Here is a 57,065-nt window from a genome sequence, read left to right on the forward strand (position 1 = left end):
TGTTTTTTAAAAGAAGTTAGCACTTAAGTGATCGAAGTTACAAAAACTTAGCACTAAAGTGATCGATTTGGAAGTTTTGGCACTGAAGTGATCAAAGTTACAAAAACTTAGCACTAAAGTGATCGATTTGAAAGTTTTGGCACTAAAGTGATCGCCGTACACAACTTATGGCACTTGGGATGTACTTAAGCCCATGAAAATGTGTCAAAATAGTTTAAATGGGTCAATATAGATCGGACCATATTCGAACCACCTCTTCCGTTTGACATCTGTACTCACCGTTCAATTCCATGAGTTTGTATTTTCAATTTTTGTCAATTTTTTTAAAATACTTTACAACATTTATGTTTTTCGTAGCAAGCAATTTAAGTGCAAACTTCGTGGCATAGTACTATTAAGCTTATGTTCAATCCATCTCTACATGATCAGCACGATCATGGATCAGTCTAGGGGTTATTCAAATTTCTTTCATAAGCTAATTTAAGTGTAAATTCATGGCAAAAATTTAAGTGCAAATTGCTTATTGAGCTTATGTTCTTTGTTAAAGATCTTGCATATGTCTTCATGCTCCACAAAAAATAAACTAACTATGGATTATGCATGGTCAATATTCATTTTATTATGCTATATAGGTTGACTTTATAGTGACAAGACATAATTATTTAACTTAAATGAAAAAAATATTAGGAAGATAAATTGTTCTCGGGAACAGGAATTTTATGTAGCTACCAAATGCATTTTTGTCCCGGGGAACAAGAATTTCGTGCAGTAACCAAACATGTTCTGATTTTCTAAAACTCGTTCGGGGAATAGAATCAGAAAAAATCAATTTTGATTTGTTGCATCAGAATCGTTGCCAAATGTACCCTTACTGCTATTACTTTTTTTAAGCTTATTTTTTAATTAAATTTAAATAAAAGTATGTTAAAAATCAAATTTGGACCAAAACGACGTCATGTTAATCACGTCATTACCACATAGGAGAGAGAAAGTATTAATAAAGTCAAGTTAGCCTTTTTCGATAGCCAAATTGGAGGAGTTAATACCAATTTGACAATTTTTAAGACTTGATTGCACCTTTTGCAAGTTTCAGGAATTAGTTATACTGTTTTAGGACTTCAGTGAACGCATCCCCCTGTTGAAGAAAGCAAATACGAAGAAGACGACCCAGGAGACCGTTGTCCAATGACCCTGGCGTGAGTATAATAGAACAAGCACTAAATGAAGAAGATGCGCGAGATTGGTTAAAGCCCAGAGAGACTTTGAGAGAGATCCGTGAGAGTTGCTGTATTTTTCCTTTTTCGGTCTCAGCTGCAACAAGCTTTCAGGTTCTCATTTCTCTTCCCTCTTTCTTTGTTTAGTTGCAGAAATCTTTGTTCATTTGGCTGAACGGATTTTCTTTGTTTCGTTTTCATCTTTTGGCGATAATTGAGTTCTGACGGTAGTGTTTCTTGAGTGTATGATTGATCAGTAGCGAAGTACTGCATCCGACTGATCTGGTGGCATTGGGACGATGTATGCGGAAGTTGAGAGTCCGAGATTGTAGAATAAAATAGTATGAAATTGGACCTGACAAGTTAAAAGGTAGAAAAGATGCTGGACATTTTGAAATATTCAATTCTGACCCGACCAAATCCGAACGAATGAAAAACTGGTTCTGGATTATCAGAAAGCCACAGAGAACTTGCTGAATGGTTCCCGACTCGGGTCCAAGGAAAGTGTCATACGAGATGATTCAGGAGCCGAGAAGGCAGAACGTGAACCGACCTGAAACTATATGAATACGAAACAGACCCGACCTGCCCATTTTCAACCTGTAGTTGCAACTTATAATCTGTCTTTCCCTCTTCCTTTCGTGGGGAAAATTCAGTAGATTGATGTCTTTCCTGTACTGACTTGCTTTTTACAGCACCTTTGGGCATTCACAACATGCACTGGCTTGTCTCACGTTCTCGATCTTGAAGCATATGACTTGTGATGAACATATACTTGCAGTCGTCAGAATAGCTTGTTTGACACCAGTTTCTGCCATTAATTGTTGGACTTTAAGCCGAAACCTTAAAAGTTTTTGCAGTCCCACTTTCGGAGATTTACTGTTTATTGGCGGGATTGGCACACTTGCAATCTTTTGGCAGTCAGACTTCAGTAATTGTGGACAAGTCTTTAGCCATGACCTTCACTTGGGGGAGTTAAGTGAGGCAAAACAAACTTCTGGGATAGAGCGAGACAAGGGGAAAGCTTTAGATAAAAGCATGATTTTTGCACTTCTTTTTTTGTCATTGTCAAATGAAAAAATGTTTACTTTTCCTTGTGTATGTGTGGTCAGCTGCAGGACTATAGGGAAAATCTATTGTAGCCAACTCAACTTATTTTCTATGTTCAAGTGCTACAGTACAATTTAAATCTTCATGATAAATGCAGATGTAAAGTTTTCCAAATTTGAACTTCTTTTTGCAACTAATATTCTTGGGAACAACTATTGTAACGAAAGATCTCGGTAGCATAGAGTTCTTTGTAAGTCCTATTAAACACAAAGTGGGTTACTCATACAATGGTTGCATCCAAGTAAAAGCCTTGAATTTTGATATTGGCAGACGATTAAAGCTGACAAACTTTACCTAATACTTGCAATGAACTCGTTGGAAGAACTTCTTGTCTGCCGTAGGACAGCTATGCAGTCCTATTCTTTTATCTTGGCAGATTGATCAGAACTCAACTGAATGTGGAAGTTATACTTCAAACCCCTGCATGCTGATTTTTCTGATGACATGGTGCAGTACGGTGCTTATTTTAGTTCTCAATTGTTTGTATATCGAATTTGTTAGGATGTCTGCCAGAATTTGAAAACCGCATGGTTGGGCTATAACAATCTTATTTCATTTGGAAAATATCGGGCACATTGGTCATAAGTAACGGAATCATGGTTCTTGTACCTTGGACTCCTAGAGGCTCCAAGTAATAATATGCGACATTCGCGTTTGATGAGGCATAAACATTTTATATCGCCTAGTTTCCAGACTGGAGAAATTAAAATTTCTTCCTGAAGGTCCTTTTCCCCCTTTTGGAGCCTTTGTTGTTAAGATTTGACAGTCATGCTTGTATTAAAGCACTATATTGTACGGTGTATGTGGAACAGTTGTATTAGATTTGTGATCGATGGTTACCTTAGAAGGATCGCTCAGCAGAAAAGGAAAAAAGAAAAAAATATATCCTTAACCGATGTCCTATTTGTACAGCTGCATTTGCCAACGATGGCCAACCATGCCGGTTTCCTGGAAACTCAGAAAAAAGAGATCTTAGAGTGTTTCAGGGATGATAACGTGAAAACGGTTGTCCTTTTCGGAGAAGCTGGAGTGGGTAAAACATGGATGGCAAAAGAGATAAGTAATTCTGCGAGCGTCCAGGGCGCCTCCTATGGAACTATTTGGGTGGTCCCAGGATACAATTCTGAAGGCATATCTCTTGTTGAATATGTTGCCATTCAACTGTCTGTAATTCCTTCTAGTGAGGAGTGGGATGAGTATGACAATGCTGAGACAGAGCATCAGGAGCGAGAAAAGAATCTGAAACAGGAAATATGGAAAAAGCTTGACCAGATGAAAGATGCATTACCTGGAAAAAATCCATATCTTCTTGTAGTTCTGGATGATATTAATGACCAAAAGGAAATTCTTGCTAATTTAAATGGCCTCCTTTCTCAACATGCGCACCTTCTTAAGTTTTTAATCACAACAAGAGACAATGATATCGGTATCGGCAGTGAGGGCAATGGGGATACAATTCGGACAGACTATAGCAGGGCATTTGAAATCAATTTCCTGTCTGATGTCGACTCATCGAATTTACTGCAGAATAGGGTCAAGGGGGAGGTTACCAGGGCAACCCGGTTTGAAAGACTCTGTGCAGCTATTGGGAAATGTAGCTCTGGTCATCCTGGGGCAATTATTATGATAGCAGAAGCCTTGAATCAAGTTGGGGACTTTGAATTGGAGAATGCAGTTGAAGAAGTGGCCTGTATAATTGAGTCTGCTGATATAAATACATTGCTTCAGCATGTGTATGAAATGTTGCCAAGCACCCTCAATAAGTGCTGTTGGCACTGCAGATACTTGTTTCTCCGTCATGATAGTAGCATCCACTACAATGAGTTGATAACTCACTGGCTACTGGAAGGGTATTTTGATCACCTTGATCATATTGAGAAGGCCTACGAGGAAGCACATTGTACGCTGATCAAGCTCAAATCTCGCGGATTTCTGAGAGGAAAAGAGAATGGCTATGTTTGTATGGATAGTGATGCACTGAGAGTCACTGATCGCCGACGCGAAGGACTTAGCGGGTCTGCATGTGTTGGCATGGCTAGTGTGCTGAATGACCAAACTTCGGCTGGTCTTGGAAGGGTTATACAGATTGATGGGATGATCAAGACATGTAGTAGGGAAAGGAGTGAGATGTCCACGCTACTAATAGATGGTGCTCGTTATTGCAGGGAATTCCCTGATATGGTGTTCCGACAACTTAAAGTCCTGGTCATCATAAACCCGATGTTCAAAGAGCTGCCCTCGCCACTTTCAGAACTGAAGGAGCTTCAAGTATTTGTTCTGAGGGGCTGTCGAATATTGGAGAGCGTAGGTGTGATCCATGAACTTACAAACTTACTGGTTCTTGAGATATCTGGGGCTCGTAAGGTGGAGGAAATCCATGATAATCTTTTTGAGCTTATGAAAGATCTTAGATCTCTGAACTTATCTGAAGTCGGCATTAAGTGGCTTCCTCGTTCTCTCCTAAATCGGAGCAAACTCCGTTGGCTCATTCTTAGGAACTGTCCAAATTTGGAACAATTGTGTGATGCTCGTTTATTGAATGGAAAGCTAGAGGCGGAAGTGCTTTCTTTGGTAGAGCTGGAAGTGCTTGATCTCTCTGGTTCAGACTCTTTCCAAAGCATCCAGGTCGAGACCCTCTCTCCGTTCAAGAAACTTCAAACTCTCAATCTTTCTAAAACGAAGGTTGAGCACTTGCCCCGCATTCGCGGTCTGGAAAAGCTCACTCGACTCCTCTTAAGTGACTGTCCATCCCTATCGAAACTTCCCACCTTAAAACCACTACTTGAACTTGAGATTTTCGATCTTTCGAGGACAGCTCTGAAGAGAACACTACAACTTCCCGGACTCAGCAGGTCTTCTGACCCTTCCCGCCCAAAATTCAGCGACTTATCTCATCTTCTTTTGAGCGGTTGTGTTGATCTTTACAAATTGCCGTCTACGCTATGCCTCAATGGCCTTGAGGAGCTAAACCTTTCAGATGCCTCTATATTGGAAGAATTCGAAGATGACTCATTCGAGCATCTTCGTTCCCTTCAACGACTCCTCCTCTCGAATACTAAAATCACGGCTCTGCCATCACTTCCTAGGTCTTCTGAACTTCGTTTGCTCTCTCTAAAGAACTGTAAGTCCCTTACTAAGTTGCAAGACTTGAGCATACTTCAGAAGCTGGAAGTTCTTGATCTCTCGGGATGCTCTGAGTTGGAGATAGCAAGCACAGACTCCTTCCGGGGCATGTCTCACCTTAAGACGATCAATCTCTCAGAGACTAAAATCAAAAGCCTTCCACAAGATTGCTTTCCTAGCAGCCTCCGTCACCTGATAATCAGGTATTGCCCCAACTGGAATAAGGATAACTTTCCTTCCTTGGAAGATCTGTCCAACCTAGAGGTACTCGACCTCTGTGGTGCAAATTCTCTGACCGGTATAAACCTTGAATTTCTTCGCCATATGAGCAAACTAAGGATTCTCAACCTCTCTGAAATAGAATTTGAACAGCTGCCATCTCTGTCCCACCTCACTAACCTTAGGGAGCTCTCTCTGAGAGGTTGTTCCTGTAGTGTGTCGGAGCTGGATGCCCTGAAGGAGCTTGAGTTGCTGGATCTGTCAGGGACCAACGTTCGGTCTTTACCTACCCTTGACACTTTTACTAACCTCCAACAACTGCTGCTAAGAGACTGTGCTAAGTTGAAAAGTTTGGAAAAGTTGGAGTCTCTTACCGAATTGGAGGTTCTAGATATTTCAGGGACGAAAATAGAAGGATTTCCCTATGAAGTCTTGGATCTGGCTAGTCTAAGGAAGCTCAATCTGCAGGATATGGAGCATATTAAAGAGATCGACTGGAAGAGGATAAAGTATGTTCCAGAGGAGTTCAACTTGGGAGGTTGTGGATCACCAAGTCCTGAGAATGCTGCATGTCTTTCCATATCGATATGTGGTACCGGATTTTTCCAGTTCATTGAGAAAAATTCGACGTTGTGGGATACGTGCTTCCGAAAATTCCACTTTTCTGTTTGGCTTCCCAAAAAATTGGATGGAAGGATATACGACCTCGGAGACAGGGGCCTACTGAGGGATATCGAATCTCAAGGAAGAATTCCTCATCATGAAGAACCAGGGCAGTATCTGGAGATCCATGGATCCTATTGCAATTCCAGTCTACCTGAACGGGTCCTCGAGGATGCGGTTCACATATCGCTAATGGATGATAGCTCTTTTCGTCAATTGTCTCAACTTGTTAAAGAGAGTCTGAGATCAATAAAGAGCTGTTGGCTTGACAGGTGCCCGGATATCGAAAGTATAGTGCATAGTGAAAAAGATGCCAGAGTTTCAGGAAAGCTTGAGTTTCTTAATCTGTGTAATCTCCCTTCCTTGACATGCATATGTGCTGATAAAGTGCAGTCCGAGGTCTTTGCGGATCTGAAGAGCTTGTATGTAGATTGTTGCCCGAAGCTGGCCAAAATTTTCCCATTTTCCAAGCTGCCAAAGAAGCTCGAAACCCTCCAAGTCAAATTTTGCGATGAAATGACAAAGCTATTCAACAACGAAGTGCCCGCAGGATGTAACTTGCAGAACTTGGATCTCCTGGAATTACCAGAGCTTAAGAGAATCGGGGTTATGATGGGCTCCCTGCAAGTACTGAAAGTGAGACAGTGTCCGAATCTGGAGAGTTTAGAGGAAGTGCTTGGAGAAGCTGAAAATCTACGGACTCTCCATATATCACACGCTGCTGGGCTGGAGTCCATATGCAGTCAGGAAGTGAAGCTGGGGCGCTTCAAAAGTCTAAACCAGCTTAAAATAGAATCTTGTCCCCGGCTCAAAAATGTTTTCTCCTCATCCGAATTGCCGCCTAACCTGAAGATTCTTGAGATAAACTCATGTGAAAGCTTGGAAACTATATTCACGGGCAGCTCAGCAAGTTCTTCATTGGAAAGATTGCGATTGTGCAGCTTGCCTAGTCTAAGCAGCGCTGTGCTCAAAGTACCGCGTCGATGTGAAATACCACGCGACTTCAACTGCCCAAAACTGAAAATACGATCTGTTTAAGTGAGAGGTAAGTTGATACATAGGTAGAAATTGATTGATGTGAAGCTAACTGGTCAAGGCATTTAGAACCTCATTCAGTTTGCAATTCCCAGAACTCATCATGGATTTTTGTGTTGCCATCTCATCACTGTGTAATCCCAGAACTCACCCATATTTGCAGGCATTTCTCGGGTCAAGAATCTGTCAAGATCCCATTGAACGCAACGGAAATTTGACCTGAAATCTGGCAGCTTTGTTCTTCTGTAATATATTAACCTTCACGGTCAACGTCAATGCTCAAAGGAAAGCAAAAACATTGGAGGCTTACCGGCTTGCAATTTCCGTGTGCGCTTGCTCCAACTTACGATGCACATGTTTCCTTGAGGGATGTGTGATGCAGCATAGAATTAGATACTGCATGTCAAGCGTGACAATTGTACATATAAAGTAAGTCTGTGAAGCCTAAACTGTTCTTTCGAGTTTGGTATCAGGTTCCTCGTTTTGTAAGGAAACTTCCACATTTCTACTGGTTCAAATAGCTAAGTTGAGACCTTTGCAGTGGAAGTGGTGTTACCTATTGAGCCTCTTATTTACATTTCTTGAACTGGATTCAGGTTCCAATTGGCAATCCTTAATCTCCCTTCAAGCTGAGATTATAGCCGGTTTTCTTAATAAATACTGGCTTTGGCATTACTTTTATGAGCTGCATAAATTGTTGTATTAGAATCAAGGATGTGCGTACCTTAGACTTTAAGAAAGAACGTATTATCGATGAAGTATCACTTGAGAAAATCATATCCTGAAGTATTGAAAATATGCAATAATCTCCATTTTTTTGTTAACTTTATCAGAGTCTTATTCGTGAGAACTGCAGTTTTCCTCCCTAAAATGTTTCTATCATGATATTATGGAGAAGCTCCCGAGAGGGAGAGCGTAAGTCAATATCATCTCGTCACAAAGAAATATGTCTATCACCATGTATTAAAATAGCGTCCGTCTTTGAACTCGCATATTTCTCTACAACGATAATCAACATGAAGTCGTCTCTATTTACTTGTTGGATAATTCAGAAAAAGTTGCCTCGAGTGACGAACAAGTTTGTTAATGAGAAATATTTAACTCGTCAAAAGAATTAATGTAATTTCATGCATGGTAATATTGTCATAACTGAGTGGAATTTTAACTATTATTGTAGGGTATTTTGTGCAAGAATGGCTCTTACTTGTGTTAATTAAGGCCCAATGAGACTTTCTCTTTTTTTGGGTTATTACAACGAAAAACCCTAAACTAGTACACTCGTGATCAATTTACCCAAAACTATTTTTTTTATCACAAAAAACTCTAAACTGGTACATTTACGACAAATTTATCCCAAACTGGTATACTTGTGATAAATTTACCCTATGTTAGTTTTCGTTAAATCTAACTATCAAATTCTTGAGTTTGATGATACATAGCAGTTCATGAGTGTACAAGTTTGGGATTTTTACCCTATGTTTACCACAGGTGTATTAATTGAGAATTTTTTTATGTATTAACCCAATTTAACGAAGGGTAAATTTATTACGGATGTACCACTTTGGGATTTTTCATGTAAAAAAAAATTATTTTATGGTAAATTTATCACAAATGTCTCCGTTTAGGATTTTTTATGATAAAAAAAAATAGTTTGGGGAAGATTTATCACAAGTGTGCCAGGTTGAGGTTTTTTGTAGTAAAAAAAATAGTTTGGGGTAAATTTGTTACTGATGTACTGGTTTGAGATTTTTCGTAATATTAACCTTTTTTTTTTTGGAATTAGACCCTTCTCCTATAGTACACAAATTGCTGCTGAAACTTGGGCAGAACGTGAGGCTTGTGGCACATGTTTTTGTTTTCTTTTCATATTCCAATGCTTTTTTTTTGGGAATAAGGTTGTAGGTTTCTAAAATTAAACATGGCCCATTTTGTGCTTTTTCCTGAACTTTTCACATTTCAGCTAAATTGAAAGATGGAGGTTGAAAATCTAGCGACACATTCTTAACTTTCAGACTCACATCAGATAATTTCAAAGGAAGGTTTTAAGCATATTTTTGAAGTTTTGATGTATTTGTTATGAGATTGAATTAAGGGTTAATACCATGAAAAATTCCAAACCGACATACTTGTGACAAATTTACCTCAAACTATTTTTTTTAACCACAAAAAACCTCAATATGGTACAATCGTGACAAATTTACCCTAAATTATTTTTTTGACCACCAAAAACCCCGAACTTGTACATCCGTGACAGATTTACCCTAAACTAATATTTTTTACCACGAAAAAATCTCAAACTGGTGTACTTATGACAAATTTACCTTCTGATAAATTGGGATAATACCACGAAAAATTTCAAACTGTTACACATGTGACAAACAGAGGATAAAAATCCCAAGCTAGTACACCTGTCAATTGCCACGTGTCATACAATTTAGCACTTTAAAAATTAGATTTAACGAAAACTAACGGAGGATAAATTTGTCATAGATATATCGGTTTGGGGTAAAATTGTCACAAGTGTACCGGTTTGGAGTTTTTTGTAGTTAAAAGAATAGTTTTGAGTAAATTTGTTACGGGTGTACCAGTTTAAAGTTTTTTGTGGTATTAACCCTTAAATTTATAATCGATATGAATAACTTTCTCCATAGTAGAATTCTCTTCTCTTCTCCTTTGTGCCTTATCTTTTGCTCCTTTATGGTCTAAATGTACACATGTTTAATGGTTGATCGTGCTTCTAACAAATTAACCTATAAATATCTTGATCATTTTTTTTCCCATTTTTGATCAAGATCGACCAGATAATTAGTCTGAAATTTAATTTTCAACTTTGCAATATTTTTCCCTCATACTATCTAATAAAAATAAGCAATTAATTGTGCATTCGTATGCCATCAAAACGAAAAATTTCTGATTTTCTGCATTGCATTGATTAAATATATGATACCATAACTTAAAATTTACTACATTCTCTAAGTAACGTGATAGTATGATGCAATTAAGAAATCAATGAGAGAAATAACATAAATAAAGCCAGTTTTGTTGGTTAGTCCGATGACAACGTATACAATAAATTGAAAAGATATATATATATATATATATACACACACGCGCGCGCGCGCACACACACATTCTCTAAGTAACGTGATAGTATGATGCAATTAAGAAATCGATGGGAGAAATAACATAAATAAAGTCATTTTTGTTGGTTAGTCTGATGAAAAAGTATACAATAAATTGAAAAGATATATATGCATTTCGGTCAGTTAACTGAAAAGATGAGTGTTTTAGCTAAAATAAATGTGCAAATAGCATCTCCCTTTCCAAAAAATGTGAGGAAAAAAATCATAACGTGCATTCGGTGCACATGCACACTCGATGCACGGTTCAATGATGACTTTGTGTGCAACCGAGGCATTAAATAATGGTTCATGCCTAAAGGTGATGTTGCAATTGATGATTTAGCATATGCAATGCCTATTGCGCGTTGAACCAAAGGCAAGTACGCACGTACATATTTTCGTAGCCAACCGCATGATACTTCGAGAGCGACTAATAGTGCTGTTGTAAATTTTAGAATTTACAGTAGTCCACAGGTGCGACATCAGTTTCTTCCACGTCTCCCAATAGATTACGTTGAGGGGAAAATTATCTAAAATGCTCAAATATATTGCACTTTTGTCAATTCGGTCCTAAACCTTTCAATTTTTCCACTCAAATCCCAACCCTCTTCGTGTTTTGCCAATTGAATCTATCAAACATATTTTGACTGGAAATCGCTAATTTGGATGTCAACCCTCTTACTTGGCATGGCCGTTGTTGACGTGGATAATTTTTGATATTATCGTAATTTTTTTTGTACGTTTTAATAATTTTTATTTTTTTCCTTTGTTATTTCTTTTCTTTTCTTTTCTTTTCATAGCCGGGGGGCCCTCTCGTGGCCGCTGAAAAAAAAAAAGTACAAAAAATACCAAGTAGTTGCGAGTGAAAAATGACGAAAGTCCATCAAGGGTCCTCGCTGGCCGGTGAGAAAAATAAAGTTTTGAAAATTGTAAGTAGTTGTGTTGTGAAGAATGACCAAAGCCCATCAAGGTCGTGGCCCATAAAGAGGACATGGATAAAGTTTAGTTGAAGCCCAACACTAGTTGGGTTCACGAATCATAACGAGAAAACGCGACCAAAAAGTATCTAGGTTTGGCTTGCCACCGAAAAATATCTAGGTTTTTGTTTTATGGTATAAAAAAAATAAAAAGCATCGAGGTTATTCATAACTACTTTAGGGTAGATACTATCTAGATAAAAAATTGTTGCAATAACTTTGTGCTACTAATGAGCATTGAAATTAGGATATCTTTACATTTAGAATGAGAACAAAGTTTCTAAAGTAAAACGTGCTAGAATTGTATTCACTTGGTAAACTTATAATAACATGTGGAACTTGCTAATAGAAAAGCACATTAAACTTCATGCGGGAAAAGGATATTATTGTATTCAAGAAATTGAGATAATAACTACAGACGACATTTCAAATGAAAAAAAAAAAAGAATTTTTATCTTCGAAAAACACTAAGTTTATTCTTTTAAGTTACTAAGAAAGTGGGGAGTTAATTATCGCAAATATACTTTAGTTTTGCTCGAGATGCAAGGCCATTTCTCGTGTTCATGACGAGAATTGGGAACGACAACAAGTTTATTTATTTGAAGAAGCATAAATCCTGAATAAGAGGCAAAATGCTCTTCAAATGCAAGTCGGCACATGATCCCGGCTAGACAAAAGCTTCGTCACGTAATCCAAAACATGGACAGGTTTGGCGTGGCCAAGACGTGTATAGACCATAGTATAATAAAATCGAATATAACTGAAATGTCAAAATTAAAAAAATTGTTAACTAATATCATATTTAATTACTTTTCAAAACTGAACTCATATCTCTCATCTCACAACTTTTCAAATATCTTTTCCTAAACGATTCTCATCTTTTGATAACTTGTCTTTCTCTTCACACTTATTTGAAAGGGCTAATACCACGAAAAACTCCAAATTGGTAATCCCGTGATAAATTTATCTAAACAAATTTTTTTACCATAAAAAAATCTCAAACCGATACACCTATGATAAATTTACCATATGTTAGTTTTCGTCAAATTTTACCATCAAATTGTTGAGTTAAATAACAAGTGACAGTTGATAGGTGTACCAATTTATGATCTCTCGCTATTATCCCAATTTTACAGAAATTAACTGGGCAAATTTATCGCAAGTGCATCGGTGTAGAGCTTTTTGTGATCCAAAAAATAGCTTGGCATAGCTTTGTCAAAGGGGTACCAGTTGGAGGTTATTTGTGGCCAAAAAATTGGTTTAGGGTAAATTTGTCACATGTGTACCGGTTTGAGATTTTTTGCAATCAAAAAATTAGTTTAGGATAAATTTGTTACATGCGTATCAATGTAGGGCTTTTCATGGGATTAACCCCATTTAAATCCTTTTTTAAACCGGTTATGATTAGGGTTCGATAATTAAGTAAAGATTAGGTCGGTTGCAAGACTTTTAAAAACAAGTCTACGAGATTCTGCATCAACCCACATGTACATCTCTTTTAAATGGTCGAAAGTATACAGTATCTTCAAGAGTTTACTAGGAAACCAGCATGTGCTATTTATTTCATATTTAACAACATAACTACTGTCGCGACCTTCAAAAAATAAACAGGTTAATTTTCGGGCTAATGGATTATCAGGTTAATTAATTAACTAACCTAACTCGGACTCTCCCAAGTCCATACCAAATCGCAACTTAAGGTTCAAATAATTAACATGCAATGTGATTTGAATTTGGAGTCGCCACTAATCATTTTCGGTAGGTTGATTAGAAACCTAAATAAAATAGCGGGAGAAAACTATCTTATTTCCGCGAACCGGAGATTTTGAATTCGGGGATTTGGTTACGCTAGATTACTCTAACGCCCTTTCGGTACCATTTTCATGAAAAAATATTTGATTTGGCAATTTTGATGGATTTTACTTGAAATTCAAAGATGCAATTTTTTTGATTTTTTCTTCTTTTTTATGGGGGTGTAAAACATTGAACTTTGTACGATATACACCATGGGTGATTTAGAAAGAAAGAAAACGCAGCCAGTCACGAGTATTTATAAAAATAAATTAACATGTAATAATGCTAAAATTTGGAACACGTGGCATGTCTAAAATAAACAAACAAATGTTCAAACCAAACGATTACATTTTTGTAGATCGAGATGGAAAGGATTACCTTCTATTACACAAAATCTTACTCACATACACGTTATAGTTCCCTTCAAGATCTCGGAGCGGGAAGAATGCGGCTGTCGTCGAAAATGGCAAGCAATGGCGTTGTTGGGTGGCGAGAGGCGAAATATGTGTCGGGACTCGTCGAAGATGATGCTCGACTAAAACTCTTTTCTTCACTCTCGAATTTTCTCTTCTAATTTTTCTCAAGAACTCTCTTTTTCCTCTCTAAAAATTCTTCTCAAAAACTCTCTCTAAACTCTCTCAATTCTCTTCCACTCCCCCCCTCTTAAAACTCTTCTCAAGAGCTCTCTACCTTCTCTATCACCAAAATTCTCCTCCTCAATTCTCAAGAACTCTCCCTCTTTTATAGCCAAATTTCTCCACCCTTCATTCTTCATCTTCATTTCTTCACCTTCCATTTTCATCTTCTCTTCTTCATCTTCATTTCTTCACCTTCCATTTTCATCTTCCCTTCTTCATCTTCATTTCTTCACCTTCCATTTTCATCTTCCCTTCATCACCTTCCCTTCATCATCTTCCCTTCTTCATCTTCCCTTCTTCATCTTCTTTTGGTATTTGCAATACAGTCCCCGAAGTTCCAAGTATTTGCAATGCAGTCCCCGAAATTTTAAGTATTTGCAATACAGTCCCTGAAGTTTCAAATCTTCTTGGTGTATTTTTCCATCCCATGCCTAGTCTAGAAGCATGCTAAATTAAGTGTTCTGCTTGCCCAATTATATGCCAATGCAATGTACGCTAAAAATAAATATGTGAGATGATTTTTATTTAGAACTAAAATTAGTTCTAATTTTTATGCAAAAAATAGATTAGTCAAAATTTAGGCATCAACAACTACCAATAGCTTGTCGCGGCTCACTTATTCTAATCTAGGTCAAGGTATGAAGTAATTGCCCAAACCATAAGAAAATCAATTTGCAAGTTGATTAGTGCTTGTTCAGAGATAAATAGGAGAAAAATGCAATTTTGAATACCAACCTCATGTAAGTATTGTAATGGTTTGGTATATCTGCACCAAAAGTCCGGTCTTCACATTTTAGAAAGACCTCTAGTAATCTATTCACGAGAATGTACATTTTCTGCCCAAGTCAAAGTCGTCACGAGTCTTCCAAAGTTTTGTCTTGGAAAAAGCTTCATGAATAACAATAATGTGATGAATGATCATGAAGTATTTAAACATAAGGATTCGCATTCATGCACCATTTTAGGAGACTTTGCATTTCCAATAAGCTCTCCAAATGATTAGTAGGTAAGTTTGCATATAGAACGTAGTTATTAATAAACGTAATATATATTGTAGAAATAGTACAGATAAGTACACTATTAACGTTTGGATCAACTAACGAGTGCAGAACTAAATTCATGAATATGTTATAAGAGAAAGAAAACGTCTCTAGCACAGGGAAAATTACCAAATCAGTCCTACACTTATCATACGGACGTCAATTTTATCTAAAACTTCTGCGTGAAATTCCAATATAGTCCTTCCGACATATTTTTTTGCCGGAAATCACCGACCTACAGATATGGGAGAAATATCTAAAACTTCCGACAATTTTATCCAATATAGTCCAGTCATCGTCGATTGTCCTACGGATATCAATTTAGTCTTAAACTTTTTAGTTTGGCTACTTCAGTTGTAAACCTTTCTATAGTTTTCCAATTTAGTCATCCCATGAAGTTGCTTATGTGGGAGATTTTTGCATTTTAAAAAAATCTGAATTATATATATTCATCTTTGTTATTTCTCTTTAGTTTTTCTCACTATGGTGGGTGAGGGTCGCAAGCCCCAGCCCTCATCTAGATCTGGGCAAGGGTGGCCTCTCTAGCGGCTTGCAAGGCAAGGCCTTGCCTTCAGTAGGCATGGATAGCCTTGCCCGCCCTCGCTAGTGGTTTACAAGGGGGAGGCAGCCCTCGCCAATGGCCAACGAGGGTCACAAGGCCTTGCAAGTAACGATTCTCACCGACCTAGGAGAGGCGACCCTCACTAGCGCCCCATCTCAACGGAAAAAGAGAAAAGAAAAATAAAAAAAATTAACAAAATTGCACATTAGCGTTGACCGTCTTACGTGTCGTGGTCGGCATCTACATCAGTGATTTTCGGCTAAAATTGGTCAGAATGACTAAATTAAGAAATTTTTAAAAGATTTAGAAATAAATTGGCAAAATTGAACCATTTAGGAATGAATTTGCATCCGTAGAATAGATTTACAACTTTTTTCTTTTAATGTGCAGCATTTCCGACGCATCCTTGCAAAAGAGATCTAAAGTAGTTATACCAGACATGTTAGTGTTTTAATCATCCAATTACAACAAACCAAATATTACGCCTAATTTCGAATCTAATAGAATGCTAGTAACTTTGAGGGGGATAGGGCCGACATTCACCATTCCTGAGACATCTCCGGTTGGGGTGAGCACAGGCTAAGCCTCGATGCGGTCTTGTGGACGCCCGATTCTGTAATTCAAGAATTGGCGTAAATTACACCTTGGATTTGCAATGCATCTGTATCGGCATGGGACGACGACTTTCTGGATACACAACACCGGCCTCATCCATCGCTTGCCGATAACGCTGCTCTACCTCCACAATCCGATGCCAGGATACCTCGACGAGATCGGGTGTGCGAAGGATCAGAACGAAATGGCCGCGGATCGACAACTGAAAGAAAGAGTGACGCAATTGAGGGATGAACTGCCGGAAGCTGCACTAACTTATGAGGACGTCTAGGTGGCAAAGTACGGCCTCATTGCCAACTCCCACGAGAGAAAGTAATCATCTTCAGGAACCTCGAACATACGAAATGCCCCCGACTTTTGGTTTCTAGAGAGAGAGTGTCCTATGCCCGCTATAAAAGGTTTCAGCTAGTCTGTGTCGGCCTAATTCAGATAATAGATTGTAGCAGCAAATGGTGTAATTTGGACCGAGAACCGATTAAGTAGACTCAGCTGAATTGGTTTGACCTAGATGAATCCAAACATCCGGTTATAACAAAAATGAGTATCATCTGAAATTGGGAACTCCAAGGTGGAATTTAATTTTGTAGTTCATCCCTTTTCATTTTCTCTTCGGCTCCGTTTGTTAATGTTTTTCAGACTTTCCGGCGTTTGGTTCGTGGAAAACAAGCGAGACATGGAAAATATTTTCCACTCATGAAAAAAAAATCCTTCGAAAATGAGGAAAATGTTTTCCCCAAACAAACGGAGCCTTCAGGTCAACTTGTCTTCTGAAAGCATGGAGGGAGTTACCAAGTTTTTTCACCCGATAAAATAGTACTTCTTCACCTGCTCATTTTCTTAGAGGTCATGTGAGGCTTGCGTGACAAAAGAGCTAGGAAAGTCAGTGTTTATTCATTGCTTTAGCTTCAGCTCAGGCATAGATCTTTAGTGTTTGTTCTCATCTACCAAATTTATACTATAGGCAAAGCAGGCATTTAAACAGGATGAACTGGATCTTTCCTATATTTCTCAGATACAATTTGATGGCCTTCTTCTGCCTCTGAGCTTTGGCAAAACCTAATCCTTGGAAGAAGGAGAGAGAGAGAGAGGGGAAGGTATGACAGTCGGTTCGATTCTAGGGAGCTTGCAAACAGTGTGGGAGACGTGGAATATCCGAGGCTTAGTCATGCTAAGCCTCTCGCTGCAGGTACTCCTTATTCTTTTTGCACCCTTGAGGAAGATAACCGCCAACGGGTGTCTCATTTTCCTCATCTGGTCGGCTTACTTGCTTGCCGATTGGGCAGCTGCATTTGCTGTCGGAAACATTGCCAGAAGGCAAAGTGATGGCAAGTCTGCTAATGAAGATCTCATAGCATTTTGGACCCCTTTTCTTCTGGTACATCTCGGAGGACCCGACACGATCACTGCCTTCGCTATGGAAGATAATGCCCTCTGGCTCCGGCACTTGCTTAACCTCATCTTTCAAGTTTCTGCCGCCATTTATGTCTTCTATCAAACACTCCCCCATAATGAGCTACTAATCCCGACAGTTCTGATGTTTATTGCTGGAGTGGCGAAGTATGGGGAGAGGACGCGAGCGCTGTATCTTGCCAGCCTGAAACGTTTCAGGGAGTCCATGCTCCTAGAGGCCGACCCCGGTCCGAACTATGCGAAGTTCATGGATGTGTATTCTTCCTTGAAGAAAGCCAGGCTTCCAGCAAAAATAAAGATCATTCCACCAACCAACAAGTCCCAAATGGCAATTTACGAGGCTGAAGATGGCAAACTTGACGAGGCTAGCATACTGAAACATGGTTACCACTTCTTCGAGATCTTCAAGGGTCTTATTGTCGACCTCATATACACCTTCCAGGACCGACAAATTAGCCGGGAATTTTTCCACAAAAGAACAGCTGCAGATGCATTCCAGGTTATACAAGTCGAACTTAACTTCATCTACGAAGTCCTCTTCACGAAGATGTTGGTAAAAAGTACTCCGTGGGGCTATGTCGTCCGCTTCTTAACCTCAGGAATTTTCGTGGTAGCTCTTGTTCTGTTCACCAGCTTAAAGAAGCATGCATTCAACAGATTTGATGTTTGGCTCACCTATTGCTTACTATATGGAGCAATTGCCCTCGATGCAATAGCTCATTTCATGTTCATATTCTCTGATTGGAGTGTTGCTACTATCCAAAACTCTGTCATCCTCAACAAGCTCCTTAACAAATACGTCTCCTTCATGACTCGCATGGACAAACCAACTACACATCAGATAGAGCCCGATTTTGTATATGAGGTGTTCAATACACCTATATTGTCTTGTCGGTGGTCTGAAACCATTTGCTCTTATAGCTTTCTATCTGTTTGTCTGAAAGAGCGTCCGATAAAAATCCAGAAGCAGAAGGGTTGTAGCGGCTTTCTGTTATATCTCCTCAGACAAATAGCGTTTTATCTCGGTCTACCTTTTTGGGGAATCCTCAGATCAAGTTCTTTATTCATCAATGCCATCTCCCTTGGTTTGCAGAAGATCTCTGATTGTTTGTCAAATAAATTGGGTCTGACTGTAGTTCTTGAGGGACTGAAATTCAGGGCTATTTTATCCTATGTTTTTGCAAAGCATCCAGATACTGACCGCAATCCAGATGGTCATTGCAGTATGATCATTGGTAAACTCTGTGTCATTCCCTTGTATATCCTTGGATTGAAGATATCTTGCTTCAAATGCATTGTCCGGGCGATTAATGATGGTTTTTATTTAGCACTTATCGCCCGCGCATTGATATCGGCCGTTACTTTAGCTGCAGAAAGTGTTGGTCTTGAAGAAGTTCTCGATTCGCTGAAATATGTGTCGAGGAACCCCTTTCCTAAGAAGTTGTGGGAGTTCATATTTGATGAGCTCCAAGTTAAATCAATGATCGCAGAAGACGTAAGAATGGCGAGGAAGATATCCAAGGCTAAAGGTGAGTGGGTTCTCCAGCATAGTGAGTGGAGTAGCGATTGCATGGCGATAATGGAATGTATTGAAGGTGCCGAGTTCGATCGGAGCCTTCTAATATGGCACATTGCTACAGAACTGTGCTACAACACAGACGAGAGCCAGAACGATCCCAATTTATACAGGAAGTTCAGCAAGATCCTGTCGGATTACATGTTGTATCTTCTAATCAAGCAACCTACGATAATGTCCAATGTGGGGGGCATCGGCCAGATAAGATTCCGAGACACATGCATGGAGGCGAAGAAGTTCTTTGCGAGGAGGGGAACACAGAAAGTCGGGAAACTGAAGGATGCCTGCTATGAAATCATTGCTGTAATATTTGGCCTTATTTTGACCAAGTCAACCAAGGTGGTGGGACCCACTAGTATTAAAAAAGAAAAAAAAAAGAAGCAGCTGGTGTCTCTTAGAGGAATCGGGAGTCTTCTATCACGCATAAGGAGAAGAAAAAGAGAACAGAAAGGGGAAAGGAAGAAAAGGAGAGAAAGAAGAGAAGAAAGAAGGAGAGAGGAGGAGAGGAAAAAAATCTCGTGTGCGCGCCACCCGCCCCGAGCGCCTCGCAGTATTCATTTCACTACGTGTCGCAACGCTAGGTAAGGGCTCGCACCTCTTTCCCTCTCTATTGAAGTGATTTTTTTTGGATTTAGGACAAAATTCGGATCTTGAGGGAAACTGAGTTGCTGTGTCCTATCTCATGGGCGATTGGCCATGTTTTTGATTAGGAATGAAACTTTAGGATGTTATGAAGCCGTAGGATTCGACGGATCACGATTTCGTGTTACGGTTTGCCCGGACCGAGCAATTCAAATCTGGTGCGCAGATTTACCGCGCGAACAGTGGACTTTGAGGGCTGTTTTCTTTAGTTTCTGTTTGTCGGTTGAGGTTGATCCTATTGAGACTTTTGTAGTACGTTGAACAAGCTTCGCGTGGACAGTAAGATGGCTTGAAACGGAGTTCGGTGGAGGAAGTTATGGCCTTAACGGTTTTGGCACGCAAGCTGTCCTTAGCAGACAGCATTAAATTTTCTGTTAGGGATAAGTTTCTGTTGGTGCGTAGTCGTCGTTTTGTCACTAAATAGGTATAGTTTAGCTAAGTCGTACGTTAGGATGACTTGTTACTCGATTTGATCCATTTTTTCTATATATTTGATAGGATTTCGAACGTGTCGATCCGAGTAAGCTTTATATTTTGCTCCTGGCATTGTCGGGTGAGTGATACCATTTCTTCTTTGTATTTGTAAACTCATATTTCAAAAATGATAATACTAAGTATGTTATGATTGGAGAAATTAGCATTATTCGTTGCATAAAACAGGATCGAACAATTCTTGTTGTTTTGTTCTAATTGATACGGTTTGTGAATAATTTGTGCTATTGGTTTTGAGTTGATTCTGCTATATTCGGGTGATGAGGAGAATGTTGTTGTTTGATTTGGTGGTGCTCAAGATAGCCGTGAACCCGGCTGAAGGGTTTGTGAGTATGCGCATACTAGTTAGGATATCCTTGTGGGCCGAGCCACCGGCATTATAGGTGGAGACCTTGCCAAGGGGGAAATCTTGGTCGTCTTTTGTCACGAGCGTTATACGTGACCATGGTTAGAATCTTGAGCATGAGATTGGCAAATGATTTGATGAGATTGGCCAATGGATAGACCATTGGCATATGATTTGATGAGATTGGCCAATGGATAGACCATTGACATATGATTTGATGAGATTAGTCAATGGAAAGACCATTGATATATGCTTCGATGTTATTATCTGATACGGCTATCGTTGAAATGAATATATTATGCTAAGATAATATATAACTCGTTTTCATTATAAAGGTTTGATATGTTTTGAGCTTGATGTAAATACCTTACATTTTGAATAGTAAGTGTGCATAGTGATTGTTCGATCCGCTTCGAAGAAATGTATTACTCATCGAGCCGTGTTAGCTCACTCCTTCCATTTCATTGGTTTTCGGGTTCGGCGAGTCGCCAGCAAGACGTGAGAATAACGTTAATCGAAGGATTTTTGGGTAGGGGAATTTGTGCTACGAAGTGTACGTAAGTGTGTTGAGCTTTGGAGATAGCTCTTTTGATGGATGTATGTATAGGTTTGTTTGAGGAATTTAGAAAGCTCTATCACTGGAACCGCACAATCTTTATATCATATATATGTGAATGTATATATGTTGATATCAGGTTGAGTAGTGTTATATTTTGAGGCTGCATCCTTTATGACAAAGGATGGCCGTGTCATTGCCCTGTTCTTGTAGGAACTGGGATGTGACAATTGCTGTGGACACAAGCGCGGAGCCGATCCTCGTGAAGGGAGATTCAAGCAAATCGGTCTTGTTCGATGGATGCATCTTGGCCAAATTACTGAGAGAGCGAACGCAAGAGAAGTGGGAGATCATGTCTAGAGTGTGGGTGGAGTTGTTGTCCTATGCAGCAAGTCATTGCAGAGCAGAGGCACACGCCCAGGTACTTAGTAAAGGTGGTGAGCTCGTGACTTTCGTTTGGCTCTTGATGGCTCAATTAGGCATTGGAGAGCAGTTCAGCCCTGCTTGTGCAAAGCTCACAGTGGGTGGTTAGCTCGTCTCATTTTATATCCATCAACTCCTTCTCTTGTTCATTGTGTAGGACTGTACTGTTCTTGAGAGCGTGTTTGATTACATCTGATTCACAGATTTCTATTCTTGATCTGGAAATTTATGTCATTGGAGTTTGGACTGTTGAATATTTTGGTGTCAACAACAAATGTTTGTCCTCTATTCTGGAGCGAGGCCTTCAATATCTGAGCTTACCAGGCTAATCGTTTCCCGCATCTGAACTTCTACACACTATCACGCTATGTTCAGTGAAAACTACCAGCTGTACACTAACCAATGCGTCCGGATTTCGACGTCGGGCACACGCACACCGCCTAATCATACCTTGCCAACACTTTGTACGCGGAATTTGGTGGAACGTTTTAGTATTCGACGCCAAATCACTGATAAAGCACAACGGGGACTTGGCCCGTATGTTTTCTGTTGCATTGCTTAAAACTAGACTTGCCAAACAAGTGGGTCATGTCATAATTAGTCTGATCCAAAAAAACTCATTTAACCCGTTTATTGCAATGCAAACCTTTAAATCCATAACTGACCCGAACCGTCCCATATTCTAAAACAATTTTAAAAAACTCATACTCAAACCGAGGTAAGATTATAAAGTGAGTGAGCACGAGAGAGTCATAAAAATAGATTAGGCTCCGTTTGTTTCGCGAAAAATGAAGCGTTTTTGAAAAATGTTTTTCAAGAAGTTATTTTCTAGGAAAATAATTTTATTTTTCAGTGTTTGACTTAAATCTAAAAACAAATTGAAAAACATTTTTCGTCGTTTGGTAAGAAAAATATTTTTCGCAGTACATAATTTTTTTGATTATTTTTTATTTTTTCATTTCTAACTTTTTAAAATTTGAAATTTTTTCTTTTTAAAATTTAAAATTTCTTTTCTTTTTTTATTTTCTATTTCTTCCTCCTCCATATTTCTTCCTTCCTACGCCGCCGCTCCTTCCTCCGCTACTGCTCCTCCGCCGCCGTTTCTTTTTCCGAGAGGCCAAACGCCAACCAGAAAAAGCAAAAGGCAAGCATCAAACTTCGTCGCCTTCGTTGGAACATCTTTCACGGGACAGCCACTGACCATGGCGACCGGCAGCCGAGCCTCGCTACCAATCGGCGAGATCGACACCGTCGGCGAGCTCGTGGCTCGCCTCGTCGCCTCGAGCTCGCCATCAAAGAGGCCGCGAGGCAAACTGTGGCCTTACGAGGAGATCCGAGCCTCGCGACTGGCGAGGTGAATCGTGGCCTCATGAGGAGATTTGGCAAACTTGTGGCTCGCCTCGCCGCCTTGAGCTCGCCGTCAAGGCGATTCCAAGATTGCAACTCCGTCTGGAATCGAGCGTGGAAGAGAAAACCAGCCGTGAGGAGAGAGAACGAGAAGGAGAAGAGGGGAGAGAAAGGGGCACTTTTGAGAGAGAGTGGGGATTTTCGAGAGAGAGTAGAAGGAGCAAAAAACGTGGGAAGGGATTTCAGTATTCACGGAGGCCATGAGATAGGAAAATGATTTTCGGTTTTTTGAAAACGGAAATCATTTTCCTCAACTTTAGAAGGTTTTTTTCCATTGACCGAAAGATATCTTCTGTTGACTATCCATTTTCCGCCTCCCAAAAGCCGAAAATTAGGAAAATTATTTTTCAAAAAAATATTTTTCGTGAAACAAACGGAGCCTAAATAAGTTGTAAATCCCTTTAGGATTCATTTAATAGTTATATAATGTTTAAATTCAATTTTTGAATATTACTAATCCATATAACAACTCGGTTCCACCGTATATGGGTTAATAAATGGGTTTATAACTCATTTTAACGGGTCTACTACAAACTCGAAAAATTACAATTAAAAAAAAAAAGATTGCGTCCACTAGAAGTCAAAAATCATAGTAGGGACGAGAAATTTAGTCCAGCAGAAGCAACAATCCAATTGTCGATACCTTCATCTAGAGAGATCAAGATTGCAAAGAAGGAGCCCAAGTTCGAACTGTTCAATATATGCAATTGGACCTATTTTGTAATAAATGAGCCACAAATTAAATAAGTGAGCCCATTGTCCTTTAACCTGACCCCAGCCCAACCCCAAATTTCTCCTTCTTTAGCAGAGACCATCGACGTTAACGAGGGAGCTCGACACAGAGAGGGAAAGAGCGAGAACCCTGGCGCCCTCATGATCCGAACGCCACAACAAGCCAAATCAACGTCCTCTTGCTGCACCGGGTAAGAATCGAAGCCTTTATTCGTCTAAATAGAGAAAAATTTTGGATTTAAGGCACCATTTTAGATTTGTGTAGAGTCTGAATTTATGTGTCCGATAGCATGGTCGTCTGATTGTGTTTTTGCATAAGAAATGAACTTTAGGTTGTTGTGAAGCAATAGGACTTGACGAATGTTGAATTGAAGCTACGGTTTGCCCAGAATGAGATTTTGAAGTTCGGTGTGTTGCTGTATACTATGAGTTCATCAATTGATTTGTTTCTTCGAAAAAATAAAAGTAAAAGCGATGTTTAGAGCATATTTGATGCATAAAAATGGATTGAGCATTTACTAGCATTTGTCATTGGAAAAGGCATAGTAGCTTTTGAACATAGCTTGGGTTGATTTGTATGAATAATTTAGCAAACACTTCAGAAAATGTGTTGCAAAGGTACATATGTATCCATACGTTAACATGTGAACCTGGATTATAAAATGACTTTGCAGTAGTTGAAAGGATGGTATGTGAATTTTTTCGGCTAAAGGCTTTATGAAAGTAATTGTCAAAAACTATATGTATTGGTTTATGAAACGCGTTTTTATTGACAAATGGAATTGTGAAAAGTCATGTGACTTGGTTTATAAAACCAGTTTATGGGAGGATGCTAATATGAGTTGTGTGGTGCTCAAGATTGCTATGAACCCGTTTGAGGGGCTTGTGGGAATGGGGTTTGTGAGTATGAGCATACTAGTTTAGGAAATCCTTGTAGGACAAACCACCGGTATTATAAGTGGAGACCTTGCCAAGTGAGGAACCTCGATCGCCTTTTACCCATAGTTAGATTCTTGAGCACGAGATTGATTTATCAATGGGTTAGACTATTGATATTTGTTTTGAGATTGTGGTCTGAAACGAATACTTTTGCTATGAATCTATGATGTTCATTTTGGTCGTAAAGGTTTGATATGTTCCAAGTTTAGTGTAAATGAGTTATATTTTATGTATTAAATGTGCATAGTGATATTATGTTCAAGTAATATATAATTCATTTTGGTTGCAAAGGTTTGATATGTATTTTGAGTTTGGTGCAAATGAGTTCTATTTTGTCTTTCGGGTTCAGTGAGCTGTATTCCGAGTTTGGTGTAAATGATCATTAGTGATCGAGAGGGCAAGCCCCAAGTAGGAGGTTCAACGAGCTCTATGTACATATTTGATAGCTGGTCATGGCACTTGTTATAGTGGTTTTGGGCCAACATACCTTCACTCAAAAGTTTAAGCCAATGAGTTATGAACCAATTTGTATATATTAACTGTTCCATACCACATTAATTCTTCAATATGAGAGTTCTCTAACACAACACACACGTATATCCGAACGCCTCGCGCCTAAACTAGATTCTCCATCACGGACGTAGCTCCTTCTTAGCAATTACATAAACTGAATCTCACCTCCTTACCATAAGCAGCCAGTTGGACTCCTATCGAAGAAAGGATGCTTCGATCAACTTAGGGAAGGATTCTATTTTAATTTTGATTTCGGTATTTTTAATAGAACAACGACATGGTGAAATTGTTTTAATTTTGATTGCGGTCAAAGTGATTGTGATAGTGACTATAGACGACATTCAAATGGAAAAAAAAAAAACCGTCTTTAAAAAGACATCAAATTTATTCTCTTAAGTTGCTAGAAAACTATATATTTGTGACTTAGTTATAAGTGTTTAAAAAAAAACCGTCTTTAAAAAGACATCAAAGTTATAAGTGTGTTTTATTTTTGCTCGAAGCGCAGCGCAAAACCGTGTTCTCTAATGGAAGAAGAATAAACGCGAAATAAGAGGCAACAAAGCAAAGACTCTTTCTAACTCGCTCCCGCACACGCAGGGAGTGGGGAGACAGAGGGAGAGAGAGATGGTCTGCTCCTAGAATTCTGTCTGATGAACAAACATGATAAACATACACAGAATGACCAGTTTCAGTGCAGAAGATATAATGTTGCGACCACATTGCGTTTTCCTGATACTGCAATTGAGAACCTGAGGCACAATTCAGATAAAGGTACATGCTAAGAGCAAGAACTATATGCATTGCAAAGTAGATCTACGTCTTCGGAACGACCATGTCAAGCCCAGGTCTACCATTTCCGACTCACTCTCTTGCTTCAGCCAGACTCCATTCTCATCGCAGGGGAAAAATGTGAGCCTGGGACATTTTGCCTTCTCCAAGTAAATCAGCCCTGGAAATGACTTTTGCACCTCACCCCAATCCCCCTTGAGTTCTTTCAAGGACCGCAGGCGCAGTACCTGCACTGTCCATGTTATGTCCTTGCCCTGTTCCACGCAGAGACTCTGGAGATTCCCTGCAGTGATATATAGCTTCTTTTCTGGCTTCAGTTTGCCTTCTGTCAGCCAAGCATTCAGTCTGGTCCCTGGGAAACACTGGAGTTCCAATTTCTGCAGGTTTGTCTTATTTTCTCCAGGATCTGGGGAAGCTGCCATAGCAGCCGTGCCGTCCGTTGAACTTGATTTTTTACTGGGTTGTGGGACAAGTGCTGGCTGCCCTGCTGACTGGGCTGATGGTAGAGGTTGTGCCGGACTATCTTCTTGCTTTGCTCTATTTCCACATATGCATCTTCTAAAAGCCCTCTCATACCGTGAGTTTAATGAAGCCCTCTCTGGCCTAGAACTCTCACGAGTCTGTTCTCTCGACGGCATAAGTAGCCATATTATCGTCAGCTTCTCAAGAAGCTCAAAGCCCTGCAGAACCTGTACCTCTTTCTTCCTCGGGAAATCTTTCCTTGATGTATTGATGCTCAATTTTCTCAGATACTTCAATGCTGCCAAAGCTTCGAGCCCACAAGATTCTTTACTTGTTGACTGACCGATATAAAAGCCCTTGAGGACTCGGAGTTGTGAGAGCGAGGCAAGGCCTTCCGGAATGTGATCGAGCAGGTAACACTGGGAAATGTCCAAGTGAGTGAGGTTCTCGAGCGCGTCTATGTTCTTAGGGAGTGCCTCTAAATTGTGACAGGCTCTGAGGTCCAAAATCAGCAAGTTCTTGAGCTTGCATATGGAATCTGGGAGCTTGGTTATTCTTGAAATACCTTGAAGACTAACAAACTTGAGATATTTCATATTCTCCAGCGCATCCAAAACTTTAGTGGTCTCTATTTCGATATGTTGGCCAGCCGAACCCTGCCAACCACCGAGGCGTAGCACATTGAGATTTTTCAGCTTTGAGAACCAGGCCTTTGTAAAATCTGGATGAGGATCATTGACATTGAACAGGGCATGCAGTTTCTCTTGATGTTGTCCACTTGTCAATTGCGTCCGAGACGATTCATTACCCCTGACCACCAAACAAGCTCGGTGAGACCAGCTGATATCGTTTGCAGGAACTCCCATCGTATCGAAGCTGAGGAATCTACATTCCTCTGCAATTCTTACAACCACAAGGCGAACCAAAGGATCCATCTTGAAGCCAACCAGTCTTCGATTCTCGAGGTCGGGTTCAATGAATCCTTCGGCTACTATATTCCGCAAAATATTTGTAGTGTCGGAATGAGAGTTGACAAAGCCCTCTCCAATCCACCATTGCACCAGAACCCTCTTCTTCACAACAGCTTTTTCTGGAAATACAGAGAAACACAGCAAACATAACTTCGTCTTGCGTTCGAGATCGTGGAAGACCTCCAGAAATTCGTGGTAAAAATCAAGGAAAGCAGAGCTCCCCTGAATCTTCTTCTTCATGTCTTCACTTTGCTTCTCACCAACCAAATAGTATGCATCAAACGTCGTGCCCACAGTTCCACCAGCCTCACCGCCGTGGTATTCATCTTTTCCTTGTTGCACGGCATTAATATGGTGTCTCAGGTCTGTTAACATTGCCTCGAGTGAGGATACCTTGTCGCAAACTTCCTTGGTGGGAACAACATCGGCTTCACATTCAAACTTAGGTAAAATGTTCCACACGTTTTGGAGGTTACCAAGATGTTGCTCAAGAGCCTGGTGGGCACTGACATTTTGCTCCATGCCCTTCAGAATGATATGTGCACGTTCCGCGTACTTGATATCCCTTTCCAACTTCTTAAACCGATCATATAGTTCAAGCTTGTTTGGAATCGGATCAGCAGGACTAGGACTAGAGTTAGGTTGAGCCTGGTTGGTATTCCAACAGCAAAGAACTGTTAGGATTCGGCTCTCAATCACAACGAAGTAAAGTATAAAAAAAGAGAAAGGGAAATCGAGACACAAGGCTTTATCCTGATTCATTCTTAAACAAGAGCTACGTCTAATATAAAATTTCACTATAATTAGCACCTCACACATTTCATTACATCCCTCAATCACAAGAAAAAGAGCAATAGCTATTCAGGGCCCCAACTCAAATTATCAATGAAAAAATATGGGCTCAAACTATAAAAGCTCTCTAGAACTCTGTGCTTTCCTATCGAGGGGAATATGAACCATACGCCAATAAGAACACCATTAGAGTCGGTAGCACTACGGGCATTCTTGGGTTCAGATTTGGGAATGGAATTTCTTACCTTGGAAAGAAAGGATTCACGAAGCTTGTCGATTATCCTTTGCACGGGCAAGGGTGCGGCAGCAGAAGAAGATGATGATGGCATGGCTACCGGAGAGAGTGAGGAAAATTTCTGTGATATATCATGAGATTGAAAGGTGCTATAAATGCAAACCTCGCGTTGCAACTGGCGATGCAAAAGGGAAAGGAGATAAAAGAAAGGCTAATATTGACTCTTAACGGTACCAAGGACGGGGTAACAGAGTCTTCCTCAACTCTTATGCAGTCAACTTTTTTAAGCTCTCGGTGAGCTGGAAATACAGCTCACTATGACAAACCCACGTGGCATTTAATATATTTTCTTTTATAAGTTCCCTCATTTTTATTCTCTCTTGAGGTCAACTGGATCATGTCTTCCGAAAGCGTGGACGGGGTTACAAAGTCTTCCTCAACTCTTATGCAGTTTGAAAAGCTTTTCTGCATTGGGCCCTTGCCTTTACAATATGGGCACAAGCACTCCACACCTTCCGATTGTGACCCAATAAGCAATGACTTAGCGCGTTACGTGGTCATCCCAGATATGAGAAAGGACGAATGATGCCAAAAATTTAGCAACGTGGTGTGCGCATCATCACTAAAGTGATCTTTTTTTCTTCGATTTGACACTTAAGTAATAAAAAAAATCAGCATCGAAATGAGTGCCGTATACAAATACTAATAGTCCAAGTGTCCTTTTGTCCAATTTAAATGGGAAAATTTCAAAAAAGGGTCCCAAGTCCCTTCATTTTTTAAAATAAGGGCCTCAAGTGCCTTCATTATCTCAAACAAGGGCCTAAAGTGGGCATTATTTCAAATAATGGCCTGAAATAGCCATACCAGTCTCAAAAAAGGACTCGACTCATTATTGATTAGAGGCATTTTCTTGTACTTTTCTTTTTTCTATTTTTCCAAAAAATAAAATAAAATAAAGCAAGAAAGAAGCATAGGCGGGAGGGGGTTGCTCTCTCGCTTGTGGCCACCGCCCCAACACTAATGGGGCGGCGGCGATAGCCAGCGGGGTTGTCGGTGCCTCGACGAGGGCCACCAACCCCGCCGACTAGAGCGAGGACCTCATGGCCCGGGTTCGAGGGTGGGCCGTGGCCTCCACCGGACCTAGACACCTGTCGCCGACCCTCTGCGACGGTCGCCGAGGACCAACGGAGGCCGTGGCCCACCCCCAAACCCGGGCAAGGGTTGGCGACCTTGCCTAGATCTAGGGGAGGGTTGCGGCCCCTCTCTCGTCAATGGCAAGGGCTACCGGGCCCTCGCCTTTGGTTGGTAGTAACCACATGTGGGAGGGCAAGGTCTTGCCGCATGTGGCTTCCTCTTCTTTTTTTTTTTTTTTTTATACTTTTACATTTTTTTTAATTTAGTTTAACTAAAAATTAAGTTAAAATTATATTTTGACGGAAATACCCTTGATTGGCCGAAATTTTTGGCTAGCCGGTGAGGTTAGACCCTTATTTGAGACAAAGAAGGGATTGCAAGCCCTTATCCGAAATGATGACCACTTCAGGACCCTTATTTGAGAAAATGAAAGGATTTGGAGCCCTTATTTGAAATTTTCCCAATTTAAATTGTCCCCTTAACCCATTTTTCATAGTGTTTTCTCCAAACTCATTCTTTTAACTGGAATTTTCAATTCAATAATTTCTTTTTTCGATGTTGAAGTTCAAATGTTAGTAATCCTACCCTCAACTTTAAAGTATGACCATGCAAATTTGTTATATTTACAATTTTGGTCTAGTGACCTACCAACGAGAAAAGTATCAAAAAAATCATAAACTTATTATATTTGTATAAATTTAGTCATCAATTTTTCAGTTGAATCAATTTAGTCCTAAATATTTTTGCTTAGGTACCAATTTAATGCATTCAACCAATTTGATGAAAAATCATTGACATGGACGAAGGTCGTGCTACGTATGATTGGCACTGTCATGGATATTTTTAATACACACGCGCGCGCACATACACACATATTTCTTCCCCTTTTCTTTTTGCCAATGGTAGGTCACTGTCCACAAGCCATGGTTGAGGGTCGGCCTCACTTAGGTGAGGGCAAGCGTCGGTGAGGGTCCCCTCATCATATTTGACGAGGCCCTCACCCAAGCTAGGGCGGCCTCTTCTAGCGTTGCTAGAGCGAGGGCAAGGGCAAGGGCAGATATTTTGTTGTCGAACCTCACCTAGGCTACGCTCGTAGGGCCTCACCCTCACCCAGGTAAAGCTTGACGAGGCTAGATCTGACGAGGGGGGCCTCGCCGATGTAATCCAGCAAGACCGACACTCTCGTGTGGGCGACGAGGCAACATCACCTAGGTGATGCTAGCCCTCACCGACCACCGGCAAAAAGAAAAGGGGAAGAAAGAAAAAAGAAAAGAAAAAATAGAAAAATAAAGTTCGAAAATGTTTTAAAATGTCCATGTCAACACCGACCTTGCAACGTAAGACGGCTAGCAACCACATCAATAATTTTCAGCCTAAATTAGCCTAGTGAACTAAATTGGTACCAAAGTGAAAGGTAAGACTAAATTGGTCCAATTGAAAGGTTTAGTCATTTACAACTGAATTTGTATCAATGCAATAAGTTTAAAACTTTTCTTATATTTTTTTTCCATACCTAAAAGTGAGTACCAAGAAATAAAAAGGGAAAAAGATAAATCTGGATGCACCTTTATCCACCAGAAATTTCAGTGCTCCCACTATTTTATAGCTGCTGATCCGTGCAAGCACATGCTAGTTATGGGGCGGCTAATAAATGCATTTTTAAAAAATCAATTTGGAAGATTAGTACTTGTTTAGAGAAATAGGAGAAGCTGACAATTTTGAATAGCAACCTTATGCATGCTTAATTTTTACCATAAGATTCTAGATGAGGTGCTTCGGTCTGTCTAACTGTCGGTTAACTTTACACATAATGGGGTTAATTAATGAAGCGAAAAAACAAAACATAATTAGCTGCTACTTGCTAGCATTACTAAAGTCATAAAAATAATGTAATGGTTTTGGAATATGTGCAGCAAAAGTCCTGTGTTTACATTTTAGAAAGACCTCCTGTCGTTATTAGTCTTTGTTTTGCTCAAGTCGAAGTCGCCTCTCGAGTCTTCCAAAGTTTTGTCTTAGAAAATAAGGAAAGTGACATTAATAGTCCCTGAAATTGGGCCCAATATGCAATATTATTCCTGAATTTTTAACTTATTTCATGTGATCCCTAAACTTTAGACCAATGTGCAATATGACTCTTGAATTTTTAATTCGTTCGATGTGGTTTTTGAATTTTTAGTACATGTTCAGTTTAGTCCCTCAACTATATGAGAATGTCCCATATTTTCCCTGAATTTGAATTAACGAAATGATAATATTGGACATTTTCGGATGGTTCGGGGACTCTATTGAACATTTACTAAAAGTTCAAGGACTATATCGGACAAATTAAAAGTTCAAAATAACATTGCACATTGGTTCAAAGATCATAAATTATTTGTGTAATTATCCCTAGTAAATACAATGAGGTGATTTGTAAATGAATGTTCGAACGGAAGGATCACATTCATGCACCAGTTTAGGAGCCATTGTATCTCTAGGAAGCTATCCGCATGATCAGTAGGTAATTTTCCATGGGGAAAGTAGTTACGAATGAAGTCATCATATCTAGAGGTAAGCCAGGGCTTTGCGCAGACAATATGGCTCTCTCATGTGTTTAACATCGACCTTGCAATCTTCCATGTCAAAGAACTATAGGTTCTCTTAATATGATTGATGAGAACGCAGAGTAAAAACTCACTCTAGTCATGCCAAATTCTTGAAAGAGTAGAACCACAATAATTTTTAACTACTTATTGTTTGTTTTTTGTGGCCCAAGATAGACGGTTAGTCTTATAGTCATCCAAAGACTAATACATAATCAATTCTACCGTGACGTGTTATGCATGTTTACAAGATTAGGCATGCTGGATACAAAGCTATCAGCTATTGTTTCTTGCATAGCTACCGAATGAACCAGGCATGAAGAAAGATCCGGGTTCCAAAAATCAAATACCAGTTTCTGGAAACACAGATTTATTCAAAATCAAAAGACAAGTCTTTCTCATGATACTAAATCAAACAGATGTGCGAATGAACAACCTTAGAAAGCCACACCATTCTTATTGCGGATTCGCACCTTTTGCAGATTCCTCTTGAAGTTGTTTGTTGACAATCTGACCCATCACCTTGGCAGCTAATGGAATGCCGGCACATTTCCGGCAGACCTCCGCTTTCAATTGCCCCTCATTTGGGAAATCGAATTGACTGAGACCTTCCTGAGCTGAACCTCGAAATACTGACCAGCAAACTTCATCGTATGAAGCTGGCATCATCCTATGCAGATTCTCCTCGCCAACCATTCTCATAGCCAGTTCCTCGTTCCTGCTCGTGACGATGACCGCGCCTCCGTATCCTTTTGGGAATCCATAGGCAAGGCGGTCGCCCCAGTTTTTGCCGGGGACCAAGCAGGAACCCAGATCATAGTACCACTTTTCGTTCCCGCGGACACTATCCAAAATAATCAGGTACTTCTTCCCCCAAAGTTGCTGATGAAGCAAACTGACCATTCCATTCAGATCAGGAGCAGAAGATGGAGATTCAAGGGTTTCCTCTTCAACACCTAGATTTCTTAGAATACTCTTCATTACTGCCTCCTTTTGGTTTTTATCCTCATCAGGCAGCCTCGGCATGTCCACCCAAATTCTAGGACAATACTTCAGATCTTTGCTAGACGGCAGCATCTTCTGAGTCGAATCTTCCTTGTCCTGTTTCTGGGTTCCTTCTTCCTCGTTGGGTTTGTTCACTTTTTCTTCCTTGTTCAGTTTCTGCGTCGATTCTTCCTTGTTCAGCTTCTGGGTCTCTTCCCCCTTGTGCGGTTTCTTGGTCTTTTCTTCCTTGTGCGGTTTCTGCACCATTTTTGCCGTGTCTGGATTTCGGGTCTCTTTCTTTGCTTGCTTCTTGAAAAACTGTCGGCATAGTGCCGTTTTACCAATCCCGCCACTCCCCACCACAGCAATCGCCCTGAATTGCTCAGCACTTTCTTTCTGGACTAAAGATTCCAGCAACGAAATTTCGTTCTCGTACTCTTTGAAATCCTGCTTATCTCGTTGGGACTGATCCGGAACGTGAAGGAAGCTGTTTTTGCCATCGGACGAGCTTCCTTCGGTGTCACCCTGGGGAATGCTATTACTCCCACCTGTGTTCTCCAATTCGTCCTTGATACTTTTGAGTTTATTCCCAATCAGAATATTGGCATAGATCTGATTCTTGGATACCGTCTGGCACTCGGTCAGGACATTGTTGAGGGAGTAAAGTTTGTCCCTGATTAATTTATCATCCGCTGTGGACGATTTCAGTTTCCCGTCGATCAGAGTCTCCAACTCTCCAAGGCGACCCGAGTAGGCGATCTTGGAGCCCTTCCCCACTTTACGCTCCAGCCCCTTGCTCAACTTCTCCAGTAAAAATTTCTCCATCTCCTGAGCCATGTCAACTCCTTAAAATGCTTCCCAAAAGATCTTCTTGACAAAGTAAACTCTTGGTCGGACAATTGCAGGTAAACTTCTGTCAGACAAACGAAGGTTTCTTGCTCTGTTTCTGCGGATTTCTGCACAGAAGAGAGAGACCAAAGCTCACTCAACAAGACTTTTCGAGAAAAGTTGGATTTTGCACATGGAAAGCTTCCTTTTCTGAGATTTTCAATGTCCTTAACAGGAGGCGTGCCATAATGTACTCACATCACAATCAAAACGACACCATATTTTTGTATGTCTTCTGCCAGATTGGAAAAGGTGCATGAGCATGTGCATCTGCATATGTGTATAATTATAATTCTGCAAGATAAACACATTAGATTTTTGTTTCATTGATCAAAATATTAGTCTTTTTGTTTTTTTTTTTGGCTAAAAAAATGTTGGCTTTTTTTTTGTTTAAAAGGTAAAAATTTTGAAATGACTCATGGGTTGACTTTGACTTGGGCAGCACCATTCTCAAGGTTATTAACACTATTCATTGCAGTATAGCGAAACCTAAATTGATAGGAAGTCCTTGTCATGCTGGCCACTGACAACGTCTTGTCTTCTTCTGCAATTGAAAATTCCATTGGAATCATAAGAAAAATGTGTTAAACTGCACAATTAACTTTTTAGATTTACAGGAGCGCATGAGCCAAAGTCTAATTTAGAGAGAGGAACTTGGGAGAAAGTAGTTGAGCCAAAATCCAATTTATAGGGAGAAATTTAGGAGAAAGTAGTTATACTTATTAGCATTTTGGCGTGCGTTTAGTTGCAGTAATGACTATTACATTACAAATTTATTACAAATTGACTGCCCATTACACCGTTTCCCTGTTTTTCTCTTTTTCTTTTTTTGTTAGTTACACTACCAATAGTAGATTATTAATGTATATTATCAATAATTTTATTCATATTACTCATTACAATTATTTTGACAAACCACATATGATATGATTAATAAATAAATTATTACATGAAAAATAAAAAAATTAATGAACTAGTAGTCATATTATCTTGCAAATACATAGTTATACACCATATTAAAAAATATCATAATCATCATAATACTATATGGTCACTATTAGGTATTATCTAAATTTTAATATATATATTGTGTTATTCATGATATAATTTGTATCCTAATTGGTGATTATATTAGTCAATGCTAAAAATATTATGTATTATCTTTCCGATTCTACTATTAATTTTGTGCTAAATTACATATATTCTAAAATTTATGAGTAATTTAATATCAATCTTAAATTAATCATTAAAAAAGATGTAAAAATTGTATATATTAAACTGTAGCCTCTCGATAATTTATATGGGGTATCACACTCATAACTAGCTACAAAAATGATTATTATAGTGTGATATTTTTATAACATAATCACACGTTCTTAACTTGATACATATCAGTTCTATATTTATTTGATAAATTAATAAAAACCAGCCGAACTTGCCAATAAAAAACACATTGAACTTCATGGATGAAAAGAATATTATCGTATCCAAGAAATTTCATGTAACGGGACAATTATTTTGCAATCACATTAAACAAAAAAAATATTGATTAAACACATTGAGGAATCATTAATTTACCATGTATCTTATGTAAAATTACGAAAACAAGACGCTGAAATAGAAAAAAAAAATTTCATAGCACAAAATTTTATTTTGGACTAATTTTTCCACCACTGATTTCATATTGTTCTTAGAGATTGCAATATATATATATTGCGATAGTAACTATAGACGGCATTTCACATGAAGTAAAACTTTTTATCTGTAAAAAGTACTGGCCTTGTTAATCTAACTTTCTAAACAAATATAATAATGTAATTATTCTAACTGTAATCTGTTCTTGCTCGAAGCATGAGGCGGTTTTTAGTGTTTATGACAAGTAGGGGTGTGCAACCGGACCGGGTTTACCGGGAACCCGGATCGGCCCACTCGAAAAATAAGGTCGGGAATCGGTTCCTGCTCAAATCGGTCGGGGAATCGGTTCCAATTTTTGGGAACCGGTTGAAATCAGTCCGGTTTCCGGTTCTAGGTGTAAACTCATCCGGACCGATTTTAGAATCGGTTTTTAGTTACTTTTTTAAAATTAAAATAAAAAAGAAAACCTAGTGTTCAGTCCAACATCGTTTGCCCTTTGGTTGCCTCACGACCCTCACCTCCTCTCAATCCTATGTTTATTCCCATCTCGTCGTATTATTTATTATTATATTTTAGATTGTTGCTTTTGGTGGATTGTAATTTTTATTATTTATTTCATCGATTCTTATATTATTTTGATTAAAAAAAAATAGGTTCTCGGATGGACCCTAGAACCGGACCGAAAAATAGGATCGGTTCCAAAAACAGGTTCCAAGATAAATAGGATCAATTCTCGATTCTAAAAATTAAAAATCAATTATAACAGGATCAGTTTTAAGGTTTAGATTTAGATCCGGCTCACCCGACCATGCTCACCTCTAATGACAAGCACCAGAAACTAAAGACTGTTCTTTAGTTGAAGGCGTATAATCCAAAACATGGACAGGCGAGGCGTTGGCTTTTGTATGATCGCAACTTGAACTTAAAACAAAAACAGTAGTGAGAAACACGAGAAAATATTCAGTGGCTTGGAACCACATGTCATCAGCCTATGTGGTGTGACAAGCCTACTAAACTCCATTTAAAGGGCGACACGTGTCCTTGGACATGAAATAAAAAATTAGAATCGAAACTCTCTTTTCTCTCTCCAGTAGGCTGAAAAAGACTGAGCACATGCAACAATAAATGCTGTCATTGATTGTCTTCTTCTCACTCTCTCTCTCTCAATGCTCTCTTTTCTCCATGGGTGGGCCGTGAGCCTACCCCAGTCAAAAGTGTTAAATTGTTGTCCCACGACGCTTGATAATGAATTTTATATATTCTTTATATTTACATAACTTTCTTTTATTTATTATCTTAAGTTTTTTAGTTAAATTTTCTAACATGGTATCATAGCGAGTGTTGTCATTTTGTGAATGTGTATCTAACTCTCATTAATCAAATTTCACGTGCTCTTTTTATTCAACATCGTACCTAATTATAGTTTATCGTGAAAAAAAAAACAGCTCTCCATTTTCTAAAATGCTCGAATGTGCTATTTATTCATATTTAATATAACAAGTAACTTATTTGCATGACAAGCCACGCAAAAAAAAAAACAAACAAACAAACAAATAAATTCTGCATTCAAATAAATGAGACTTGTGGTCATGAAAACAGTCCGACAGATACTACTGACCCCTTCTTGATTAGGTATATATATAATAATAACAACTTGAACAAATAATGAATGCAAGCATTACCGGATACAACAAATTAGGGTACATTTTCTTTAATAAATTCCCAACTTGCACTATCTAAATTAATGTTTTTCTAATGCATATTGTCAATTTTTTTTTGGGGGGAAGGGGGGGAGGGGGGGAGGCGGCTGCAATGCATCTTTAAGATCGCATAAAGAGGTGGACTATATGAGGTGCCCGAAAGTTAGACCCTGACACTGAACTAACCTGCTATTTTCAAAACAGATAATAAATGTTTTGATCTGTGATTAAAGCCTCGAAAAAACAAACCCCTTAAGATCGAAAAAAACTCGAGGCATCCACTTGCAAAGTGAGAGTTTATTCAAATGTGAAAATGAATATCACATTTAAATGACGAATCGAATTAGGTAACAAAGTAGCGTAATCATATGAGCGATTGAGGGCTATGATCAAACAAAGAACTGAGCCGATAAAACAAACAAATTTTGGTGATACTTTGTACGGTATCACCACCGATAATCGTATTGGAAGTTAGAAGATAAAAGATAACAATTTGATCTAAATGGAAGTTGAACAAAAACAAATTGGAAAAAAATCTCCACAAGATCAGCCCATGGATGCTTTGCTTGATGTGCTATCTCCGCACCGTTTCGCAGAAGATTTTACGTTATAATTACTGATTATGATTATTTTGATTTGTAACTCGATACTTCCCTTCAAAATAGTTAATGGGGAGATCGAATTTGGTTCATAAACTGACAATGGTTTTGATGAAAATATCAACAACTTGTGACGAAGAAAATACATAGCGAGGGACAATGGAGCCATGAACAACCTTTTCTCGAACAAAATAATAATCAATATCAATATGCTTTTTCCAAGCATGAAAAGCCGGATTAACTGTGATTTGCAATGCCGACATGTTGTATGAGAGAAGTAATGAAGCTGGAGGTTTGTAGGTTCCAATGTCACGCGGTATGTATGAAATCCAAGTGAATTTAGCTGCCGTTGAAGCAAGAGCCTGTACTCAGCTTCAGTTATGGAGTTGACCAGATTGAGTTGTTTCTTGGCACACCATGAAAGGCAACATGAGCCGAGAAAATTACAATAACCAGAGATAGATAGAACGTCGGGCAAATTTGCATCCAGTTCAGTCTGCATCAGCAAAGGCCAATAAGTGGAGAGAACTATGAGACAAAAGGCGAAAGGCCAAGGTGTAAACTACCACGAACATGTCTTAGAATACGTTTTACTATATGATACTGAGCAACAGTCGAGACATGCACATATTGGCAAACGATGTTGGCAGCAAGCAAACGAGAGATCCGGACGTGTGAGGGTAAGGTACTGAAGAGCAATTACAGTGATTCCAAAATGAGACAAATTAGATAAACGTACACAGAATGACCAGCATTTTTTGTGCAACATTGACAACCAAGTCACAACGCAGGTAAAGATACACACTAGGAGTAAGAACTACGTGCATTTTAATGGAGTCCTACGTCTTCTGAACGACCATGTCAAGCCCAGGTCCGCCATTTCCGACTCGCTCTCTTGCTTCAGCCAGACTCCATTCTCATCGCAGGGGAAAAATGAGAGCCTGGGACATTTTGCCTTCTCCAGGTAAACCAGCCCTGGGAATAACTTTTGCACCTCGCCCCAATCCCCCTTGAGATCTCTCAAGAACCGCAGGCGCAGCACCTGCACTGTCCATGTTATGTCCTTGCCCGGTTCCGCACGGAGGCTCTGGAGCTTTCCTCCGCTGATATATAGCTTCTTTTCCGGCTTCAGTTTGCCTTCCGTCAGCCAACCAGGTGGGGTGGTCTCTGGGAAACACTGGAGTTCCAATTTCTGCAGGTTTGTCTTATTTTCTCCAGGATCTGGGGAAGCTCCCGTAGCAGCCGTGCCGTCCATTGAAGTTGATTTTTTACTGGGTTGTGGGACAAGCGCTGGCTGCCCTGCTGACTGAGGTGATGTCGGATGTTGTGCCGAACTATCTTCTTGCTTTGCACAATTTCCATCTATGAATGTCCTCTTAACAGCCCTTTCATACCGCGAGTTCAGTGAAGCCCTCTCTGGCCTAGAACTCTTGCCACTTTGTGTTTTTGATGGTTTCCCTCGCCATGTTATTTTCAGCTTCTCGAGATGCTCAAGACTCCGCAGAACTTTTACCTCTTCCGGCCTAGGGAAGTCTTCCCTGGCTGTATTGATGCTCAATTTTCTCAGCTCCTTCAATTTTCCCAAAGCTTCGAGGCCACAAGATTTTTTACTTGTTGACTGACCGATGAGAAAGCCCTTGAGGACTTGGAGTTGGGTGAGCGAGGCAAGGACTTCCGGAATGTGATCGAGCAGGTAACACTCAGAGACGTCGAAGTGGGTGAGGTTCTTGAGCGCGTCTATGTTCTTAGGGAGCGCCTCCAAATTGTGACAGGCTCTGAGATCCAAAACCAGCAAGTTCTTGAGCTTGCATATGGAATCTGGGAGCTTGGTTATTCTTGAAGTACCTTGAAGACTTAAAAACCTGAGATATTCCATATTCTCCAGGGCATCCAAGAATTCGGTGTCCTCTATTTCGACATGTTGACCAGCCGAACCCTGCCAACCACCGAGGCATAGCACATTGAGATTTTTCAGCTTTGAGAACCACTCCTCTTTAAAATCTGGATAAGGATCATTGACATTGAACAGGGTATGCAGTTTCGCTTGATGCACTCCCCTTGTCAGTCGAGCCCGAGACGATTCTTTTCCCCTGACCACCAAACAAGCCCGGTGAGACCAGCTGATGTCGTCTGCAGGAACTCCCAAGGGATCGAAGCTGAGGAATCTACATTCCTCCGCAATTCTTACTACAACAAGGCGAACCAAAGGATCCATCTTGAAGCCAGCCAGTCTTCGATTCTCGAGGTCGGGTTCAATGAATCCTTTGGCTACTATATTCCACAGAATACTCGTAGCATCGGAACGGTCGTCGACGAAGCCCTCGCCAATCCACCATTGCACCAGAATCCTCTTCTTCACAACAGCTTTTTCTGGAAATACAGAAAAACACAGCAAACATAACTTCGTCTTGGGTTCGAGATAATTGAAGACCTCCAGAAAATCTTCATAAAAATCAAGGAAAGCAGAGCTCCCCTGAATCTTCTTCTTCATGTCTTCACTTTGCTTCTCACCAACCAAATAGTATGCATCAAACGTTGTGCCCACAGTTCCACCACCGTCGCCGCCGTGGTATTCATCTTTTTTCTTTCGCAGAGCATTTTTAATCTGATGTCTCAGGTCTCTCAACATTTCCTCGAGTAAGGATACCTTGTCGTAAACTTCCTTGGTGGGAATATCATCTTCCCATTTATACTTAGGAAAACTGTTCCAATTCTTTCGGAGGTTACCGAAATGTTGCTCAGGAGTCTGGTAGGCACTGAAATTTTGCTCCAAGTCCTTCAGCTTGGTATGTGCACTTTTTTGCTCCAAGTCCTTCAGCTTGGTATATGCACATTCTGCGTACTTGATATCTCTTTCTAACTTCTTAAACCGATCATATAGTTCAAGCTTGTTTGGAATCGGATCAGCAGGAACAGGAGTAGAGTTAGGTTGAGCCTGGTTGGCACTCCAACAGCAAAGAACACCATTGGAGTCGGTAGCACTATGGGTATTTTTGGGTACAGATTTAGGAAAGGAATTTTTCCCCTTGGAAAGAAAGGATTCAGAAAGTTTATCGATTATCCCCTTAACGGGCAAGGGAGCATCAGCAGAATGTGATGATGATGGCATGGCTATCTGAGAGAGCAAGGAAAGTTTCTGTGATAGATCATAAGATGGAAAGGGGATATAAATGCAAACCTCGTGTTGCAACTGGCAATGCAAAAGGAAAAGAAGATAAAAATAGGCTAATATTGACTCTTACTGGTACTGAGGAAGGAAGTAGCTTATGCATGAAAGGTGCTGTAATGAAAAACTGACGTGTAGGCTACTTATACTGCTCAATGTGTGCCAGTATCGATCACACCTTCCCAGGGAGAGATGGTTTCAGGAATTCAACCTTCTTAAGTTCTAGGTGACCTGGAAATACAGCACACGATGACAAACCCATGTGGATTTTTATTTATTTTATTTCCCTCCTTTCCGTTTTCTCTTTAGGTCAACTGCTTCTTGCCTTCTGGTCAGGGTTACAAAGTCTTCCTCAACTCTTAAATTGTTTAAAAAGCTTCCTGCATTGGGTCCTTGCCTTTATAATATGAGCATGAGCACCCACACCTACCAACTATGACCCAATAAACAATGACTTGCGCATTTGCCAGTCATCGGACTATGAGAAAGGACGAATGATGCCAAGGATTTAGTAGTTTAGCTTTCAGCGCGAAGGCGGCCATATGTTTGTTTGTACATATGAAGAGCATGTGCTGGATCTCTGATTCACATTGCCCTTCCTCAGTGGAGCCTGTTGAACTATGAAAAAGCCTGTAGATTAGTCCTTCATCCCCTGTTCAACTTATTAGCGGTATGGGAAGGCTTGCTTTGGTTACAAGAAAGTTAGGTAAGTGAGTGTTTATTTGTTATGTTAGCTTCAGTTCAAAAATAGAATTTCAGTGTTTGCTCTCATCGACCATATTTATATTATAGACAATCCAGGCATTCAGACAGGATGAACTAGATCTCTCCCATATTACTCAGACCACTGGATGGCCTTCTTCTGCCTCTAAGCTTTGGCAAAACCTAATCCTAACATCCTGTGACTGGAAGTTGACAAAAAAGAGAGAGAGAGAAGATATGACAGCCGGTTCGATCCTAGAGAGCTTGAAGACGGTATGGGAGACGTGGAACATCCGTTGCCTGGTCATTTTAAGCCTCTCATTGCAGGCATTCCTCATTCTTGTTGCACCTTTCAGGAAGAGAAGCGCTAACGCGTGTCTCATTTTCCTTGTCTGGTCGGCTTATTTGCTCGCCGATTGGGCAGCTGCATTTGCTGTCGGACATATTTCCAGCAGGCAAAGTGATGACAAGTCCGGTGGAGCTGCCAATGAAAATCTCGTAGCATTCTGGGCTCCATTTCTTCTGGTACATCTCGGAGGACCGGACACAATCACTGCCTTCGCTTTGGAAGATAATGCCCTCTGGCTCCGGCACATGCTTAACCTCGTCTTTCAAGTTTCAGCTGCCATTTATGTCTTCTATCAAACACTCCCCAAAAACAAGCTACTGATCCCGACAGTTCTGATGTTTGTTGCTGGAGTGGTGAAGTATGGAGAGAGGACACGAGCGCTGTATCTTGCCAGCTTGAAACGTTTCAAGAAGTCCATGCTCCAAAAGCCTGACCCAGGTCCTAACTATGCGAAGCTCATGGATGAATATTCTTCCTTGAAGGAAGCCATGCTTCCAGCTCACATAGAGATCATTCCGGAACCCAACAAAGAATCAAAAATGGCGATTTACGAGGCTGAAGATGGCAAACTTGATGAGGCTAGCGTGGTGAAGCACGGTTACCACTTCTTCGACATCTTCAAGGGTCTAATCGTCGACCTCATCTTCACCTTCCATGAGCGGCGAATGAGCCGGGAATTTTTCCACAAAAGAACCGCTGAAGATGCATTCAAGGTGATACAAGTCGAACTTAACTTCATCTACGAGGTCCTCTACACGAAGGTGGTGGTGGTACATTCTAAGTTGGGCTATTTCTTCCGCTTCTTAGCCTCAGGTATTGTCATAGGAGCTCTTGTTCTGTTCACCCGCTTAAAGAAGAATGGATTCCACAGATTCGATGTTTGGGTGACCTATGGTTTGCTATATGGAGCCATTGGCCTTGATGCAATTGCTCTGTTCATGCTCCTATTCTCTGATTGGACTGTCGCTACCATCAAAAACTCTGTCATCCTTAATAAGCTCTTTGGTAAGAACTACGTTGCCTTCATCACTCGCATGAACAAACCAACCTTTACGAAGTGTCAGACACAGCCTGAGTATGAGGTGTTGGATACACCTGTATTGTTTCGTCGGTGGTCTGAAACCATCTACTCTTACAACCTTCTATCTGTTTGTCTTGATGAGCATCCGAAAAAAATCCAGAAGTCAAAGGGTTGCTGTGGCGATAATTGTGGAAAGATCTTTGGCATCTTGCTAGATATACTCGGGAAAATAGTGTTTTATCTCGGTCTACCTTTTTGGGCAATCCTCAGATTAATTGCATCATTCATCAGGGCCATCTCCCATGGTTTGCAGAAGATCTTTGATTGTTTCTCAAATAAATTGGGTCTGACTGAAGTTCTTAATGGAAACGCCATTCTACACTATGTTTTCGATGGCCAATGCAGTAAGATCATTGGTAAACTCTGCATCTTTCCCTTGTATATCCTTGGTTTGGAGATATCTTGCCTCAACTGGATTGTTCGGGCACTGGATAATGATTTTTATTTAGTAGATACCGCCCATAGATTTTCCCGTGCCTTGATACTGACCTTCAATTTAGCTGCTGAAAGTGTTGGTCTAGACGAAGTTCTCGATTCGTTGAAATATGTGTCGAGGAACCCCTTTCCTAAGAAGTTGTGGGAGTTCATATTTGATGAGCTCCAAGTTAAGTCAATGTTTGCAGAGGACACGGAAATGGCGAAGGAGATATACGAGGCTAGAGGCCAGTGGGTTCTCCAGGATAGCGAGTGGAAAAAAGATTGCAAGGAGATAATGAAATATGTTGAAGGCGTTGAGTACGATCGGAGCATTCTTTTATGGCACGTTGCTACAGAACTCTGCTACAACACAGAAAATGGCACGGAAGATTTGAATAGGGAGTTCAGCAAGATCCTGTCGGAATACATGTTGTACCTTCTGATCAAGCAACCCACAATGATGTCCAATGTGGCCGGCATCGGCGAGATAAGATTCCGGGACACATGCGCCGAGGCAAAGAAGTTCTTCGAGAGGAGGGGAATCGAGAAAGAAAACAAACTGAATGACGCCTGCGAGAAAATCCTCAACGTGATGACGAAGGCCAAGGGCGCCGAGCCGATCCACGTGAAGGGAGATAGGAGCAAATCGGTCTTGTTTGACGGATGCATCTTGGCCAAAGAGTTGAGAGAGCGAGGGCAAGAAAAGTGGAAGATCATGTGTAGAGTATGGGCGGAGTTGTTGTCCTATGCAGCAAGTCATTGCAGAGCAGAGACACATGCCCAAGTACTTAGTAAAGGAGGCGAGCTTGTGACTTTCGTTTGGCTCTTGATGGCTCATTTAGGCATTGGACAGCAGTTCCAAATCAATGAAGGCCATGCTAGAGCAAAGCTTAGTGTGGGTGGTTAGATTGTACCAGCCTATGACATTCATCTGTATCCTTGTTCCATTCTGTTTCGTCGGAATAGTTGGTGTCAATTAGGTGGTCTGTGGACTTTCTTTTCATATTGTTCGATTGTATTCCTACTGTGATGTGTTTGATAATTCACAGTTTGTATTGGGGTGATTCACGGTGGAGTTGGATCCTGAAATACTTTGGTTTGGATGAGAAATGTCGCTCCTTTCTTTTGAAAATGCTCTGCCTTATCTAAGCTTTACCAGGCCACTTATGTCCTGCATATGAACTTCAACAGAAATAATATGTTCAATGAAAATTACCAGTTGTCTACTAGGCGATGCTTCTGGATTTCAATGTTGGGCACATGCACATGCGTTATCGGACCTTACCACAAACACCTTGCACCGCAGAATTTGGTGAAACATGGTATTGCATACCAAACCCGTGACTGGTGCCGTATGATAAAGCACAATGGGGGCTTGGCACCTATGTTTCAAGCGGGGTCATTGCAAATGGTGTCGGAACATGAATCCTCGTGACGTGAGGATTGAGCAGCAAGTGCAGTGTGTTGGTCTTGATAGAGCTGCAGATCGAGTTAGTGAATTTTTATTTATTTTTTCCTTTGTGATAGGTAAATTTTCTGATGTATTGCTCCAAACCCAAAAGATGTGGAAGGCTACTTCCACTGCAGGCTTAATCTCAGCTTTAACTGCACAATTTTACATCTATGAATGTACAGTACAACCCACTTACCCATGTTGCTCACACCAAATACCAGGTGAAAAAATTGCAGTAGGAACGAGATATTTAGTCCAGCAGAAGCAGCAAACTCACTTATTGCAACAACAATCAGTCCTTTCTAAACCAAATTTTCCATTTGGCAACATGTGTGACATCGCTGGATTAACTCACTTGAGACATATTTTTCTGTACAGACGGACTTTTCCTTGAGGTCATCCATCCTGGTAGTGTTGTTGTTGGAAAAATAATGGAATGTAGTAACAATGTGGTCGGACTTTGAGGCGTGTAATCACTCTCTTTTAGGATCAATTTGCCCCACGAAGTTGCTATAGGTTTCTGGCAAATTCCCTTCAGGATACAACAAAGTCGCGATGAGATTCTTGGATAGCAATTCCAGTAATTCTCCAAAACTCTCTACGAAACAATGAAGATTGGCTGTCTCTCTTTTGAAGGAAAACGAAAGAAATAAAAGTTGTCTCAGAAATTGAACAAAATTGTCCTATATATAATACTAATGGAACACACCTCTTGGTGTCCAAACCGCCTATGTACGAACGCACCTTTTCATGTCCGAAACATCGCACCAATTCATGTCCGAAACATTACCATTTGGACATGACTGTTTGTGAGTGATAACAATCATTCGAACACAACCGTTCGTAAGAGACAACCGCCATTCGGACGCAACTGTTCATGTCCGAACAGTCATGATTAATAATAAATAATATAAAAATAAAATAAATTGATTTCGAAAAAGAAAATAATAATTAAGGTTTATTTCCGTCCGCGGCGCGCAAGCGTGCAAAGTGCTAAGTGCGTCTAATAATCGCGTCAAAATCGCGCAATCACACGCGCACCCGCACGCGGGTATAGTGGGGTCTAGCCCACTTGCCCATTTCTTTATTCTGAAAGACTATTGTGGCCTTCTAACTAATAAAGAGACTTGCACCCTTCTTTCTATCCTATGTGGGATTGAAAAGGCAGCTTTTTGTTTTAACAAACAAACTTCAACAATCCCCCACTTTGTTTGTAAAACAAATAATAATTTTTTTTTTTTAAATAATATGTATTTTTAAAAGTGATACAGCCAAAATTTCATGAGATCGGTATACATACATGAAGGTCTCTTTCGAGTTAAACCTTCATTTAGTGCAAGTATCTCAAAGTTCTATCAAAGTCACAAGTAGCTGCTGGCGTTAAACTTGTTACTTTTAGTAATATTACCGGAAATACTGCACATATATTAACCTCTTGTTTCAACGAGAAGTTTATAATATACTTAGCATCGTTATGGCCTTGTGCTTGTACCTTTTCATGAGCTCTCTAGAAAGCAACCATAACTTTCGTAAGAAGCGGCACCACTTCTAAGCTCATATAGGTGAAGTATCAATCACGTGTTTCTGTTACTAATGAACACGATACATTAATGTATTATACTTCATTAAGAATATAATTCAGCCTCTAAAACGTAATGGACAATACTGATTTCTCATGTCGGGGCTTATATCGGTATTATACAATCACTTTCGGTAACTTGTTTTTACCCATTAAACCATATTACTAGTGATGTGCTAGTATTTGGTCGGGTTACCATTATCGATGATTTAATTAAATGGTTTCAACCCCATTTCTTTTGAGCTCATTATTACTACCTCTCTTGGTAGTGCCTTCGTGAAAGGGTCAGCCAAATTCTTGCTTGACCTTACATAGACAATTGTTATGGTACCATCTTTAATCAATTGTCTTACATACTCATGTCTTAGACTAATATGCCTAGACTTACCATTATAGGTGCTACTATATGCTCTTGCCAAAGTAGCTTGACTATCACAATGGATAGAAATAGGAGGCATTGGACTAAGCCACAATTTGATATCTAACAACAAATTTCTAATCCATTCAGCCTCTTTCCCAATTCCTGCTAAAGCTATAAATTCTGATTCCATCGTTGAATGAGATATACAAGTCTGTTTCTTGCTTGCCCAAGATATAGCACATCCTCCTAATGTGAAAATCCATCCAGAGGTAGAATGTTTATCTCCTACGCTTGTAATCCAACTAGCATCGGTGTATCCTTCTAGTACAGCCGGATAATTATTATAGAACAATCCCAAATTTTTGGTTCTCTTAAGATAGCCAAAAATTCTTGTAACAACATTCCAATGTTCTATACTTGGATTACTAGTGTATCTACTCAATTTACACACAGAAAATGCGATGTCGGGTCTAGTACAATGCATCGCATACATTAAAGATCCTATAGCACTCGCATATTCAAGTTGTGCTACTGCCCTACCGGAATTATAATTTAACTTCACATTGGGATCAAATGGAGTACTCGCCACTTTGTAACCAAGATGCTGAAATTTATTTAACATTTTTTCAATGTAATCTCCTTGACTCAACGAGTAACCCCCACTATGCTTTTTTACTTTGATACCCAATATAGTATCTACTTCACCCAAATCTTTCATTTTAAAGTTCGAAGTTAGATACTTTTTAGTCTCATTTACTCCAGTCATATTGGTTCCAAAAATAAGCATATCATCAACGTATAAGCAAACCAAGACTCCATAGTCTTTAGTGAACTTAGAGTAAATACACTTATCAGCACTATTATGTTTGAAACCATTAGACAATATGACTGAATCAAATTTCTCATGCCACTGCTTTGGAGCTTGCTTAAGTCCATAAAGAGATTTAATCAACTTACACACTTTCTTTTCGTTCCCAGGAAGTATAAAACCTTCTGGTTGTTCCATGTAAATTTCTTCATTTAAATCTCCATTTAAGAAAGCAGTTTTGACATCCATTTGATGAACACAAAGATCATAAATGGATGCAAGAGCAAAAAGAATCCGAATAGATGTTATACGTGCTACGGGGGCATAAGTATCAAAATAATCTATTCCTTCTTTTTGTCTATATCCTTTGGCCACCAACCTAGCCTTAAAAGTTTGGACTGTACCATCAGAGTTATATTTTCTCCCGAAAACCCATTTACACCCAATAGGTTTAGATCCTTTTGGCAAATCTGCTAATACCCAAGTATTATTAGACATAATTGAGTCCATTTCATCATCTATAGCTTCTTTCCAAAAAGAAGCATCTCTAGAAGACATAGCATCACTAAAACATTTAGGATCGTCTTCTAAATTAAATACTAAAGGGTATTTATTTACCACATTATTATCTCTGTCTCCTTCAACAAGAAAAATATGAGTAATAAAGTCAGGACCTAAATCTTTCAATTTTCTTGGTCTTGTACTTCTCCTTGGTTCAGTCATAATTTTCGAATCCTTTATTTCCTTTTCATGAGAATCTACTTGTATTTCTATAGGCTTTGAATTATTATTCCCACTAATTTCAAAGTCCGTAGAATACTTATTCTCAAAAAACTCAACATCTCTTGATTCCACTATGACATTTGATTCTAAATCAAGAAGCCTATAAGCTTTACTATTTTCAGCATATCCAAGGAAAACACTTTTAATTGCTCTAGGACCAAGCTTTGTTCTCTTAGGGTCTGGTACTCTATAATAAGCCAAGCACCCCCACACTTTAAAATATGACAAGTTTGGCTTTCTACCTTTCCACAATTCATATGGACTTACGTTAGTCTTCTTAGATGGTATTCTGTTATGAATATGACATGCGGTAAGTAATGCTTCACCCCATAAATTAATTGGTAGCTTTGAGTTAGAAAGCATACAATTAATCATTTCTCCAAGAGATCTATTTTTCCTTTCAGCCAAACCATTCTGCTGTGGAGTGTATGGTGCTGAAGTTTGATGAATAATACCATGTTCTTCACAAAATGATGAAAATTCATTCAAGAAATATTCACCACCTCTATCCGAACGTAGAACTTTAATTTTCTTTTCCAATTGATTTTCTACTTCAGCCTTATATTTCTTAAACATGGTAAATGCTTCATCCTTAGATCTTAAGAGATAAACGTACAAATACCTACTGCGGTCATCCACAAAGGTAATAAAATACCTTTTACCACCACGAGTTAACATTCCATTGAATTCGCATATATCGCTATGCACCAAATCTAACAAATTCGAATTCCTACTTGTACTCGGAAAAGGTCTCTTCGTTAATTTAGACTCAGCACAAATTTCACATTTATCTAATTCTCCATTAAAATTGATCAAGTCTAATTTTTTCATATTCTTTAAATATCGAAAATTTAAATGCGCTAATCTACTATGCCATAAAATTGAAGAGTCAACAGTATAAACAGAAGATTCAATCTTATTATTGATACTTAGTTGATACATGCCATCATTGGCATAACCCTTTCCCACAAATATTCCATTCTTCGACAAGATAACCTTGTCGGATTCAAACAGTACCCGAAATCCCCTTTTACATAACAAATCAACAGAAATTAAATTCTTCCTAATCTCGGGTGCATACAATACATTCGGAAGGGTAACTTTCTTTCCCGAAGTGAAGTCTAACTCCACGGAGCCTTGGCCTTCGATTTTTGCAACACTGGTGTTTGCCATTTGGACCTCTCGATAGTTAATGTCAACAACCTCTTGAAAGTTCTTGATCATGGACTTATCCTTGCACACGTGGATTGTTGCTCCGGAATCCAACCACCAACCCGATTGAACAGAAGTACCGTTGATTTCAGTAATCGTGGCCACAATACCATCAAGTTTCTCAGAAATTTCCAAGTTTGAAAACTTATGTGTAACCATGGCCACATAGTTTTCTTCAACAGCATTGGTATCCGCCTTCACAATTGGCATTGGTGTATTCTTCTCCTTGGAAGTATTGTTCTTGCGATGCCTACAGTCCCTTGCAAAATGGCCCACTTTGCCGCAAACGAAACAGCCCCCTTTCTTTTTCTTTTGTGCCTTCTTAAAATTCTGCTCTCTCTTGCGTTTCAAATTTGGGTTAATTTTGGACTGAAATCCATCACCCGTCGGGACATTCACTTTAGTTTCGTATAGTCCAGAATTTTCACGCAAGCGTGACTCTTCTTCAATGCGAAGATGTTTCTGGAGTTGAACCAAAGTTATGTCCTCTGTCCCGTGCATAAGCCTTTTCCCATAGTCCTTCCAACTTGAAGGCAATTTGGCAATGATTGCTCCAACTTGAAATGCTTCTGGTATGTCAATTTTGAGAGCACGAATTTTGTTCACTAGAACTTGTAGTTCGTGGACTTGCTCCGAAGGGGTTTAGCATCAATGAATTTGAAATCGAAATATTTAGCAATCGGATATTTGTTAGTACCTTGTTCCTCCGCTCCGTACTTGAATTCGAGTGCATTCCAGATTTCCCTAGCCGACTTCATTTCTGTGAACAAGTCATACGGTCGGTCGGACAGCGTATTGAGAATGTGCCCGCGACAAAGTAGTTCGTCTTCATCACGTTTCTTCTTTGCCTTATTCACCCTCTCAATTTCTTCAGCATTTGGTTCTTGCCCTTCAGTGGTAGGAATAGGATCTTCAATAGGCGCCAAATTCGGGTCCAGAATATATGATATCTTCAAAGCCCTAAGCAGAAACATCACTTTGTCCTTCCAACGTGAGAAGTTGTTGCCGTCGAACCGATCTAACTTGACCATATCCCGATTCATCACTTTGATGGTTTCCGACTCCATTGTTGCGCGAAATTGATCCTAAAAATTGTTGGAAAAATAATGGAATGTAGTAACAATGTGGTCGGACTTTGAGGCGTGTAATCACTCTCTTTTAGGATCAATTTGCCCCACGAAGTTGCTATAGGTTTTCGGCAAATTCCCTTCAGGATACAACAAAGTCGCGATGAGATTCTTGGATAGCAATTCCAGTAATTCTCCAAAACTCTCTACGAAACAATGAAGATTGGCTGTCTCTCTTTTGAAGGAAAACGAAAGAAATAAAAGTTGTCTCGGAAATTGAACAAAATTGTCCTATATATAATACTAATGGAACACACCTCTTGGTGTCCAAACCGCCCATGTACGAACGCACCTTTTCATGTCCGAAACATCGCACCAATTCATGTCCGAAACATTACCATTTGGGTAAGTGCGTCTAATAATCGCGTCAAAATCGCGCAATCACACGCGCACCCGCACGCGGGTATAGTGGGGTCTAGCCCACTTGCCCATTTCTTTATTCTGAAAGACTATTGTGGCCTTCTAACTAATAAAGAGACTTGCACCCTTCTTTCTATCCTATGTGGGATTGAAAAGGCAGCTTTTTGTTTTAACAAACAAACTTCAACAGTTGTAGCCTGAGCGCGCTTAATCTTGGATTTCAAAGCAAAGCTTACCGTTACGTCAAAAAGCACCTCGAGGTAATTCTAGTTTTCACATATGTATCCCAGAATCGCTCCCCTCCTGTTCGGTCTACAATTCGGTTTATTCCTACCCCTTTCACCATTCTAGAAGCCGGTCGGGAGCCGCTCCTTGTCCAGACCCTCATTGCCCTAGCGATCACTTCTTGCACTCATCGACCGAGCCGTTGCTTCACGATTCCTTCTCAACAATAGAGAAACTCGACCTCATCTCCATTAATATAAGCAGCTACTTGATCAACTTACTCAAAGGACGAGCATGCAAGACATAGTTTCTTTCCTTCCAAATGCAGTAAATGGCCCCGTTACAAGCCAACTTCAGAGTTCTTTTATACATAGAATTGCCCTCCAAGAATTCCACAGCCCAAATGAATTCATAATTCCTGTCCCCAGTAGCCTTTCGCACACCACAAAGGTCACTCAGTGAAGACCACACAGCCTTAAGAGGAGTCAATGAATCTCCTTGTCCACAAAGTTAAACATAAGAGAGAGTTTCTTTGACGGCATCCGAACAGATTGATAGATCTCACGAGTTGAAATGCAATAGTAGGTGACCCTTTTGTGAGCTTGGCCTCATAGTTTAATTCCAGTTCGGAGCATAATTGTTTAAACTTTCTTGAGAGGAAAAACATGGTCGACGTCAGGGGAGGGCTGTAGTTAGGTCATGGATATAACGTCGTGCATGTGCTTTTCTTTGTTATTATATGTTCCAAATGACTAACATTGACTTCAAAAACCAGTGACGTAACAGCTGCCCTGGAAGAGGGAAGAAGAAAGCCGAGACGCAGTTCCGTTAGGATGACACTACTATGAATACAACCATCGAATGGTTTCGGGAGAAATTATCCGATCAGTTAGTCCTAAACATATTGGATGAATGTCGATTTAATCTTAAAAGCTTTTAAACTTTGGCAAAATAGTCCTAAACTTTTGTGTGAAACTTCAACGTAATCCTTCTACCCAATTTTTGTTAAAAATCGCTAATGTGATAGTGTGACACTTAGGATGGTCAGCAATGACTAGACCGCCATGTTAACTATTCCCGATGAAAATTGGCTGAAAGAATCACATGAGAAACTCATGCAAAGGTTTAGGATTAAATTAACAAAAATTTAAGATAAAATTGATATTCATATAATAAGTTTAAGATTGGTTAGGCAACTTCCCCATGGATTGGAAAGCAATCATGCTCGGAACAATGCTGGTAAAAAATAATTGCTTTTGATGTCAGGGAATGCAAAGGCAGTTGACTAATTAATTGGATCCAAGTGCACACCATGTGCCTCCGCTTGATGAGAGAGCTACGAGGGCGTCTACACATAGCAAAACAACAAACGCATGGAGGTTGGGCTTTAGTTTTCCACTATTTTTTTTTTTTTGGTCAGATAGTTTTCCACTTTGAACAACTGAATTTTTGCAGGTTTATCTTCAATGTCAACTCCAATGGTCAATTGGCAAAAACAAAACCCCAATTACTTGTGATTTCGTCAAAAGGTAGGCCTGTCAAAATGAATCATAAACTATTTCAATATTATATGGACTAATTATATTTAATAAATAGGTCATAAATAAGTTTAAATATAATACAAGTATTATATAGGTTATAAATTTGTCGTAAATGGCTTGTTTACAATTTACTTAGGCCAACACACCCCTATGACTCTTTCATTCTCTCTCGGCCTCACTTGATCTCGTGCTCGTTCACTCCAAACTCTTACCTCAATTTGGGTATGAGTTTTTCTAAATTGAATTATATATGCAATTGTGGTAGGAATATGGTTCGGATTGGGTCGAATATATGTTGGGTATTGATTACTAGATTGTGCAATGTAATAAATGGATTATAAACAAATTAAATTGATCTATTTCTGTTGAACTATTTATGACATAATTCAAATTCAATTCGATCTACTCATTTGACAAGTGTAATAAGAGATTTGGAATTGGGGAGTGGAGTTTTCGAATTTGATTTGGAAAATTCTCTAGAGATAAGTGAGATGACAGTTGTCTTTGCATCAAGTGGCACATCATTTGCCACATTGGCAAGCTGTAGGATTTAAGGGAACATTTTGGGTAATTTAGAACCTAGCATCTTTGAAAAGCCTCAATTAGGTATAGATGTGGCCGTTGGTGAAATTTGAGAACGCACTTTAGGAAAATCTGGAACGCTTCGGATTAAAAAATTCATTTGATGGGTACATTTACATCGCCATTCTACACAAAAGGACATACAGAGCACAACTGGATATCTTAATTAAGCAAAATTCGAAATTAGCCACCCCCATTTTCCTCTAACAAAATAAACATGTTGGCTGAGACACAACTAAAAATTAAGATTCAGGTCTTCATTGCAGGTCTCACCAGCCCTAAACCTGAACCACTCCCCAAATGTTTGAACTCGGTCGCTTGGAGATGATCCCCATGCCCAGCGAAACCTGTCCCGCCCTTTTCCAACTTCACTAAGTTCCGCTCTTTACATGGCTTATCGCAAACAAGACAAACCTTATCGACGACAATAAACTTCTCTGCGCATTTCTTGCAGAAGACATGCCCACAGGAGCTAAGCGCAGCTAGTGACACAGTGTTGGTCAATGTGACCTTGCAGCTAGGGCATATATATGTCTTGTCCAGGGAGTTAGGTTTCTTCTTCTCACTGGTGTCTTCTACGAAGCAAATAGGAAAAAGGGTCTTCAGCTTTAGTTTCTCCTTGCCTTCTGGGCAGACTGTGCCGGTGGATGGTGCCTCTACCTTAAGAGGAGCTTCTGGAGTAGCTGAGGGTAGCCAAAATGCCTTCATGGTTCGAAGTGCTTCCTCCTCGTAAGAAGTAACCTTGACACTGTTCGCACCATGGAAACCATTCTTGTCTTGGCTGTGATTTTTATCAGTGTATTGAGGTACTGCACCGTGGTTTTGCTGATCGAATGCATCAAGTTCCCTAGCTTTCTGCAGCATTAGCCTCTCTTCTTCCTCTTCTTTCTCATGCTTCTCCTGAGCATCATGAGCAGCTATTTTTCTGCCAGTTCATGAAGACTTTTAGCACGGCACCAGCAATAGGGAGGAAATGGTAACTAGAAAATGATGGATGTCAGATGTTCTCTCCAGTTATTTTCCCACTTTTTGTAAGATCAAATCACTCAGATAGATTTAAATCCAAATAGTATGGTTGGCTATAGAAAACACCCACTTTCGTTTTTTAAGTCTCAATCAAGCATCTTTTGTTGCACATAATTCTTTTCCAAAGAGGCACATGAACTTAAAGCTCCTACCTCATCAAACCAACGATCGGAAAACTTCTAGACTAGCAGAGATTCAAACAAGAATTACATATTACAGAAAGCTTTCACATGTTACTGAATTGTCTTTTCACGAGGGGACAGCTCAGATGTCAGCGTACATGAAAGTGTCAACCCCTACCGCCAACCAAGTACACAGAAAAATAAGTCATCTTACTCTCTGAACCAGCCAAAGGAATTTTAAATTACTTCTGGGTCAACAGAAGAACCTATATCCCAGCAAAAGCCACCACAATCCCTCTCCCTCCACACTACAAACTGCTTTCTCACATGAAAGCCCATGCACACACAGTGGCACAGATGCACAAAGATGGAAAAAAGGCTATGCTCTTTCAAAATTATGACTTGCCCAACTCAACAACCTTCCACAAGCCAAGAAATGCCCATGGCCAAAGGCTTAGATAACCAGCAGTTCAGGACTCTGGCCGCTAGGACAATTTACCTCCTACCTGAGGAAGAACTACCATGGGGACCGATAACCTCTAGCTACAATTTCAGTTATCCAGTACTGTCAAACACTGCCTAGCAAAAGAGCAACCTTTGTTACTCTCTGTCTTTTCAGGTTATCTTCCAAAAAGTTACATCTTTAAACATGGAGCTGCTGGTCCCAGTTAGAAGAGTTAAGTTGTAAAAGTAGTAGCACCGACCCATTAGATCGAAAAGGGGAAAAAAAAAGTATTACTGACCAGCTTAAAGAGACACAAAACAGCCTCCATTGCTAGACGTTTCAACTGGACTGAGATATGGTTCAATATCTCGATCAACTTTCTTGAAGCATCAACCAAGCTTCAATTCTTATGCCCAAAGCGTTCAAATACAATCTATGCCAAGAAAAGAATCCTACTGCACAGAGAGTATGGATTCAAGAAATCTGACAGTATCTGTTTGGAATTAAACTTTGACCAGTCAGAACGCCAAGCAGGAAATGAACGAGCAAAATTTCAATTTCGGACATCTGAATACCCTTAAGGACACTAACTGCCCAAAATCCAAATACCCTGACGAAAATCAACCATAATTTGACGAAAATCAACACAATCCCCTGACGCCCTCAGAGCCAAGCAGGAATCGAACGAGCTGATTTTCAATTTCGGACATCCGAATACACTCAAGGACACTAAAATGCCCAAAATCCAAAGATAGTTCCACTTTAATCCCTAATTTGTACAAAAAGACGAAGCACATGCCACCACGAAATCGGACAAATCCACACAAACGCCCTAACACAAGCGAAATTGATCAGCTCAGCACATCGGAATTCACCTCGAATCACATCAACAGATTACACACGAACCAAAATCAGAGCCGCACCTTTGGATGTCCTTCTTCTGGGCCAAGAGGCACTCGAGGATGCACTCCTTGCAGAACACGTGTCCCTTCTGGCAACACAGGGGGTCTATGAAGGGCTTGAGGCAGAGGCAGCAAGCGTCGAAGGGCTTGATCGAGTCCCTGCCGAGCCTCTCCTTCTGGGTGCCGTACCCGAGCTTCCGCTTCTCGTCGTAGGTGAAGAACGCGAGGTCATTGTTGTTCTTCGAGTGTCTCTGAGGCATTGTCAAGCTTCTGAACTAGATCGAATCAGAGAGAGAGAGAGAGAGAGAGAGGAATCGATGAAGAAGGTTGCAGAGTGAAATTTGGGGACGAAAGTAGGGGTAATCGCTGCCCTAGAATTGAATCCCGAACCGTCTTATAAATTTGCTTTCCCTTTTTACCCCCCGCTTTCATGAAAATTTTCAATCAAGGGCAACTCTAGAATTGTTATGCTGTGGCATCGGTGCGTTTGAGAATTATTGGGTGGAAACCAATTGAGCTAGTCCCACAAGCTAGATTAAGACAATTTAAAAGTTCAAGAATATACTGACACTGTACAAGTTGAATAATTTACTTGCTGAGCATTAGTCGTACAAGAATTGATTTGCTAAGTGATGCAATTTCGAGCGATCTTGAAATATAACTCGCTTGTTTAAGCGTTCACTTATTTTGTACATCTAATGATGAGTTTGTTTCACAGAAAACTCAAGATTTGACAAACATTTTTCGAAAATGCAAGGTTATATCTCTTTTAAAAATTAGTCAATGGAAATTATTCTAATTGCCAATACCAGTTTATGCTTAACTATTTTCGTGGGTTCATGAAAATATTTTCAATTGGTTCATTTTTGTAAGTAATATAAGTGATTATTTTTTTGAAAAACGCG

General features: G+C 39.8%; 7 protein-coding genes across 7 annotated transcripts; 3 read left to right on the plus strand and 4 right to left on the minus strand.

The window, feature by feature from the left end:
* The first annotated feature begins 3,251 nt into the window (after window positions 1-3,251).
* Window positions 3,252-7,367, plus strand: LOC115739691 (putative disease resistance protein At4g19050). Its single transcript, XM_048284816.1, has one exon. It carries the CDS (start codon window positions 3,252-3,254, stop codon window positions 7,365-7,367), a length of 4,116 nt encoding a protein of 1,371 aa, XP_048140773.1.
* A 9,841-nt stretch (window positions 7,368-17,208) lies between these two features.
* LOC115739692 lies at window positions 17,209-21,753 on the plus strand. The gene is made up of 3 exons (XM_048284817.1): window positions 17,209-19,427; window positions 21,348-21,654; window positions 21,715-21,753. Exons 1-3 carry the CDS (start codon window positions 17,209-17,211, stop codon window positions 21,751-21,753), a joined length of 2,565 nt encoding a protein of 854 aa, XP_048140774.1.
* A 4,030-nt stretch (window positions 21,754-25,783) lies between these two features.
* On the minus strand, window positions 25,784-28,491 carry LOC115739693. The gene is made up of 3 exons (XM_030672916.1): window positions 28,408-28,491; window positions 26,000-28,018; window positions 25,784-25,897 (listed from the first exon to the last, which is right to left on the minus strand). The coding sequence occupies exons 1-3, from the start codon at window positions 28,489-28,491 to the stop codon at window positions 25,784-25,786; spliced, it is 2,217 nt and encodes a 738-aa protein (XP_030528776.1).
* A 4,033-nt stretch (window positions 28,492-32,524) lies between these two features.
* On the minus strand, window positions 32,525-34,018 carry LOC115739801. The gene has a single exon (XM_030673067.2). The coding sequence runs from the start codon at window positions 33,932-33,934 to the stop codon at window positions 32,570-32,572; it is 1,365 nt and encodes a 454-aa protein (XP_030528927.1). The 5' UTR covers window positions 33,935-34,018; the 3' UTR covers window positions 32,525-32,569.
* A 4,718-nt stretch (window positions 34,019-38,736) lies between these two features.
* On the minus strand, window positions 38,737-41,028 carry LOC115739694. The gene has a single exon (XM_030672917.1). It carries the CDS (start codon window positions 41,026-41,028, stop codon window positions 38,737-38,739), a length of 2,292 nt encoding a protein of 763 aa, XP_030528777.1.
* A 996-nt stretch (window positions 41,029-42,024) lies between these two features.
* LOC115739695 lies at window positions 42,025-44,541 on the plus strand. Its single transcript, XM_030672918.2, has one exon. It carries the CDS (start codon window positions 42,025-42,027, stop codon window positions 44,539-44,541), a length of 2,517 nt encoding a protein of 838 aa, XP_030528778.1.
* Window positions 44,542-53,729: 9,188 nt separating this feature from the next.
* Window positions 53,730-56,569, minus strand: LOC115739769 (E3 ubiquitin-protein ligase CSU1). Its single transcript, XM_030673020.2, has 2 exons — window positions 56,182-56,569; window positions 53,730-54,590 (listed from the first exon to the last, which is right to left on the minus strand). Exons 1-2 carry the CDS (start codon window positions 56,418-56,420, stop codon window positions 53,915-53,917), a joined length of 915 nt encoding a protein of 304 aa, XP_030528880.1. The 5' UTR covers window positions 56,421-56,569; the 3' UTR covers window positions 53,730-53,914.
* Window positions 56,570-57,065: the final 496 nt, after the last annotated feature.

This window comes from Rhodamnia argentea, chromosome 9, assembly GCF_020921035.1.
Source record: "Rhodamnia argentea isolate NSW1041297 chromosome 9, ASM2092103v1, whole genome shotgun sequence".
NCBI lineage: Eukaryota > Viridiplantae > Streptophyta > Magnoliopsida > Myrtales > Myrtaceae > Rhodamnia > Rhodamnia argentea.

Excerpts from the sequence above, each read along its gene's own strand:
- LOC115739691 (XM_048284816.1), top strand. The coding sequence starts at position 3,252 with ATGGCCAACCATGCCGGTTTCCTGGAAACTCAGAAAAAAGAGATCTTA.
- LOC115739692 (XM_048284817.1), top strand. The coding sequence starts at position 17,209 with ATGACAGTCGGTTCGATTCTAGGGAGCTTGCAAACAGTGTGGGAGACG. Across the intron at positions 19,428-21,347 it reads TTTGGCCTTATTTTGACCAA|GAACTGGGATGTGACAATTG; the intron begins GTCAACCAAGGT and ends CTGTTCTTGTAG. Across the intron at positions 21,655-21,714 it reads CTGCTTGTGCAAAGCTCACA|GACTGTACTGTTCTTGAGAG; the intron begins GTGGGTGGTTAG and ends TTCATTGTGTAG.
- LOC115739693 (XM_030672916.1), bottom strand. The coding sequence starts at position 28,491 with ATGCCATCATCATCTTCTTCTGCTGCCGCACCCTTGCCCGTGCAAAGG. Across the intron at positions 28,019-28,407 it reads GTGAATCCTTTCTTTCCAAG|GCTCAACCTAACTCTAGTCC; the intron begins GTAAGAAATTCC and ends AATACCAACCAG. Across the intron at positions 25,898-25,999 it reads AAGAGAGTGAGTCGGAAATG|GTTCTCAATTGCAGTATCAG; the intron begins GTAGACCTGGGC and ends ATTGTGCCTCAG.
- LOC115739801 (XM_030673067.2), bottom strand. The coding sequence starts at position 33,934 with ATGGCTCAGGAGATGGAGAAATTTTTACTGGAGAAGTTGAGCAAGGGG.
- LOC115739694 (XM_030672917.1), bottom strand. The coding sequence starts at position 41,028 with ATGCCATCATCATCACATTCTGCTGATGCTCCCTTGCCCGTTAAGGGG.
- LOC115739695 (XM_030672918.2), top strand. The coding sequence starts at position 42,025 with ATGACAGCCGGTTCGATCCTAGAGAGCTTGAAGACGGTATGGGAGACG.
- LOC115739769 (XM_030673020.2), bottom strand. The coding sequence starts at position 56,420 with ATGCCTCAGAGACACTCGAAGAACAACAATGACCTCGCGTTCTTCACC. Across the intron at positions 54,591-56,181 it reads CAGAAGAAGGACATCCAAAG|AAAAATAGCTGCTCATGATG; the intron begins GTGCGGCTCTGA and ends ATGAACTGGCAG.